At 41.9% G+C, this 72,089-nt stretch overlaps 1 protein-coding gene across 1 annotated transcript; it reads left to right on the top strand.

Annotated features, from left to right (window-relative positions):
• Positions 1-24,240: 24,240 nt before the first annotated feature.
• On the top strand, positions 24,241-68,045 carry LOC306948917 (ubiquitin-conjugating enzyme E2 E1-like; the record flags this gene model as incomplete). Its single annotated transcript, XM_079538651.1, is given in 8 exon segments — positions 24,241-24,321; positions 24,323-24,403; positions 26,302-26,305; positions 26,308-26,479; positions 28,644-28,694; positions 60,589-60,721; positions 66,912-67,059; positions 67,948-68,045. Coding segments are annotated over 8 exon segments (768 nt in total).
• Between the last annotated feature and the right edge of the window lie 4,044 nt (positions 68,046-72,089).

The raw sequence follows: 72,089 nt of genomic DNA, 5'->3' as shown, positions 1-72,089 counted from the left end.
CATCACTGAATAAAAGGAATGAATTCTGGTACTTCAGAAAGGTATTGCAAATTGGGAAGGGATGAACTGGAGCTTTTGGCATTCAAAGAGAAGTGAAGGATGCTTCTAACAACCAGGAGCTTGTTCAGACTCTAGTAATAACATTAAAGTGCAATAAATGGATTTATTTTTGTATGGATTCCCATTGCTAAATTCTTTCCTACCAGCGATCTTGGAAAACAACATTTCTTTATTTCCTTCTGTGTAAATTTATGCTTTCAAGACATTCATTAAAGCAAATGAATGCCTTCATTTGCTAGCAAATGAAGCAAATCATATGGAGGTTCCTATTATTATCTGTGGAATATAGTTAATATTAAGCTCAGTTCAAAGTCCACTGAAGTTAGGAGGAGTCTCCACAGACTTTTTGCCATGGAAGTTTTATCAGGTTCAGTGACATTTGGCAGTCACTGTGCAGTTTTCTTGTATCTAGACACAGCAATTAGAATAGACATCAGCTACCTTGGCATAGATTTGTGTGCACACCTGGGAAACCCATCTGCATTGGTTCAAATGCTGCACTCTGTGGGTTGTTTTTTCATAAAGCATACGGAAGCATTTTTTAGATGACATTTAAGAGTCTGTTTCCCATTTCTGGAGAAAACTATGTTTTGCCAAGATTCAGGTTATTCTGTAGATACACCACCTTTTCAATAACCAGGACAATACTGACTTCCATCACAAAGTTCACTTTTGCAATACTAGTACTCAATGATTTGTTTTTTGAATTTATCTGGTTCTCACCAAAACAAGAAACATTATTCTAGAAGACCTGGAGTGAATTCACCCTGTTCAGAAATGCTCATTTTTGTCTGTCACTCCTGCTTCCCTGCTTCATCAAATTTAGCTTGCTACTATCTCATCAAGCTTCCTTGAAAACACCCTGGAGGTATACTTGAAAAAGATGTGTTTAAGCAAAAATCTTGGATGTGCCCTGCTCAGAGCCAGCTCTACTCCAGCTGATTTCACTGAGAACTGCACATCAAATTTTCTCAATGTCAGTAATTTTTTCTTAAATGTAAGTGGCAGCAATATTGAGTAATGTGCATTAGGGAAACTAGAAAACATATAATAAGGCCACAGTTCTTCAGCAGATTTCCTATTATTTGGCTGCTTCTATTGTAATATTCTTGTCTATAGCTGATGTGTGAAAAGAAGCATCTACCATTCTATGCATGGTACTGGTACATACTTTCCTAGGTAGCACTGTTTAATAATAATAGTAATAATAATAATATCACAATAATAATTATATGTTCCACAAGCAGAAGAGATGATATATCTACTAGGATGAAGAAGGCATTTACCTAACAGGAAGCTAACTGAGTGAAAACAGAAGAGATTAGAATGAAAACATGTAGATGCAGGACACCTGAAGACAGTATAATATAATAAGATAGCTTTAAAAAATATTTTATTTATTTAACTGGTCTCTGAAACTGTATGTGCCTATATATACATATTTAATAAACACTTTAACCATTCAGAATGCATGACACTATGCAAAAATGTTCTGGTACAATCCAAGTGGACCAACTATGTTTTTATTCTCAAAAGGTAAAGAAAAGAAGAATGACCTATTGTATGGGAACTGTTGAGTCACAGCCTGAACCACTGATTGATCACCAAGGCAAGCACTGAGTCAGCTATAGAGCACAGGTGAAGGCGATTCAGGTGTGCGATTGCAAGGGGAGGAGCCTGGCTGCACCTCTCCTAGACCCCATTTAAGGGCTGACTGCTGCTGGGGAAGGATCTCTTTTTAGAGATCTGTCCTTTTGGAGCTTTCTACTGCAAGCCTAGGACATGAATGAGCATTTCATTTCTGATTGTCACTTTCCACCACAATAATCTTCCTAACTCTAAACCTATTAAATGCCATCTTAACTATGCCACGCTTCTAACTGTACATTTGTTAATTGTACGCCTATAGAAATGCATCATTGATACACTGACTCCTAATGGATATCCTTTTTGATTTGCAGTAACTGGCTGTCAGTAGAGAGCAGATACTTTGGGGGGTACAGGGGGAAGAGAAGGGGAGCCCACAGACTGGGAAGCTCATCATAAATTAGAAAGTATGTGACTGAGTTCCATGTCCTGATTCTGATACTTCTGTGCCTTGAGGCCGTGCAGAGGATTTCTCTTTAGTGCCTCTGGTCCACCTTCGGTAGCTCTTCACCATACAGACATGTTGTGAGCATCTTAGATTGGATTGTAATGAGGAACCATATAGAGAGAGAGCTGAGTTAAGTACAAGAGACAGCAGGACAATATCTGCCCTTATTAGGGTACAGATAGTGTCTTGAAAAGCCAGGATGTGGATCCCTGCTGTTAGGATATGAACACAAGGATTATTAAATGAATGGGTGTCATAACAGAAATAATAGCATTGACCTCTAGTTTTCATCATTCTTAATATTGTTCCCTCATTATAACAGACTATTTACCCTCTGGCCTCATTTTATGCACATGGGAATCAGATTATTGCCTCATAAAACAAAGGAGCAGTGAGATTATCTCTTAAGTAATGGCCCCAAACATACTGTTAGCACAGTGTCACAGGCTGGCACTGTACAGCCAAGGAGTATAACTCCTTTCGTTAGGGCATGGTCCCAGGAATGTGGGCAGTGGAGCAGGTAGAATTGTCACAGTGTGAGCAAGCACAACTTCCCATCCACCCTCGGAGCAGGCAGTCCTCTATATGTTATCCCTGGAACTTGCCTTACTTCAGAAAACTCGGATCCATTTAGAAGTGATAGCTGTTGCTTCTGTGCCAAATTGCTTTATCAGGTTTAGATAGCTGATTTTCCCCCCCGTCACCCTCCAGTATTTGCTGATAAAATGTTTGCACACTGTTACATGAGGAAATACTGAGCAGTTGACAAAGGAAGAAAGAAGGAGAGAGAAAGAAGAGAAAGAGGAAAAGGGGAAAAAAATGAGACAAAAACCTTGATAATTAAAAAGCTGGCATTTTGAAACCAGAATGTCAAACAACTTGATACTATTGACACTGAACCCTCCCTGTCCTTCATTTTCTTGGTGTTTAAAGCAGGCAGAGAGATCAAGCCAAGGATATGCAGCCAGACACTTCTGCTGGGGATTCTCATGACTGGCTCCAAGCACGCAGCAGAGACTGAAGGCTAAGGAGACAAGGATCTGTGGATATAATGCCAGCACTGTCTATGGGTTCATTTCTGATGCACATTGGCCCCTCTCCTCCTCTGCATTCATTGTTACTATTACTATATCTTGGGGGAGAGACCATCATAAGCTGCATATTTATTAATCCTTCTTACCTGCTTCTCTTTTTGTTCATTCTGTTTAGCTTGAGGAGACAGAAATGCAGTAGCACATCATAGGATTCCTTACACAGCACATTTTTATCCACAAGTGCTCTACTAGGTGAGTGCTAATATTACAATTATCATCCCTGTTTGTCAAATCAGAGCAGTGAGGCTAAGAGATAAGCTCAAGGGCATGTGGCAGGCAGGTGATACAGGGTGGAATTGATCTCGCAGTTTCTGTGCAGTGTGTTGGCTATTACATGATGAGCCTTTTAATCCAAATAGCCAGGTGGAAAGACATCTCTTGTTCCTAATCATAGATACTGTGATCACCAAAAGGCATCCTTTTGACTAGCAGTGCTCTCTAGGAGCTGCAGGTCCCCCTTTGTCAGTGGACAAACCAGTGCAGTGTAATAACATCTCTCCAGCAATAGAGTTACTTTTGTATCAGGACTCTTCAGAGCTCCTTCCCATCCACTGCTTCCCACAAAGATTTCTGGACTGGCTGGGTAAGTGGGCTGCAAAAAAAAAGTGTTCTGGGATCAGGAAATAGATGTGTGTATTGGGAAGTTTAGAGTAGGTGACACAACCTCTGATTCTTAGCAAATTCCATTAAACACCTCTGCCTCCCTGTATGGAAACTATCGAATCACAGCCTGATCCTCTGATTGATCACCTGAGGCAAGCACTGAGTCAGCCATGGGAGCACAGGTGAAGGCAATTCAGCTGTGCTACTGGAACGGGTGGAGCCTGGCTGCATCTCTCCTAGACCCCATTTAAGGGCTGACTGTCACTGGGGAAGGATCTTTCTCTGGGGATTGCTCCTCTTGGAGTCTTTTTCTGTGAGCCCAGGACACAGGTAAGTTTTTTTTCCCATTCATTTCCAATTATCCCTTTCCACTGTAATAATCTTTCCAGCTATACGCTCTCTAAAGACCAGTCTAACTTCTCTGCATACTTGTCAATTATACATCTGTATACTCATTGATTATACACTCCTAGATCTGGGTTTGACCCCATCCCCCAGGGAGTCAGAGCTTTCCATGATTGCACAGACACAGCAGTGAATCTTTTATTTCCCTGAAAGTACCGGTGTCTGCAGAACATCACACTGTTGATTTTTATATCTCAATTTTAGCTTTGTTTATCTTCTGAGAACAGTTATAAAAATAAAATCCAATTTTTTTTTTTTTTTTTTTTTTTTTTTTTTTTTTTTTTTTTTTTCAAGTGCTGATGAGGATGGGAGTCTGGATGTCTCAGGGATTAGGTAATGAGAGAGAGAGAGAGAGTCTTTGGCTTTAAGTCATCCATTCAATTGCAGCTAGGTCAGACGTGCGTTAGCATTTATTCTGTCCGCTATTCTATGCACTAAGAAGTTGGTGGTCTTATTCTGGTGCCTAGCTTGAAAGGAACGTATTGCTTATAATGTGAAGAGGATTTATTAGCAACAAGGCTGAGTATGTGAGCATGGAAAACTATGCAGGCCTGAAACTTTTGGGCTCTGACAGGATTTCAGATCACTAGGAGATGCTGTGGATAATGCTGACCATGACACATAACTCTTACAGGTAATGGATCTAAGAAAAATGTCTTCTCAAAGGCAGCCATCATCACTTTTAAAGAGGATGAACATTAGTATTGTTTCCTTTGATAATTGGAAGTTTGAGTAGATTCAAGATCTAACCTACTCCTCTATGGCTTATACCAGTGTGTGAACTCCATGTCATTTTATGTATTATTATCTCCACTGAAGATATTCTGTGGTTTCTTTCTTCCCTTCTGATGTCAGTACAAAATCTATAGTGCAGTATGTGCAGCCACTGTGAGGGCCTCGGACAGTTGTGTGGGGGTAAATGTGAATTGAGAGTAGTATGGGGAAAAAAAAAAACCTTACCTTAATGGTACCTTTGTAACTGATTAGATTTAGTAATGGACTTGCAAATGAAGTTTAAACATTAATCTAAGAGCTCAATTAGGTAAGGTATTATGGTGCAGCAGAGATTTCTTCCATTCCCCAAGCAAGTAAAAAAAAAAAAAAAAAACCTTAAAAATGAAGACAAAATCAGCTTCTCTTCTTTCTTGTGTTTTGAGAGGTTTAGCAGAGGTTGTTACTGAATTAATGAAATACTATTGATTCATATATCCGTTCCAATAAGTGAAATGGAAAAGGATATCACTTCTGCTTCCTGCAGCAGTTTCGTATTGCAACTGGCGATAGTATTGAACCTCTGTAGGCCTTAACATCTCCAAGAAAAGCAGGTTACACGCTCAGCAGAGAGATACTAGCAAGCCAACTGACTTTTTAGTCTAAACTCATAAGGTTTCACTTTGCACTAAGAGTCATAAAGCATGCTTTCCATTATGATCTAGTTCCTGCACCCCATAGTGTCTGCTCCCAAACATTCAAATTTAAAGTCACATTGAACTGCAGTGTTTATAAAGGAATTAAGCACGTTATTTAAAGTTAAGTGTGTGCTTTAATATAGCTCTAAATAGAAATGCTTTCCCGAATCCAGAATAGCAGCAAAGACTAATTCCTTCCACTGTAGCCTTGGTTGGCAGTATGGTGGGTTGGATGCAATAGTGTGTGCTGTGCAGCAGGTCGGACAGGATGGCTGGCTGCAGTCCTCCTTCCTGGACCTCCAGCCTATGAATTGGACACATCGTCGATCAAACACTGACTTTCCAGATGGACTGTGTCCAGCGCAAGCGAACTGTGTTTAGAATAATAAGAGGGAAATAAAGACAGGCTGGGGTAATTAAACACAGGGGAGATCTTTTTCCATTCAGAGCCCCAGCCATCAATGTTTTGGATAACTTGTTCTATTAAAAAGCTATCTTGCTGTAGTGTATTTGAACAGCCCTTTATTCTGCACATTCTATTAAGGTTGCTCTAAAATTATTCCACTGAGTATTGCCAGCAGCTCTGAGACCTTTAGCATACAGCATTAAGTAGAAATGAATAAAGACTTGGCTAAAATAACACATGGCGACTCGCTTAAAAGGCGCTGTCAAGACATTTTATACACCTTTCCTTTCACTCTGCTTTGTTTATAATATTCCTCTGAAAAGCCTGGAAATGGCTGATTCCTCCCAGTGGCATTTGGGCGCTTACACTGTGCAAACAGTCTGTCTTCAGTGGTGGTGTGCACATGCCTGGCTTCCGCCTGCTGTGCACCAGCAGCAGGGCTGTCTTGCTGAGCAATCCTCACAGTCACGGGATGGAGACAGCACCTTGAGTGTGGGATTTGTAGACCCTAGAGGAAGACAGCAGTGAGACTTTAATGTCATTTCTTGGCTGGTAGTCTGTAGTATTGGTGTTCATGTACTTGAATGCCCTCACGTTGCACAAACACAGGAGGTGTTGAAGAGTGCAGCTGCCCACTGCAGTTCCCCACAACAAAGCCATGCTCAGAGAGAGATGCTTGCCCTAGATGCACTTAGTGAGGCCTCGCAGCCTTCAGCTCCTGTGGGGAAGACAACCCAATGACACCCCTTGTCAGCAGGGTGACAATATTGCTGCTGCCTCTGTTTTCACACCCCACAGCTTCAGCTGGGACCCAGTCATGGGGTGAATGCAAAGCAGCTCGGTGTCTAAGCTGTCTCCTTCAGTTGTGGGCTGACAGCCTCCACTGCATCACTCTGTGCAAGCTAGAAATTTTCCCTGGGTAGTGCTTTGAAGCAGGAAATTGTTTGCCTTCCCCCCCCCCCCCCCCCCCCCCCCATCCTCTTGCATTTGGCTGCTTTTGCAGCACATCCATCGCAGCTCCTCCTGCCCCTCTGTTGTTTGGCTGCCTTAGGAGAAGCAGGAATATGGAGCCAAATGACTGCATTAATGATTCAGTTCTCTCTGAGGTAGCACCAGTGCTATGACAGCTCTAATTATGGGAAAAAATGTGTTTAGAAATGTGGGGGCTTTTTATAAGACCCAAGGTCAGATTCTCTCCTGATCTATGCTGGTGTCAATCAAGAAGGATCTCAATGAGCCAGTGAGATCTGGTATAAAATACAGCCTTAGTACTTTCCAGGTACCTCAACCAAGTGTAGATACCAGTACAGAACAGTTGCTTGTCAGCAGCAGAACCAAAACCATGCTGAAAATAGCTGCTCAGCTTTTAGAGATCTGTCCCCATTAGTGTAGGGGTTCCTCTTCTTCCACCTTCTCCTTACCCAGACCTGGAGCCACCTGCAGTGACAGTGGCAGCACCCATTGTTGTGAGCAAGATATTAAAATCCAGATGAGGGAACAAAACTGGAGTTTCCCAGAATCAAAAAGAAGTACCAGAGCATCCATGACTTTCAAGATATGGAGCAGGGAGCAATTCCTTAACTCTTCACACATTACTGAGAGCAATGCTATCTACCAGCACTACTTCATCTGCCTTTAAGAAGAAAGGCAACAGCTGTTTAATAGCACTATTTAACACTTCCTCACAGTTTATGACAAAATGGAAAGTGGAAATTGAACTTTTTTCAAAGATCATTGCCACTACTTTACCCACTTTTTCTAATTAATTGTCTGGTACGGTCTCAAGAGACCTTGAAGAACAGCTCTTCCCAAGTACGTTTGTGTGAAAGCCCTTTTTGACAGCCTGTTTTTTTTTTTTTTTTTTTTTTTCTTCCAGATTTGACAAGTTCCCATTTGTGAGACTCTTTCTTTCTCTTTTCACAAGCCTACGCATGAGTACTGCTTATCTTTTACTTTCCTTTCACCTGCCTTCCATGAAGGAAGTCCTCCATACAAAGCTCTCTAGAAGCTGTCTACCTCAAACACAATTCTACAAAGATGAGTTTTCAGGGGAAGCCTTGGCATGAATTACTTTTGTAGTTTTTGTCCGTCAGTTACATTTTGACACCTCATTCAATCTGACCTGCAATAAGAGATTGTTTAAAGAGAAAGCACCTTGTGTTTCCCTAAGGTTCTGGGTTCTCTATATACACCTCAGTATAGATACTTATGCAAATCAATGTACTTTGATATATTCCTACCTGGAATCTGCTTTGGCAGGGGGGTTGGACTTGATGATCTCTGGAGGTCCCTTCCAACCCCTACAATTCTGTGGTATACTTAAAGTGATTCAGCCCCAGCAGCGTCTTATCCTTTAAGTTCTCTTTGAATTACCCTTATGTCACATATTTCCCTCAGAAACAGAACTCAGGCTGCTGCTTGCATTATGAGGCGTAACAAATAGCCACCCATAAGATGGGAGATTTTACCCCTCCCTTGGTCCATTGCAAAAGGAAGGCAACATATGTGTAGAATCAGATACATCAAGTCAAGTATTGGAGGCAGCTGGTGGATGATACTTTGCTAGTGGGACCAAACTTGTCTGAGAACTTCTCTATTTATGGGTCACCTTTGAGACATCACTGAAGTTTTTTTGAGTGTATTTCATTCAAGACAGACTTATGGAGTTGAATTTGGTCTTCGTACCTATACATATATACACACACATACACGATGTGAGACTATATATATTCTATACTATATATGTAGTAAGCACACACTGCTTTGGTTGGCTGCTCTTCAGATTCAGGACACAAAAGTCAATGGTTTCATAATTCACCAACATTCCAGCCTTTCCAGCCTCTCAAACTATAATTGCTCTCTGTATTTTGTAAGAGCAGACTACAAGACCCACTGCCACTTAACAGTGCCTCATAACAGTGAGTACTGAAGTTGTACATTGCATTAAACTGCAAAATTGCAGCCAATAATGACGGCTGAAAGCCTATCTCTGACAAAAGCATAAATATTGCTCATTAAACATTATGGGAGAGGACTATAAAAATCTTGCCTGGTCTCTCATTTAAGCAGTAAACAGCACAGCCAAAGCACCTGCTCCAAACAGCTCTGTAAATCTCTCTGTAAGGTATGGCATCCAGCACTGAACAATTAATTTGTCATCATGTTTATCTAGATTTTGAGGAAGGAAAGAGGCTCCTGGTAAACCAGCCTAAATGTTTCTGGTGGTGCTCAGCCACCAGCACCCTGTCAGAGACCTCAACAATTCTGCACCCGACTGGGAATCACAGCTGCTTCCAGCAGTCAGCACTCTGGTAGGTAACATGATTCCCCCATCCTTTCCAAGGTAGATCACTTGCTAAAGTCAAGGAGAATTTGGCATATGTACTGGCAGCCAGTTTGGCCCTTCAATATAAAGTATCAGTATGCAACTTTTATGCCACTTGCCAACAAGGATTTGCTTTTACAGGAGGTATCCCTGCACAAAAAAAAATCACTAAATTACGTTAACAGTTTTGTTGGTTATGTCAGTGAGAAATCTGTGTATAGACCATGCCAGAAGTTTAGAATTTTAAATACTCCTATTAGATGTTGATAGTTGGCTAGGAATAAGTTACTATATTCAAAAGTCCCCCCACAAGATAAACCATTCTTCAGCAGTTGCTAAGCCAGTGAAATTGAAGACAGCCAGCCTTCAGTTCAGCATGCACATTCACAAGAGAGAGCAGATCTCCTATGCTGCTCAGCCTGCACTCCCCCCCACCAGATGTGAGGCTTTTCAGGATGAGCATGAGATGCATGCATTCCTGATCAATCTTCCATTTGCAGACTTGTAAAAAGCCTTTAGCCATACATGGATTAATTATGCATCACACACTGCTTTTGCAATCAAGAAGTAATATCACAGTTTTCCTGCAGAAACACCTTCATTTTGATGCAGCCTTGTAGGTCAGCATCTTTTCCTATAGCTGAGTTGGTAATCTTGAGAGAAGAGAGTGAAGAAATAAACTTACTAGAAATGTTTCATAGATTTCATTTTCTTGCTACAAACTTATGTTTAAAATAATTAGGCTAAAAATATTGCTTAGGCACCTCACACAGGGCACCTAAATCTCTCATAAAAACATAAAAATGACCAAGTAGTAAGATGTACCAAGCTTCTCATATAGCTTCAATACTTTTGAAAATCAGGCCATTTAGGTAGCAAACAGGCACATTTGGAATGGTTTGCCTTAATTAGGTCCCCGACGTTACACAGATTATTAGAAAAATAACTAAAGAAGCATTTTCATTCAGCAGGCAAAACATAATGCAGTGTTAAACTATTAAGCATAATTTGCATGAGACGTGGTATGCACACACAACTGCCTCTGTTTGAACTTTACAGTCTTTCTGTATAATATACTAGTAATAATTTCCCCCTTGTAATACTCAGTAGTCTTCTATTGCTTTGAGGGATATTAGGTACCTCTTTTGTAGGTAAAATGACAACTGCAAATGAATGGTAAGATTGTGTAGCTGAGCAGATAAAATACTTTAAATCATGGCACTATGGTAAAGACACCACTATAAAGGCTGCAAATCATTTTTCACTTTAAGGTCAGAGTCTATGATTCCACTAACATTTTTAGATAATTTAAGTGAGTTCATTCTGTTTTAAATGTATCACAGATCTATATCGGTATAAAGCTTTCTGTGCATGCAGAGACCATGCTCCTATTTCTTAGTAAGGGAAGATGCAACACTCTGTCTGGGATTGCAACTCAGGAAATTCTTTAATTTGGCTCTAACTGTCTTGAATCCATCCTGGATTCTTTCTCCTCCAGCTCAAGTGGTGCGCTCTCTTTTTTGGGTTTTTTTTTCATTGTTGCTGTTGTTGTTTTTTTTTTAATCATAGGGCCATCTTGCAGTGATAATGATCCTCATGACCAGAAGTATAAGGAGGAGGATACCTTTCCTTAGATACCTATCTCATACGAGACTAGTGGATTGCAAATTTGGAAATTTTCATGGAATTTATATGGGAGAATTATGCAGGGACTTAAGGGATTGTAAAAGAAATATTTCTCAAAGGTATTGCTGTGCTATTAGGAGATTAGTCTTCTACAAGGCTATCTGTCTGCACTAAGAAAAATAAAGTCCATGTTAAAGACTACCTGAGCCATGCCAGTGGGCTGCATGCAGGAGCAGGCAGGGCTTGGTTTCTGTCATGGAAACCTGTTCTCACTGCTGCTGTGAAAGCAATATGAGTTTTTTCAGTGTCTTAGCTCCGTAAAACCTGATGTTAGTTTTGTCTTGACAAATGCAACCTGAATGCTGTGATTTCCTCTGCATCATTAGGGAGGGATGACTTCAGGAAGGTGCTTTGACACGCTGGGAATTTTTCCAAGTCAACTTCTCACAGAAAAGAGTGAAAACAGCTAAAGCATTTCTCTTAGTGATGCCCTTGAGTCAAAGAGGAAGTTTTTCAGGGAAGTGCCCTGACTTCAGGAATTTCAGCATTACCTTCAGCTAAATCTAAAGGTTTGTGGCAGGAGCTCTATTCAGGTGGCCAAATTCTACTCCATACATGTATTTCTGCGAAGACTTGCATATCTTTCTCTTGAATTTAGAACTGTAGAATCATAGAACAATCCAGGAAGGGACCTCAAAAGATTATTGGAAGAGTTGGTAGAGGAAGGTTGGAAGAGACCACTAAGACCATCTAGTCCAACTGTCAGCCCATCCCATACTTACTAAGCCATGCCCCTAAGTGCCACACCTACACGTTTCTAGAACACCCCTGGGACGCCCCTGGGTGATTCCACCACCTCTCTGGGCAGCCTGTTTCAGCTCCTCGCAGCTCTTTCTGAGAAGAAATTTTTCCAAACACCCATCCTGAACCTTCCCTGGAGCAACTTGAGGCCATTCTCTCTCATCCTATCACCAGTTATACAGGAGAGGAGGCCAACCCCCACCTTGCCACAACCTCCTTTCAGGCAGTTTGTGGAGAGTGATGAGGTTTCCCCTGAGCCTCCTTCTGCAGACAAAGCAATCCCAGCTCCCTCATAAGCACTTCCCCATAAGCCTTAAGTCCATTAGTGTTCCAGTCCTCTCACAGCTTTGTTGTCCATCTCTGGACACACTCCAGGGTCTCAATGTCTTTCTTGTAACAAGGGGCCCAAAACTGACCACCGCACTCAAGGTGGAAAAAAAAAAAAATAAGAAAAAACACAGTCCCCTGCTACCACAAGTCATGCCATTGAGTTACCTGCATCTGGAAAAATCACAGGACTCAGCACACCCAAAATGCAAAGAATGAGTCTCACTCTGCCTGATCATGGTGTGTCTACTGCCAGGTAAAATCACCAGATCCGACCTTCGGTGAGAAAGGGAGCTTAGATGACTCTGCACCTTGCATGATACATCTTGGGGAAAGAAATAAGAAAAGTATTATGGCAAAGCAGAAGCTCTCCCGGAGCAACTTGCAGCCAGTGCCCCTTGTTTTCGCCATGAGGCTTCTTGCAAAGGGAGGCTGGAAGAGCTGCGGGGCTGAATTAAACCTCGGATTAACGCCGGCGCGCTGCGAGCTCCCCCTCCTGTCGCCGAGTCGGTGCCGACCCGAGCCCGACTCCGTTCAGCTCGGCTTGGCACCAGCTAGGCACAGGAGCTTTCCAGAGTTTGGGAGAAGATAGGGGTGTTGAGAACCAAGGAAGGAGGCTGTGGAGGGAAGCTCGCTCTTAGAGCTGAAGTCATTCGTTAAAGGTGAGCACAGGGTAAAATGAGTCAAGAAGCTGCTCATTGCAGGCTGAAAGTGGGAGGGAAGAATTTAATACACTGCTTGTGGCATTCACCAAAGCCTGAGCACAAGTCTGAGAGAGAACATGTGTTTGTGCTGCCTGCAGCCCAGCCAGGGAATTCCATCACAGCACGGGTACAGCAGGTGGGAGTTTCCCCCCAAAAAAATCCCACCTCAGTCCCCATCTCTAAAATCCAACAAGGACATCCAGGGCCACGAAGAATGTGGGGCTGCCAGAGCATAGTACAAAACCCCCTTGTCCCTTCCCAGATCAGGACACCCGGTGGGACAGGTTAGAAGTACCATCAAGGAGCACTCACCACGGAGCAGCCCCTTCCTCTGAGTCAGAACTTTGAGCCTGTTGGTTTCCGTCAGATGCTTGTGTTACTGTTACGGTATCTAAAAACAAAGCGGAGTTTTAATCTTAGAAACAAGAGATGGGGAAACCTTCCAGCTGTGAAAGGTTTGACTCAAAAGGCAAAAAAAGCACCCGGTTGTTCCCAGGCAGCCTCAGAAACCAGAGAAAGCAGAATCCCCACTTCCCAGCCACCTCCTTCGCCTTGGCATCAGGCTCCTCTCCCGAAATGCGAGTGGGTGGAGGTGTACTCACAGGCTGCAGGGAGTTCCTGAGCCGGCAGGCTGCCAGCTTCGGGTTTTCTTAACTGTTGCTTCCACTGTCAGCTGCCGAGATTGTAACAGTGACATTTTTAATAAGGTGAGGGCAAAAATTAAAAAGAGGCCATCAGATCAGGCAGCAGCCCTGGGACAATTTGTAAGTTGCGGTTAAGAGAGAGAGAGAGATACAGGAGATTTGCCGAGTTCAAAGGTCTTCATTATTAACGTTCCAGTAGCTGACTTGATAGATGGTCTCTAGCCTGTGTCCTCTTATCCCTTCCACTTTCCTTCCTAAAGACAAATGCTTAAGACAAATCCCTAGATGGAGGGATAGGATCTGTAATAGATTATTTCTTATTACATAGAAATTGGTTAATAATTTACTAATCCAATTTCAGTGTTTCGCCCCCCACTTCAATTAATCTTTAGAATATAAAATAAATGCTGTTCTTCGTTCTTCCAATGCTAATGAAGAAAGGAACTAATGAGGAGACCTGACCTTGGTACCTTTTGAAAGATGATGTAGCTGCATAGGACTTAATTTTCTTTTTTTCTCTCCTTTTATTTACTTGTTCTCCTTGAATGCAAAATCCACCCATAAAACAGCAAGCTGTACAAGATGGTTATGAGCCTGATTTCAAGCATGTCACACAAGTCTTGCTTTAGCAAAATTCCATCTCCTGCAGAGTGTTACAAAATCATGCATATCTACACTCTTCCATTCTGGAGATAAATATTTTATACAGACACTTTATACAAAGTCAAAGTCAAATAAAACAAGATATGAGAACTTTTACACAGTGTCTCAAACTGCTGTCCACCACTCTGGAATGGTGCTTTAAGATTTGGCAGATGTAGAGAGTGATTTATTTCTAACAAATTCGATCTTTGGCTCTGTGGCCATAATGCGTTTCAAAGAGATTTTTTTAATTGTATCTGTCAGGAATTACACAGGTATAGTCAATCCAGCCTCCTGACAACCCTTCCAGTTCTGTTTCCTGTAATTCTATTACCTTTTTTTTCTTAATCTTCTCTTTTTCTACCCTATCCCTCCCATCAGCACTTTGAGAAATGCTTTCAGCCCTGGCAGTGCCACCGTACCCAGGAAGCACAGCAGTCAGCAACTGATGGATGCTTGTCTGCCAGCACACAGGTGCGAATTAGGAAACCAGTTCAGCTCCCAGCCAACAGACTTCTGTTCCTGCAGCATGTTGTGTCATCAGTGGCACAGGCTTGGAGGTAAACACTCAGGGCACTAAATGACACATTTGAGCGTTCAGATGCTTTTTGCCAAGTGTGATTTCACACCTTGGGGAACACAAACAAAAAGCAAAAAAAAACCCAACCTGTCAACAAAGCTCCAAACAGCAACATTTCCATATTTTTACTTAACCACAGAATCCCTTTCCTCAAAAGAAAAATGGTAGTGGTGTGTGGTCAAAGTCAATAAGCATACTTCTTGTAATCCCCTCTGATACATGGAGAAAGCAGCCTTCCTTTCTGACTTGTAGGCTTGCTTAAGCCTGTCTCATTACAGAATCAGGGTAGGGCATTAAGCCATTTAAGAGGGGCCAGGATGCTGTCCCTGCAATGAAAGGGAGCAAAGGTTCCACTCAGAATGGGCTCTGCCAAGAGAAATCCTAACGGGCAGGATAGGACTCCTTGCAGCAGGCTGCTGGCATCCTGTGCCCAGGAAGGAAAGTGCTCAGAGCTGTGTTTAGCTGGAGTTTGCTCCTGAGGGCTGTGTAAATGATCACAGTCTGGGAGGCTGTATCCAGCTTTGCTAGAGGCTAACACTCATGAGATTTTCTCTTTGCACAGGGGCAGGAAATTCTCCATGCATCTTATTTGCTGCTTTGCCTTCAAACACAAGAGAAGGCAGGGCTTGGTGTATGGAGTTTACTTTACAGATTTCTAATTCTATAAGCAAACACATCTATACACTGCAGAGCAGACCCCCCTAATACATTAGAATTGAGAATCATCCCAGATCTTCAGCAGTATGGAAGTAAGATTTTCCAAATGACTGAGTAAATTGGTGTCTCCAAAAGCGCTGCAAACGGATCCATTGGGCTTGACTCTGAACTCCCTTTGTTCCAGCAAAAATCTGAAGTAAACCTGCTGAAGTCAATAGAATTATCCCAGTGCAAAAACAGAATCTCTCTTTGCTTTTTTTTTTTTTTTCCTTTTTTTTCTCTTTTACTGTGCAAGCTGATCCCATAGCTGCAAAGAAACCGAAAAATCCATACGTACAAACTCTATTGGCCAGCTATCTTATTGTGAAACCTACTATATATCCCAACCTTATAAAAAATCATTCAAGTGTGACGCTGTCTTCTCTCTTCCTTTTCTGATAAGTGGAAAGCAAGGGCTGCCAATAGCACATAAACTAGAAGACACGAAAATAATATTGCACAGCAGGAGAAAAAGCATAGCTGAAAGGAGATCAAGGAAGCTAAATTAAAGAAGATCATAATATCTGAGTGACACAGCCACAACACAACACAAGGATGCAGCAGACATTATGGCAACTAAAGGATTCTTCCATTGGATACCTGAGAGTTGCAGAAAGCAGCGGCATTTCCATTAATGAGTTCCTTCCAGAAAATCTGCTACTACTCATTGACTTGGTTTGAAACAGATCAAGCTAATAGTAAGAAAGACCCTTATTGACTTCATCATCCAGTGTGTGAGGCCTGATGAATTTGAATACAAGGCTAGTGAAATACTCTCATGAAGAATGAACCTGCACTTTCCCAGAGTGCAGACGATTGCATTGCACTGTTTGTCCTGTGTGACACTATATATTTGAAAGAGTGGTGTCATCTTTCTGTGACACCACCAAAAAATAAATGGGCATTTTTTTGAGGTTAGCAAATGTTTAAAATATAAACAGTGGCAGAATTTAGAAGCGCTATTGGAGAGGTGTTAGTCCTGTCTCTGCTATTTGTAAAATCTCCACTTTCCTTGACAACAAATTCCTAGGAAAAATGGCAATGTTCCATTTTCCATTTTGTTATTAGCCATTTAAAAAAAAAAAAATCCTATGAATAAGCCTCTCTTGTCAGCCTGTCCAATAAAGACCTCCTGTAGTTTGTAGTGTCAACACACAAATTCTGGAATTTGAAATGTACACCTCATTTCTGGGGGCACATCAATTTGTGTGCAAATTCTCAATGAGTAAGTGAAAAGATTTCTCCCTCTCCTCCTGACTACAGCTGGTGGAGGAAGTGGTCTTAGCATCTGTTGTTCACTGTCCCTTTCATTATAATTTTTTTTAACCTCAGTTTTCCAAAGAAACCCTTCCAAGGTGTGGTACAGTTGCCACCCAAAATGCCACTAAGCTGCACAGTTCTACAGATATTATATTCTGAGATAAGAGGCTTGTTCTTTGCACTTGCTTAAGTGACCACAGATGACTATTGGTAGATGTCTAGCCAAATCAAGTCCTATAAAAATATTTTGTGACTTGTGATACTGTCCGAGAAATAATTTAAACCTCTTGAAACAGGAATTAGGTTTCTGCAATTACGTTATTGTGACCTGTTCACAGGCCTTAAAGCCTGGCTATGTTTTAAGAAAAAATAGTTTCTCTCCAGAGAGCTGCTATTTTTCTCATGCTACCTGGTGCAATAAATAGCGGCTCTCAAAGAACAGGGTGGGACAGGGGAGGCTGTAGAGTATTTGCTATATTACTGATCTCTTGAGAGAAAGCTGCTTCCATGGGCATTTGCAAGGCATTTCAAGAACAGCCTGTAAGTCAGAAAGAAGCAAGAAATAATTAGAAGGAACTAACATAGTGTTGTTTGCTAGAGAAGCAACCACCTGGAAAGAAGTGGGGAAGAGGAGGTAAGCATCCATTTTATACACTTAATGTGTTTAAAAAGAAGGGTGGATAACTTGACACCCAGACAGAATTCAGGGAGTCACTTGCAGGGAGTTATGAAAAGCCAGAAACAAGGAAGAGTGTGAAGAAGAAAAAGCAGAAGATGTAAAAGAGAAGCAGAGGACTGTGGCCAGAGAAATATGGGGAAAGAGCCTATGTAGGGCTCTGAGGAGAGAGAAATGTAAGGGTAAGTCAAAGAGAGAAAGAGAATGCAATGAATTATTTGAGAAAGGACTGCAAACACAGCATGAAAGCAAGAACCTGCTGCTTCAGATCTAACTCTGTAGTAATACTGAATTAAAAGATTTGAGAAGCAACTTCACTATACTGTGAATAAAGTTTCCCAAAGTACATCTGTACAATAGTAGAGTTTATTATATTACGTAATGTTCTATAATTATACTGATATAGTCCTCATGTGAACACTACCAAAGTGAGACTTTTTTCAATTTTGGCTTATGTTACTCTGGAAAGGGTTCCAGTCGAACTGGAGAAAATATTTTTACATCGAGACAGCAGTTCATAGGCAGGATGATGCTTGTTTATCTATTCTTGTGTAGTTGTATTCAGGTGAAGTGTGAAATGTGCCTGTGTGGACAAAGCATGAAATATCTAGCTGTCCTTCAGGCCACTGACATGACATTCTTTAGCTTAGCAAGAAACCACATTTCAAAGCTGCCTTTTATAATTGTATAGGAACAGAGCAGAACAATACAACGCTACCCAACAAAATAAAATGTCTATTAGTATTCAGAGGTGTTTAGGTTTCCTAAGCTTCTACTTCCTTGTAAGCAATTGCTGAAGATGCTACACGGACTTTCTATGATCACGAATGTGAGAAGGGATAATGAGCAAACAGTGTGTGTGAAGTCTTGGTCCATGCTGTGAACACTTCCGTAACCTTTGGCACTTGAGAGTTACCATGGCCTAGATCAGGGGAAAAAAAAAAAGGGACAGTGGCTTTTAAGAAGTTTTGAAATGAAAGGCTCACAAACGCTGCAGTTTTTAATAGCATGTGCCTTTTTGTTTTAACTATGGAAGTTATGTGGGAAATATGGAAGAAAAAAAAAAGATGTAAGTGTTAAATGTAAGTAATAGTTAAAAACCTGATGCATGAGCTATTCTTTGTTTTCATGTGCTGGTCAGACCAAAAAAAAAAAAAAAAAGAAGAAAAGAAGTGCCATATACTGGCTTCTCAAGAATGTAGCATCAGGGATCTGTACAAATCTGAGTGCTTCTATTGCTGCCTTTTGAAGGGCTCTGTAATAATAAGGAGGCCTAGGGAGAAAAATTGCAGTTGAAGACCATTGAAGTCTTGAACTGTAGTCAAACCACAGAGTGAAATTACTAAGCCCTGAACACCTCTCCTGATCCTTCTCTGTTGAGAAGAACCTTTGTTAGATGAGGAGGCAGAGGTTGAAAGAGTCAATTGAAATCCTCACTAAATACATTTTCTGAGAAGTTAGGACATGTGGATTTTTACCCTGCATGGATTTACAAATCCACAGAATTGGAGCAGACAGAGAATCACTCTTTTTTTTTTTTTTTAGTAGAAAGAATAAACTAGAATAAGATTATTACCAATTCACTGTATAAGCAACCAAAGCAGATTTTCTTGTGCTAACCCATCTGAGCAAGAGTGACACATACTGTGACAGAGAGAAATATTTGAAAGGGCAGAAATAAAGAACTGTAGGTATGAAGTATTACTTATACAATGATAAACTCCTTTGTCTTGGATACTGGGAATGTTATTTTGTCCATTTATTGCTGAGTTCTTAAATAGCCCACTCAACACTATAGACCAACATTTTGTACGACTTATTGTGGATCTGCATCTCCACAATGAGCAAGAGAAATTCCAAGGTACATCTTCAGAGACTATGGTCAACCTGTAACATTCTGTCGACAGTATGAAAAATACTTTCCTTTTCATCTGGATTTCACAAAGCACTCAACAAAGACAGAGGCATAAGCCATGAGCGTACGCTATTAATGAGCCATTCCCAGCAGTTCTCTTCTCTGACTATTTTGTTACAAGACAGACACATTTCAAGGTTAAGTTTACACCAGAGAAAAAGCTCTGAGGATTGTTGTGCAGGCAGTTGTACGGACAAAACACAACATCAAGAGCTGCACTTCACATTGGCAAAACTGTTCTAGATTGGCTTTTTCTCAACTACATCTGGTATTACACCAGGAATGTCCCAGTCTATTTGTTACTGTAGTGGAAAGCATTGAGTACTGGTTTTGTCCAACAGTGGCCATTGCCACTGGCTATACAGTGGTGACAAATAAAAAGCAAACTCACGTTTAAACAGCAACTTGGAATTTTTTGTAAGTTTGCAAAAGTGGCAAAATATAGTGCATTTGTTGTTGTTCAGCCCACTGCCTCCAGAAGTCCTCTTGTCTGGGTCATGTTGGCCAACGCCTTCCACCTCTCCCAGGACTCTTGCCAATAGCAATGCCGTTGTCCTGGGAGCCTTCATAGTGCAGGACTGATTGATGACAATCCATCTACTTCTTAATCTACTACAATAATTTCACTTTCTTCAAGATCTGAGCACTGCTGCCAAAAAAATGTGGTATGTAGACATGGAAAGCTGATGACAAACCATAAAGCAGTACCTTCTGTAAACAGAAAGAGAAGCAGAAACAGGAAAAACATCTGAACTGAGGAAGCACACAGTGCCAGGAGGAAAAAGCTGAGGAGTATGGAATACTGCAGTCCAGGGAGTCTATGCACTGCAGAAACAGAGCAAAAAAAAGCCGAGACAGCTACCACAAAGCCCAAAGGAAGCAGAGACCACTGGGGAATCAGCTTTCTGCAGAAAAGCAGATCCATCGGACACAAAAAGTAAGTGACAGAGAAGTCTAATGAGTGACTATGAGTGAAGCTTGTACAAGCACCTCAATTTACATTTTCAGTTTAACTCTTAGTTAACATCATTCTCTTCTTTTATAGGAGGGAAAATGAGAATCAGCAGAGTGATTGCTAGAGACATCAACAGAAGAAGAGTCATATATCTCGCAGTGCACAGCACTGAGTACTAACTATGGATCTGGTAAACTGAGAAAGCAGTGAATCATTGTATCTTCAAGGTAAAGCAATTTCAAGGATTAATCCAAGGCAGTTTCTCATGAAACTTCTTATGATGTTGCAAAACTGAATTGATCTCGTCATCTTTAGCTTTTCAGTTACCAAAATGAACCACATCCCATTGCAGGAGAGGCATGAAAGAAAGCAGCATAGCAATAGCATAAAGGGATGGCTACACATAACTATACTTCCTCGTAAGCCTTTGGAATCGATTTCCAGCCACTCTCCAGTCTGTGGGAGTTTGGCCAGGACTTTAATAAGGCCAAAATCTGTAATGGGACTTTCTGCTCACACAACAGTCTTTCACCAAGGCCTTCAGAGAGCTCCCAGTACTAGTCTCAAACAAAACAAAAAGCAAGCGGCAAATAGCAGTGGTCTGACAAGGAGACCAAAGTTTTTCCCTCCACAATAAAGTTCTCTCTGGCACTGGAATAAAAGCAAAGAAAACAAGTCTTTTTCTATCTGTGGACCCTTCTATAAAGAATCAAACTGAAGAAGATGTAGCTCTAAGGACTTAAAAGTCATACTGTTTGAGAAAATTACAGCAACGGAAGTTGGGCTGCATCACTAAGTTATGGCAAGAGAGTTGCGAGCAGGAAACTGTAGAGTAACCCTATAGATTCATTACCCTTTTGTCACTGTAATGAGCACTTACATTTTCTGTTACCTTTTCTCTCATTTGAATGAAGTTCCTTCCTCTTTTGGCCCAATTCAGAGTTTCTGCCTAGCTTTATTCAAATAGCTTTGTCATGAATCTTGAGCTCATCACGGATTTTCCTTGCCATCTGACCTTATGTCATAGAGTCACACAGAAAAGACAAAGTGTGTCATCACAGGACTGTGCGAGATAGCAACATGTTTCTGGCCTTCCCGCAGCCACTGACATGCAAGACATTAGTAGTGAGCTGACATCAGGAGAGCCAAACAGACGATCATTTTTTTCTACTCCCCATGAAGCCTGATGCAAAACTCACTGGAACTGCTGAAAATATGAAGGGCTTTGGCTTGGGCCCAAATAAACCAGCCAGGAATAATGCTGAAAATATATCTGGATCTGAGATGGTACAAAGGAACTAATCCTAGTCACCTTCCCCTAGCATCAGGCTCAATTTGATTGGAATTGGCTAGATTCTGCTGTGAATTAAGCTCAAAGCCCCAAAGGCAACTCGACTCCAGTCATCTAGCCTTGCAGCCTCCTCCAAAGTCTATCCAGAGGGAAAACTGACTAGTCTTATTCAGTTGCTGCTTAGAGCTAGCGCCATAGATTAAAAAAGCTTGGGGCACACAAAAAGTGAATAATCTGGATCATTTTTTCTCTGCAAGTCCTTCGCACAACTTGGCCATAATAATAAGAGTATTAATAATTTTAAAAAGTTAGGAGACAGAAAGAGGAAGCACAAGTAAGAAGGAAATCTCACCTGATGAAGTGTGTACACTTCACAGGAAAGAAATAGAAGCAGATCATGGGCTTTCTCAAAATTCTCAAGATGGGGAGACATTGGATTAGAGGAGCTAGTTCACCTATTTGCTAGAAAATACAAAAGGAACTTTTTCTAGACTCTTGCAGTGCTTCAGTGTCTGTGCAGGGCTGGTAGAATAATCATGGGTGAGAAAGCTGCAATAACATCTCAGGGCACAGAAGCTGGATCCTTGGGTCTAGCTGGATCCTTGGGTCTCTTTCTCTTTCTGGCGAGGGGTATGGTGTGACTAGCACAGGAGAGCAGCACATTGCCTGGTCCTGGCCATAGCTAGAAGATGAGCCATAACATACAGTGGGAGCTGTCACTGAAACAGCTGAAGAGAAGACGTTAGTAAATACTTTCAGAGAGTGCATTTTTGGGTAAGCTTCAAAGTAAGTAACAACTGGTGCTGGTTATCATAATACTTTGAACAGACTTACTAAAAATCATATGTTGTGGAAAAGGTCAGTCTGCAACAAACTTGATAGCATAAGAAAAGTATGTGTGTGCAAATTTGTAAAAATCTTTGTTTTCCCTGCACCCTGTTACAGAAATGAAGGGCTTTCATTATTAATATCAGTTGTCTTACTCGACTTTCAGGCAGGTTTCCTGTCATGACAGGAAAGGGCTAGAGGTTTGTTTTCAGTGAAAGTGAACGTCTTCTGTTTTTAAAACTTGTTCTATAAGAAGTGGCATTTGTGAAGCCAAGTGATTTGTGTCCTCTCATCTCCCACGCCCATTGCTTGTATCACCAGTCTCATCCTCCAAAGTTCCATGCACGAGTTAGGAGGACAGTGACAGACTGCTAACTGCTGGGAAGCAGAGAGTTAAATTCGGTCCCCCTTTCATCAACAAGGGACACAGAGTGATCCAGATCACCCAATTTTATTTAAATGCCAGTTTTCATGACGTATTATTTCACCACAGAATCATAGAATCATTTGAGTTGGAAGGGACCCTCAAAGGTCATCTAGTCCAACTGCTCTGCAGTGAACAGGGATACATACAGCTACATCAGGGTGCTCAGTGCCCCATCCAGCCTGACCATTTCCTGTGAGGCCTTTGTCAATCATGAATGTATCAAAGCTCTACATTTTCTAAAGGACTTCACAAGTGCCATTCGAATAGGTGAAACTAGGTAGGCTGGCTCTGCTTGCCAGCTGTTTGTGGAGGACAATTCACCATGTCCTAATACGCAATGCCAGAGATAGGAAAGACTGCTGGCTGGGAAACAAACAAAACAGCAAGTGTGAAATTGCAGTAGAATTCCTTCTTCTATTAGCATGACTCTTACAATGTCATTGGCGTGCCTATCTAATATCCTTCACTGTTCAACCACACGGGAGACCGGGCAGCAAGTTTGCTGGGGAGACCGGGGATTAACCCAGGAGGTGAAACAAGGTTCACTTCGGGGTCCATCTGCCCCCTGTTCCATCTGCATGGGCTACGCCCGAGAGAGCAGTGCCCCAGCTCCTCCAGCCCACCATCACACGTAGTCTCTGCGAGACAGCCGGGCAGAGGCCGGGCCGCACAGCAGGCAGCACGCAGGCCCCAGGCGGGCAGGCCGGAGGGAGCCTTGCTGGGCTCTCAGCTCGCCGCACCCCTCAGTGGCGAACCGCGCACCGCCCGCTGGGGCCATCTTGGCGTGCGGGGCCGGGCGCAGCGCTACCCCCCCGGCCCCGGGAGACCCGGCCGCCCCCCGCCTCACCCCGCACCTGGCAGCCGCGAAGCAGCGCTGCATGCCCCGAGCTGTCCCGGGGCCGGGCGTCCTTTCGCCCCCCCGTTTTGTCGTGCAGCCCCCTCGCCCTGCCGAATCGCGGTGACCCCGCTCCGCGCCCGCAGACCGCCGGTCCTCCAGCAGGAGCAACGATGAAAACACAAAGTCCTATTAATTATGATGATGCACGGTGGCGACAGCCATTGTATTTTCGGCCGTCAAGTAATTCGAGACGGGATCCCTCGGTGCGCGGTGGAAAGTGGCGGCGCTGAGCCAAACTGACCCCGGGTGCAGCCCACGGGCGGCCGCTTGGCGTGGCTCCGGGCCGGCGTGGGCTGCTGGCTGGGGGTGCCGGCTGCCACAGCCACGGTGCTTCGCTTCCCGGGGCGGGCAGGGAGCGAGGGATCGGCCGCCAGTATTTCGGGGAGAAGAGTAAGGAGCCCGGAAAGCACAATGCAACAGCACCCCAGCCGGCTGACTGCTGCTCCCGCCGGGGACTCGGGGAAAAATAAATATCCCCGATAGTTTTACCTTTGGAAAATGGAAGGGGATTTTTCTCACTGAGGTTGCCAAGCCCCGAGCCCAGGATTTCGTTCCCTCTCCTAGCAAGCGCTGATGACATCACGAAGTGCCCCTTCTTTGTGTGTCAGTGATGTCACCGAGTGCAGCGTGGGGGACAATGGAATCCTGAACTCCAGGCGAAGGCGAGCGCTGCTGCGGGCTCGGGGCTGGCCTGGGGGGCAGGGGACATCCAGCTGTTGCGGTGGGGCCGGAACAGGTGAGAGCTGACGGGGCTCCTTCGGGGCTCGATGTGTGGGGGTTTGGGCTGGGCTCTTTTTTTTTTTTTTTTTTTTCTTATTGCATTCCAACTGAGACAGGTGAGAAGTTGCTGCTGGTGCTGGAGGGACAAAGCAGGTGAGAAGTGAGAATAGGGGGAAAGCAAAAAGCACCCCTCCTTCCCCCCCTCGGACCCAACAGCACCGGCTCAGCTCAGCCTTAAAGAAGCAGCTTGCCCCTCTCTCAGCCACCTGCTTCCACCTCGTCCCTTTGGGGCTTTGGCACTGAAGCGCAGACGGCAGCCGGGGTTACCCTCACAGCCGGCACCTCTGCAGCGCACTTTCCCGAGGATCCCCATTACGAACTCCCGTACCCTCCGATCGCCCCTTTCTTCCTTCCCCAGCACCCGCCGAAGGGGAGGGGGGAGGCTGCGGCTGCTGGGATCCCCCCCAGCCCCGGAGCGGGGCTCCCCGAGCTCCCCCCGATCCCCGCTCGCCGTGAGGCCGCGCCGGGTGTCGCCCCGGCCCCGCCGCCCCCCAGCCCCGCTCGGCGGTGGGGGAGGCAGCTAGGGAAGCCATTGCCTGTTTAATAGTTGCTGTTGCAGCACTTCCGCTTCTCTCCCAGCGAGAGAGACACGAGTGGCCAGGCCCAGCCGCACCGAGGAGGAGCAGCCAGACACAAAGGGAGAGGTACGGGGACGGGGCAACCCTCGCCGTCCTCCCCGCCGCTCCCGGGGGCAGGGGCGAGGGGCAGGGCCGGCCGCGGCCCGGCGATGGGGCGGGAGGCGGCGGGGCAGGGGGATCGCGCCCGGGGCTGTCAGGTACCGCTGTCCCCCCTGCCCCTCGCTGCCCGGCCTGCGGGCCCTTCGCCGGGGGAGTGCGCCCGGCTCCCCCGGCCCCCGGCTCTCCCCGGGCAGCGGAGGGGGCGTCCGGCGGGGGGCTCCCCGGGGGCAGCGGCCTCGGGAGGAAGGCGGCCCGGTGCCGGCCCCCGCGGCACGCCGCCGCTCGCCCTGTGCCCGCCGCAGCCCCCCCCCGCCTACCCCCCCCAGCGTCCGCCGGCTCTGCCGGGTGCCCCCTCTCTCCCGACGGCTCCCGGTTCCCTTCGGGACCAGCCCTGCCCCGCGGTGCCCCCCGCTCTGCCTCCTGCCCCGGGCTGCCCGCATGGAAGAGCTGACCCCCTTCCCCCCCCGCTGCTCCCCGGGCCCTCACCCCGCTAGGCCTTGGCCCTGCTTTTCCTCTCCCCCTCCCCCCCACTCAGCACAGCCCCGCTTGCCGGTGTGCCTTGCAGTGCAGCGGGCCTCAGTGGGCCCCCCCATGTGCTCTTGTCCCCAAGCCCCCCTGTTTCTCTGGTCCCTTTATGCCTCACAGTGCTCCCAACACCCGATCCAGCAGGCGTGGGTTTTGATCCAGAGGGCACAGGTTTTGCTCAGGGATCCTCCGTTGGGATCTCTCCCCGATGCCCCACTTCCATCCCAGTGCTGGCAGTAGTCATCCTCAGCCCATCCCTTCCCAATTCCCTCCCACCGCAGAGGCCCAAGCTGCTCCATTTTTGTCCCTTGCACCCTAGACTGGCTGTTGGTAGGTTCTGATGGCTTCTCTTGCATGGGAGATTAGAAGGAATTGCTGTGAGCTTCCCTGAGCCTTGTGGTTGTCCTTGTTCCAGTCCCTTCTTTCGCTGCTTCCTGAGAAGAAGCTTTGAAAGTCCCTTTCTCCTTCAGCGTTAATGGTGCAGGAGCAGCTGCTGCTCCTCCTGCCTGACTGTAGCGCCTGAGGAGGAGAGGGAGACACGAGGACCCTTTAAAGGGAGTATAGCCTAAACACAGAGTGAGATTATCAGCTGCCTTTCTCTGTGTGTGTATTCACCGTTTGTTCCCCACGCCCCGTGGTGTCTCCTCTCCAGGTTGGGGTTGTGGTGGGGGGGTCGCTATGTCGGATGACGATTCGAGGGCCAGCACCAGCTCCTCCTCATCTTCATCCTCCAACCAACAGACAGAGAAAGAGACAAGCACCCCTAAGAAGAAGGAAAGCAAAGTCAGCATGAGTAAAAACTCTAAGCTGCTGTCTACCAGTGCCAAGAGGTGAGGCTGCAGTCAGTTTTCTTACTGATTTGCTGCATCTTCTCTCCTTCCTCATTTGATTTTGCTGTTCCTCTGCTGCTCTCTTGTTGCTCCCATTCCTCATCTCTATCACTTATTTTAGTCTTATATTAGTCTTTCCACACTGAGCTGCCATTGTCTCACTTTTTCAGCCTCACTGTGTAGTGAATGTGCCCAGATTTCCTGTGCTCTGGGCTCTTATCCTGCTTCTGCCTCAATTCCATCCCAAGTGTTTTCCCGTCTCTTCTTCCACCTGGCTGTCATGCTGCTCCCCAATTATCTCCAGTCTCTTTCCTTTTCCTTGTTTGTGTCAGCAGTAGGGATGTAGGATTGGTATGTAAGACCTTCATTCCTTCTCTGCTTCTGGCAGCTCTGTGGTCCTGGGTAAAGCATTTAATTTCAACATCAGTCTTCCTCTCTGTAGATTGGGATGAATATATAATGGATTTTTTTTTTTTTTTTTCTGCTCTGAGGATTAATTAATGCTTGTGAAGAATTTTGAGTTTGCTTGATGAAAGGGAGATTTGGGGCTTTATTAAACCACCTGCACTGGAAGGGTGCATATAATCAGTGGAAGTGGTGTAATGTAGCTCTAAATCTCCCCCCCTGAATGTATTGCTGCTTTTCTGACTGTTCATCGCTTATATTGAATTTTTGGTGTATGACTCGATGTGAAGTAAAATAAATAATCCACTTGCACATCCACTTGTGCACATTCTGCTCTAAAATAGGTTTTGCTTATGGCACATAGTGTTTTAGGGGCAGTTTTTGAGGATGAAATCGTTTTTGTTCCAAAGTAATGTCTATATGTGAGAGAAATGCTATGACAGTCAGCTTTCTTCATCAGCACACACTCTTGGAGCCATTCAGGTTTTTTTGTTGTTCTTTTTTTTTTTTAAAAAAAAGAAAAGAGCTGTTATTCTTTCCTATTTATTGTGTTTCACCCAAGTCCAGCATCATCCTGCTCCAGAGAGTTAAGCTGACAAATGGAAGTTTTCAAGCTAACTGAGAGTGCTCCAGTAAGAATAATAAACCATCTCAGTGCAGAGCTTTGTCAAGCAGCACAGAGAGGTTATGTCTTCAGGTGTGAAAAGTGGCTGGGGTTTTATGCAAATGTCCTGTCATCACAGCTAAGTTCGCCGTGGCTTTGTGGGGTTAAGGCAGTTTGGTTTTTCCAGATCTCCACTCAGCACGTTTCCATGGCAAGCTCGTAGATAGCAGTAAGTGGTGTTTACATGTCGTGCCCTAAACTATTTTAAAAAGAGGATAGTTTTACAAGCCTGCTGATTGTAAGTATGAAAAGGTTGTGGTTCTCATGCATGACAAGTGGAAGAGAGGCAGGAGACGCTGGCATAGTTTAAAGGAGGAGAGAGGGTGGGGAGATCCGGAGGGGAAGCTTGAGTGACAGTAATGGGACTCCAGGGAAGGGGATGATAGCTGGTTGGGTATTTTGTGGCAAAAGCAGTGTGGTGCTGAGCCTAGAATAGTCCGGGCAGGGAGCACTGGGTGTTGTCTGAGCGTGGTGAAGGGAGGGAGCGTCTGGCATTCTGGGGGGAGGGATGTGGGGATGTGGTATGGTTCTTAGGGGAGGGAAAAGCTGCAGGAGTGTGCTGGAGCCTCGGAGATAGATACTCCCTTTTCTTTAAGTGTCCTCAGGAATTTTGCAGTTGCTCACTCCCTTGGGACTGGTGTTTCTTTCTCAGGGTGATGATGAGCAGCAGAGTGGATCCAATTTGGTGATGACTGCTGCTTTCAGTCCAGCAAGACAAATTTTCTTTTTGACTGTGGTTTCCTCCTAGCCCTTGGTGCATCGCATTCGCAGAGGGATCCCCCTCACTTACAGACTGGCTGGCAGAGTAAAGACGACAATCTTTTCCACTGCCCTTGTGGTTGGAACTGTTGTGGGAGTGCAGAGTGATACACCTCTCAGCTCAGTTTGCAGTGCCTGTCTGCTTTTCTGCCTCTGTAATAGGGTGTCTGTGCTGCTTAGTGTGCTCAGATGGGTGGGAGGCTATAACCGAATGTTCCTCTGCTTTACGTAGTGTTGCAAACTCGCGGTGACATTATATGTCTGTAAGGCGTAAGTGTTAACTGCTGTCCTACACAGTGACTTACCTTTGTTCCTTTTTTGCTTTTATTGCCACAGGATTCAGAAGGAATTGGCTGACATCACCTTAGATCCACCTCCCAACTGCAGGTTGGTGTTGATTTCTTCTCTGGGGAAGGCAGGGGAAGAAGAGGAGCTGAACCATGCTTGCGTTTCTTGTAGCTGTCCTCAGAGGTCCTGAGGAGGGCAGGGGAAGGGCTGCTCAGCTGAATGGCTGACAGTACTTTTTGCATGCTTGGATGACTTTAAATAGTTTCCAGGTGGGGGGGCCTCCAGAGATTATTATATGTGTGCTGATATGTTTACTGTTTGTTTTGGGGATTGTTTTGTTGATGTTTTCTAACAATTGCATTTGTATCTGTCATGCTGCTTTGTGTCTATTTCTGAAACTAGCCTATAAAGAAGAGTATGAAACTCTCCTTGTTTGGTTGGTGGTTTTTTTTTTCTGGTTTATAAATCTATTGCCTGGCTGCTCTAATCTTACGTAAATAAGAGTCCTGACAGAGAAGCAGGAAATAGCAAAATGCTCTGAGCTTTTTAGTTCAGAGTTCTTTTCTAAAGAGTGTCTTACAGTGGAAGTGTGAATTCATCACTCAGTGGGTGCCCTACAGAAGCACGCGCATTAGCCTATGAAATAACAAGCAGGGCTGTTTGGTTGCCCTTTGTGGAACAGCTTGTTTTTAAGTAAGTTTTAGGAACTTGTACCTTTTGTTTAAAGCATCTAGCAAGTTGATTCAGTTCAGTGGTTGGTGGCCCAAGCCTCTTTGCTTTTGGGGAGGAGGCAGTAGTAGTGTAACATCTTTGGTTATGCTTGTTCATTCAAGAGGAAAGTTGCTTTCAGTCTGGTTTGTTGCCAAAGCACAACTCTGTTCCTATTTTCTTGCTGTGCCTGAAGTAGGTTTGAGGCCTTTTAATGTTGATGATAGCAGCAGTTAGGGAAAACTCTGTTTATAAATAACTGTTTAATTTGGTCTCTTTGGTATTGAGGTGTCAGCCATAAATGCACGTGGATAGTTTTATTGAAGCATTTTGCTATTGTTGGTCTGCAGGGCAGCACTGATGCACAGGTAAGCCTAATGGTCCAGAGCCACTCTTTCAGTATCAGTCCCAAGGCACGTAATTAGTGACATAAGGAATAAGTTGAGGCATATGAGTACAGTAGAAGTCAAGATTGATACTAAGATTTTCGTACTGCTTGGAAGATAACTGATGTTATAGCTAGAGATTTCAGAGGTCAATATTGTTTTGTTGACATTAATGACTACCTGTGTATTACCAGAGCTCCAGCTGCTGGTTTGGAAGTGTCTGTCCCGTCTGCATCCTGACTCAGTGGTCAAGATGAAGTCCACATGCTTCCTCCTCCTCCTCTCACCATATCCTGATTATTTATTTATTTATTTATTTTTTTTCATGGGGGAAAAAAAAACCCAGAAGCATGTCTCAGAAAGGCATCGAGCCTAGCTTGCTCTGTATATAACAGTCTGGGTGATTGAGGTGCCAGGACTGCAGTCTGAATCTATCCCAAAGTTGTGATAATGTACAAGTGTGTCAGATTGCAGGCTTCACCTGAAGGTTTGTGTAAATAATGTTAGATCCTTAATTTGTTCCTGTTTGAATTGGCATCATTTGCAGGTAAAGCAGAGCTAGCAGGCTATCTGTCAAAATAGAATATGGCTGTGAATTTTTTAATTACATAGGCAACTGTGGATAATGCACTTAAGGCCTGCGTAGTAAGTTTGTGTTGTTTCACCCTTTATAAATATTTCTAATAGCAATAATTAGTTCATAGTGCAGTTAGCGATGATTAATTCTCACCTGTAATGTAAGTATTCTGCATTCTTTCCAACCTGCAAATGAGTGACAGTGAGAGCTGGCAACTCTTGCAAACAGTATGTGAAACTGGTGTAATTGCTGCTGTGTCTCTTAGAGTGTTGGTAAGTAGGAAAACATGAATGGAGAGGTTTTGGCTTGTGTGTGACCAAAGAAGTTTTGGTATTGCTCAACATGGGGTGGAAGCCATCCTACTTCAATAAAGAGAGTGCCAAGAGTGAAGCACTGCTCTGCTTATGGCTAACAAGGTTCAGATTGCACGCTCAAGCACAGGGAGTTTGCTTTTGTAGCAGCTGTTTGGTAAAAGGGTAGGCAGGTACTGATTGCCACAACACTGGGGCGAGTTTCAGTTATCACAGCCATGGAGAAAACTCTGCTTTGCGGGAAAAAAAATAGTTGGTGAGGGTGAGGATATGAAGCAAGTGAGAGAACTGTGTTGCTGCATGATGTTTAAAGCTGCCAGAACTTCCTCTGGGGAAGCCTGCTAGCATTGTCACTGCTTTCCTTTATTTTTCTTTTTTTCCTATGAGTGTTACTGGCACGCTGTGAGGAAGGTATTAAATACAGGTTTTGGAACTTAGTTTCAATTTCCATCTTCACTGCTTTGCCCATCCTTGATTTCCCTTTGCCCTCAAGCCTCTCACCCCTCTGCAGCCTTTGCCTGTGCACGTATTTTCAGGTCTCACTTCAGGGGTGCCAGAGTCTCAGAAGTCACATTTTAAAAAATGGATCTGAAACTGCATCCTATATTATTTTGGAAATATTTGGAATTTTTCCCCCTGTTTTGCACAGTGCCCTGTGTTTGAAGGCAGTTTGTGGTAGGCAGTGCTTTAATTTTTGGCCTCACTGCAAAGTGTTGTTCTTCTTGCAGTCTTATTGCAGTAATGGGAGTTCAGGTTATTTAATGCGTCCCACAGCAACTCTGCAAACTGAAGGGAAAAGCTTTAGGTTGTAAACGATTCTTAGTAAGAATTGTTTTGGTTTTTTTCTTATAAAACACCACATATAAGTTGCTAGTACAAATAATGAAAACCATTTGATATTTCAAACAAAATGGCTTACATTCAGATGAGTTTCATTTTTAGTTTTGTAGCTTGCAGTGACCAAATTTTCATGTATGTGACCCACAAATCAACTGCTTAAAAATAAATAAATAAATAAATAATGCCAATACACTCAACACCCTCTGATTGAGCAGATGTGTGGGTTTCATACATATGTCAGTAATATGAGGGGAAGTTTATCCCAAAACTTCCTCTCCCCTCAGTAGTTTCACTGCTTCTGGTTTGCCATAGCTTGCCTCTGTCCCCCCAAAGGCTTACCTGGTGCTGGTCCATCTTTTGGCTGCTTCATAATCTCTGGTAACCTGTTTGTGCCTCTTGTCCCGCTCCCCATGGTGTGATTTTGGTTTTATGCAGCCTGCTACTGTTCCTTTTATAGAGGGAATGCAGTATATGCTTGGCTTGCTTTAACAAATGGATTTCAAACTTGACAATATTTTCTTAAAAGACTTACTCTTTACAGTTTTGTGAATTCTGGTGGTGGCAGTGCCATTTTCATCAGTGTCCTGTTGCAGTGTGTGTGTCTGTGTGTCTGTGTAGCATTTGGCTGAGTACTTCTTGCTTCTTTTTTATTATGTTTTTAGTAGGCCAGCGTCATAGAGATCCTTAATTTTCTGCTGTCCACAAAATGATTTGACTTGTGACACTAGTGTTAGGTTAGAACAGTTAAATGTTGCTATCAAGTACAGAAGTGGTTGGTGGTATAGATGGATTGGAGAATAACTGTCTGGTCCTAAGGTGCTTTAAATCTTTTGAGCTGGTACCTGGTGATTCCATCTCCTATTTTGTATGATATCAGAAAGTTGCAGCTGTTGGTTTAGAACAATAGGTATTGTTGTTCAGGTATTTGGAGGCACTGGACTTCTGGCCTGATGTATGCTTTGGGGATAGCAGTATGGCATATCTTTGCATTGGGTCATGGGAGGCTGCGCTGACAACTGCCTGCAGATGTCAGAATGCATTTCCATCTCGCTGTGGAGGCAGACCTTCTTTGTGTGTAGGTACACACAAAGCGCCTGCACCAAAGCTTTGGTTCTATCACTGTGGTGAGGTTTCTAAAGCTTTAACAGAAGTTAATTAAAGTTTAAATACTGCTTATGCTCTTTATAAAAGTCATCTCTTTGACCTCCATATTTAAGTGTCTCCTGAAAGTGAATCTGCTAATGGCTGCAAGGTTATGAAACAAATGATTTTCCCCCATTTTACAGACAGGGAGATGCAGCTCACAAAAACTAAGTGACTCGTTGAAGGTCATGCAGGAAGTCTGTGGCAAAGTGGAGAAATGAATGTAAATCTCCTTTGTTTCAGGCTAACTTGCCGCTGAACTGTGTGTGTTGGTTGTGCTGTGAGCAGGGCTTTGAATTTGTGCTTTATTGGGTGTCTGGTATTGACTGTATGTAAGCATGGTAATTTAATGGTATTTTTCCATCTGTGTAGAGGGACCAAAATGGATATTAACTAGAATTAATGCTTTTTAATCTTTCTTACCCAAACTGAAACAAGTTTGTCTCCACATGGCTCATTTAAGTCCGTATAGGCAAGACCAGCTGTTACTTAAACAAAAATAATTTTCAAATCTTTGCTGAAGGAGACATTTGCCTGGAAGGCTTACCATCGCTTCAGAGTGAAATGCCATCACAGATTCATTATTTAAAGAATAATAAAATACAGTTGTGTTTCCTGGCTCCTTCAGCCCCATTTCTGTAAATTCACAGAATAAGGACCAGATCTCCCTAAGAGTCTTGTGAAAGTTAACTGTCAGCACTTAATAAATATATGTCTCAGTGTAGATGGTAGGAGCAGCGCTCTGTGCTATAATAGGTGGAATATTCATAGTTTTCAAGACTTTGTGGCGTGGAATTAAGGTTGCTTGGCCAGAGAGAAGTCTGCAGAAAATGTGTGGCATAAAGGCTGCTTTGAACTCAATGATATCCTCTTCCAATTAATGTATTTCATCTACACACTATGGAAGTCTAGCATTTGTTTGGGTTGCATTTGTTTCTACAGCGCTCTGAGGATGGATTGTCACTGTTAAGCTGTAGCATTGTTTGTTTTCTAAATTATTTTCACACTTGGAATAAACCTTCCTGCACGTGGACCTATTCTAGCTAGAACTTTGTGATCTTATGTTTTGCAATTAAAAGTATTAATTAGAGTAAGACAGGTTAGTTTTGTTTTTAATATGCACACGCGTTCTTAGAGCAAGAATGACACAAATGGTGATTTTCCTTCCTTGAAAAACAAAACCACAACAGAGATAGATAAGTAAAAGTGCAGATAATGTTTAATGAAAATTCTCAGCTTGTACAAGGGATTTTAGCACTCCTTGTTTTCATTCACGTCTCCCCCTGTAGTTTTTGAAACGGGGATATTTTCTGTGAGAACTTCCCAGCCCTAAGATGAGGAGGACCTTCCTAATTAGAGCAGTGTGTAGTTGAAAAATACAGTTGTCATACAAACTACCCGTGGTTCACCATTTCCCCCCCCCCCCTCTTTGTTTGGCGCAGTGTCCCTGGAGAAATAACTCTTCCTTTTGAAACGATATATTAACAAATTTAGAGATCCTCCACAGCTGTGTATGGGCTCTCACAAGCCATAAAAATAACACTGCTTCTGTACGTGGTGATTCTGAATGTCTGTAGGTAGCAGCTCCTGTGGGGAAAGTCCTCTGCCTGACGCGCTCAGACAATAGCAGCAGGGCAGCAGCTTTTTTGCTGCAGATTGATTAGCTAATATTCCAGGAGTTCACATTTCTGAAGATGTTTCTGTTTTTTTACTGGCTCCCTTTAAAAAAAAATCACTCATTTTACAGGCAAGGCTGCTGGGTTCCCATGGTGGTAGCTCCCTGATTCCACAGTAGATTCTGTTTGGCACATCCCAGCTCAGCAATTCCCATATGAGCTGCGTTCTGTGCTCTTGCATGCCAAATATCGGGACGATGAATCTTGAGAGCGGCTGTGAAATCGTACCACGGCTCAGAACAAAAGGGGCTGAAATCCCTTCTGTGCACACTCTCTTGTCTACCACTTAATTTTATTATTTGACTTGCAGCTTTGCTGCCCTCGGAGGGCACTGTGCAACTGTATTTATTACGCTGCATATATGTTTTATCTGACAAATTGTATGTTTTGCGTTATGCAGTCTTTAATTTGGTTTAATTTCAGTTGTATTCCAACTCTGCACGCCTTGGTTTTTCTGTTGAATGTTTGTATATAGCAGTGGGTGATATGTCTGGTTTTGTTTTAAGAAGTATTTGTGATATGTGCATGGTACTTCATAGACATAAATGGGAAATGTGTGTGAAGTATTTACAGTGAAAGGGCTTGAATCTCTTAAATATGAAGACAAAATTATCACCACAGAAAGAGCTGGCTGGCCTAGGGCAGAGATGAAGCAATAGTGGACAGTTTTGCACTTGAGGATGCCACGTGCCACCAAGGGCAGATTGTTAGTGACTGGGAGCTGATGAGCAGCTGAGATGCAGCCTGACAGGCCAGTGACTTTGGCCCTGCTGTCAAAGAGGTGGTTCTAGGACTGTGATGGAGCCAACCTGCCTTGTTGGAAGTCATTCCGGGGGGTTGAGGCTGTTGAGAAGCTTGTGCAGCTCTTCAGTAGGAGGAGTCTCAATTGTGAGACTTCTGCAGCTTCTGCCTGTGCTTTTCTGCAATTGCATGCGATAGACCAATGCTGCATCCAAAGATGGGTGGCCAGTAGGGAGAGGGAGGTGGCCGTCCCCATCTACTCTGGCCTTGTAAGGTCTAAGCTGGAGTACTGTATCTAGGCCTGGGGCCCCCAGTACAAGAAAGCCATGGAGCTGTTGAAGTGAGTCCAGAAGAGAGTCATAAGGATGATGAGAGAGCTGGAGCATTTCACCTATGGAGAAAGACTGGGGGAGCTGGGCTTGTTCAGCTTGGAGAAAAGAAGGCTCTGGGGAGACCTCTTTGCTGCCTTCTAGTACTTGAAGGGAACTAATAAAGCAGGAAAGGGAGCAACTTATTACATGATAGGACAAGAGGTAATGGCGTTAAACTAAAAGATGGGAAATTTGGGTTAGCTGTTAGGAAGAAATTCTTCAGTCAGAGGGTAGAGAAGCACGGGGACACAGGCTGCCCAGAGAAGCTATGAATGCCCCATCCTTGGATATGTTCAAACCAGGTTGGATGGGGCCCTGGGCATACAACCCACTAGGGGATCTTTGAGATTCCAACCTAAGCCATTCTGTGGTTCTGTGATTCTCTTTACAAATGTTTCATGTGCCAAACAGAAAAAGTATGTTATTTTGTGTGAATGGGTTAAGAGATTGCTGCATATCTGTGAAGACTTGCACACCACATGTGAAGTAAAAGGCTGTTCTTTCTCCAGGAAAGAAAGTACTTAAAAGTACTAAGGTAAATTAATGATGTAATTTAGTGATTATAGTAGAATCTTGCCAATCTGTACATTTATTTGAGTGAAATAAGTTTATACTTATTTTTCCCTCTGAGGCTTAGCAGTGGAGGTCTAAATACTGACTTCATTATTTTACAAGAGGAACTAGAGAGCATGTATAGTCAAGTACTATAAATAAACCTAAACTGTCAAAATAAACACTGTACACTTTGGAATTCAGAAGGGTTTTCTTGTTTCTCTTGCCAATTTGCAAATTTCATCAGCATGCAATTGGTCTTCCAAGGCATTTGTGGAAAGTGTAGTGGTTACTGCAGTGCATTTAATACATATTTTCTGTGTATGAGGGGCTAATTGACATCACCAGGAGAATATATTACAGATCTGTATGCTTAACTGCAACATACAGCATGCAGTGTTGTTTTCTTTATTAACCTGCACACCCTATGACGGCAGATGGGGGAGGAAAGGAGAGTGGGGCGTACAGATTATAACTCATGGCAGATGTAAAATCAGACAGTACATCTTCCCCCATTTCCTCTCTGATTTCACAACTGAAAATATAGATCAGGTAAGATTAAGTTGAGCTGTTTCAGTAACTGGGTACAATCCAAGTTTTGGCAGTTCATTTGTTTAAGAGAAAATACAAAGTAATTGGATTAAAGAGGCTGTGTGATTAATGGTTTAGAATCTGGTTATATTTCTGTGCTTCTGTGTTTCTGTGAATCAGTACAGAATCGAAGCCCTCGATTCCTCCAAGGGCTTCAACTTTTAGAGTCAAAAGTGAGCGTAAACCAAATCAGCATGTTAATATTTTGCCCTTTTTGTATTGATGTTAATGATTGTTGAGAAAACTGGATTTCTCACCTTTTCCCCTGGAGCAGCTGGACTTGCTGAAAGCTAGAGAATCTTGAACTGGCACTGGCAGTTCTAAAGGCAGGAGCAAATGCTTTTGGCTAGAGCAGAGGTACTTCCTGTGGAAGGTGGACTGCCAATATTTAATGCTCTTTCTGCTTTATCTCAACAATAGATTTTTGCCAGTGAAACTGATTGCAGCATCTATTAAGGAGAGACGAGGAGACAGGTATTTGTTGTTCTTTCTTTTTAGTGCCCAGTGTCTTAAAGAGAGCTCCTTACAGGGGTGAAAAGGCCTGGAAACACTACAAATTAGTTCTGAAGCTATAGGTGACTTTTTACAGTAGATTAATTGATGAAAAAAAGCAAATATGGAGCTTCAACAGAATACTGTGAGACAACAGCAGAGCTCCAGGGCACTAGAGATTTTCATACACGGAAGCCTATCATTGGTGTAGCTGTCTAAAATGCTTCACTTGTAGTTTGAACATCTCCACTGAAATTTTAAGGTGAAAATTTAAGTGATCACTGTTAGGGATATGCCATTTCAAGTGGAGAACTTCCGGAAAGTTTTGGTGTATTGCTTATTATTTCAAAGTACAGGCAGCCCTGAGAAGTGGCCTACAAATAATACAGAAAGTGCAGTATATTTAATTAAAGAGGTGCTTAACTGTTGCAGATGGTTTTGAAAGATTGCTAAAATGCACACACTAGTAATAACATAGTTTTAAAGCAATTATATCAACAGTGTAGTATTCCACAAAAGGTCATGTCATCAGAACTTTCTGATCAATCAAACTGATGGCTGTAATACCCTATTTGCACATTGTTTCCTGTGTGTCCCGGTAAGCTTTTTAAAGGAGATGCATTAGGCAGTGCATGCAAGCGTTTATAGCTGGTGCCCTCCTTAACCTCCCTGTAAATTGTTTATCAATAAGGATTGTCTAATTTTGTTTTTGATGGGGTAATTCTTAATTTGGGAATCTCATTGTTTTGGCTTTTGATGAAACCATTTCTACTTGCTTACACCTGGGGGACTATGGGCAAGAGAGCAAAGACAGGATGCTTAAATGGCTATTCAAAATAAAATCTCAAAATACCATGAGTCAGAATGGAGTCCTCAATTGCATTAAATCTGTGTCTATGCTTTCCTTCCTGCTTCAAATCATGCAGCACGTTTGTGATCTGGGAAGCCAGGCAAGAAGATGTGTTATAGCTACAAAAATGACCTAGGAAATCCCTGACTAGGAATGTAACTAGTGTCAAACCTTTGGCTTGCTCTTCATCTGCTAGTCTTTTAGTTGCATCCCAGGGTTTAAGCCACTAGTGAAATTGTAACGCTTTCTTTAGAACAGCATTTTTCCAATTTGTTCTATCCCCTTTGTGTCCTTATGAGGTTAATTAGATTGTAGGCATTGGTGAGACTGAGTGAGTAAATGAATTGTAGGTGAGGAATGGAAAAGGATGTAAAACCACTCCAGGCAGAAGGATGTTGTGTTCCTACGGACAGCAAGATCGTGCAAGGCCTTAATGGTGATTGCGAGAGGCAGCGCATCAGGGTGGCTGAGGTAATTTTGCCCTGGATGCTGAAGGAAAAAGTTGTGACAAAGATGGAACTATAGAATGATCATTTCTTTTTGTATTCCAATGATTTAGTTCTGCTTTGTTAATGCTTTCTATACAGAGCAGAAGAGATGGGGCATCCTCCTCTTCAGTAAGTGGGGAGAGCCATCTGTGGGTCAACCTCTTCTTGAGAATGAGTGGCTCTTAAAGGCAGGCAAGCATATAAATTACAGCAATAGTTTCTGCACTGCTGCTTTTGTTACAGCCCTACTCAGGAGGTACGAAATTCATATATCAATAAAGTCAGTGTGTTTGTACAATCTTATACTGCTAATGATGGTCTGCAAATCAGGAAGGCACAATCTACTCTACCTGGGAGAATATAATGCCTGAAACAGGTCCCCAGCTGTATCTTTGCTTGTCTCTCCTGCCTGCTACATGAACTGCGTGTAGTTCTTGAGCCATGGATTGACCACCTGTATCTTTAGAAGTGCATGATTAAGAGCATGAGTGAGATGTGAGAAAACAAGCAGTAGGAAGGAGAGCGGAGAGTTGCAGGGAGTGATAGCTAGAAAGGAGCAGAAGGAGATAAAGGCAGAAGTATTAATGCAGGGAGGTGGGCTGAAGAGAAGAGAAGTAAGCAAGCAAGCAGAATAGGAAAGGCCTCCTGCATCTCCCAGAGGAGCACACCTTGCTTTTGTACCATTTGGTGGAGAAGCATGACAAGAACAGCTATTCACAAAATCCTATAATGCTAAAAACAGGATGTTCACTGAAACTCTTAAGTCATTTTAAAACGAAAAAGGCCTTCTATGCAGTGAATAGTGAAGTTGTGGAATCCATTGCCACAGGAGGTTGTGGAGGCAGATAGCATCAGCACGCTCAGAACCATGCTGAGCAAATTCATGGCCAACAGGTTTGTGGGCAGACTTAAAGAAAAGAGTCAGGGATGTACCCTTAAACATCCCTAGACATCCCTAGTGCAGTGGCTGTGGGAGCACAAGGATGGTGTGGGCTGGAGGCGCTGGCCACAATCACTTACTCTAAGCTTTTACCACTCTGGAATAGAATACTAAGTTAGATCACCACCCCTGTAGTTTCTATGTGGAGTACCTACAAAAAACTCAGTTTCTGTTCTTCTGTCCTCCTCCTTCTCAAACCCCTTTGTCCCTCATTCCAGTCTACTAATGTTTTCTTTATCCTTGGTCTGATTGATACCACTTCTAGCCGCATAAAATGTTTAACTTCTGCCCTTTATGGAAAAGTTCCTGTCTCTTCTTTTTACACTTCACCTTTTAAAGCAAGCCATTGTTTTCTCTCCAACACTTTTCCTTGCTTTTGTGAAGGGTAAATCTTCGTGCGTTTCTCTTGTTGAATTTAGAATGTAAAATTTTGAGGTCAAAGGACTTTTTTTTTTGTTGGTGGTGGTGTTTGCAAACTGGTATGTAAATTTCTAGCTATATTTAAATGTTCTTTAATAAAATAGCTCCAGTCCTTGGGCTTGTGTATATCTCCGTATTCTTTCTTCCCCCCAAAATTAAGTTCTGCTTCTGTTGCAACATCACTTTTTTTTCCTTCTTATCTGGTTGAGATAAATAAGCGAGCTGCTTTATTCAGCAGCTATTGTATTACCTTGAATGTGTGATTTGGTTGTTTTCCGGTTTTATGCACATCAAGGTTATCACAGCTGTTTCTTTGTGATGCTATTACATTGTAGTAGGGTAATGTGTTTTGAGATGTGTTAGTGCTGTTTTGATTTTGTTTTTATTTTTTATTTCCTTGACAGTAGCAGAAATGATGACAACGTCCAACAGCTAATCTCTTTGCTGTCTGTGTGCTCCTACTTCACCTTCAACCTCAGCAACTAGAAAGACTGTAACTGTTTGGTGGGGAAATATTAGTTATATTGCAGAGCTATTACATGTGATGAGACATTCCAGTGCAAAGTACTTGGTATTCAGTGTGTGTACTAAGCTCCTAAGGACTATAAATACTGTTACATTTGAGGTTTTGTAATGTATCAGGTATGTCTTGTAGATAGCTTTTTTTTTTTTTTCCCAACAAATGCAAATTTTCTAGCCCATAGATGGTGCTTGGTGCATCGCTTTACAGTGACTTTTGGTTTGCTTTTCATAGCAGAATCTTCCTTATGAGAAGATGTAAAGTTCAGACAAATTATTTAGGATTGAAATTTCTCAGGTACATGTTTTGTTGCAACAGTGAACATCATAGATGTGGCAATTTAGGGCATCTTTAACTAGTACTGGATTTTGCCAGGGAAGTCTGAAGAATAGTGTTTGGTCAGTGGAGCCTTTGCATGGTAACACTTTACAGTGAGGATTAAGTAAGCTGTTATGATCCTGTTATAGCTGTAGAAGTGGAGAGAAGGGTTGAGGATAAGTGAGGATGTGCTGTGGTCTCTCTCATGGCTGACTGAACAGCTGGGTGGGATTTGTTAGTGGTTCACAGCTTGTCTTCAGGAGAGATAAGAAAGGAGTGCTGACTGGGGCCTGGATCTGGGAAGGAGAGTTGTCTATAGCCAGTGAAGTCTATTCTATTTACAGCAGTTTTCACTGATTGAGAATGAATGGGCTGGGGAGGGGAAAGAGCAAAGCTGGAGTTGGCAGCTAAACTGTGACACAGCAAGAAAGACTGAAATTATGGGGTGGGGCTAGATGTGGCCCTTAGGAGCAGAGGGCAATGGGGAAAAACTGTATTTCGCCAGATCCCTTTCCAGCAGTAAACCTGCCAGTCCCTTGCACCCATTGCCAGCTCTGTTTGCACTTATCTCCTGTTTCTTCATTGCAGTCTAACTGGCACCAGGTCACTGGAACGGCGTAAAGCTCTACAAAAGAGAGCTGTGTGACTGGTCTGGCCCATGGAGCTGCCACTCATTCTGCAATCCGTCCCAGGCTTGTATGGAGCTGTGTTGGTGGCTTCCTGCCTCTCAGCCCTGCTGAGCTGAGTGGGTTCTGGACCGTTTTCTCTTCTGCTAATCACTCTGATCCTTCAGCAGAAAGCCATTGCCTTTGTCCAACTCCACAGGCAAGGTTCTCTTGTTGACAGAAGTAAAATGTTTATGAGGAATAAAAAATGAATTGACAAAACATTTCTTATGTTATTAATTTAGTTGCAAATGAAGTGGCAGTGATCATCTGAACTACTGAATGTATATGTAGTTTTTTTAATTAAGCATTCAGATCATGAATAACATGAAGCTTGATGAAAGGGAAAGAAGAAAGTGTTCTTGAATTACTTGAAGTTATCCAAATTGGCAATTTGAATGCAAGGTGTGCATTCAATAAGAATATCTAAGAACAGATATTTGTCATCTACTCTTTGCTCATTGGAAAAGTGCATTTTATTAACTTAAAAAGTTTCTAGTCAAGAGGATGCATGTAAACTTCATTTTGGGGTTATGAAAACATTCAAAATGTGCAGTAGGTGAGCCTGTGCAAGCATTTACCAAGTACACAGTTGTATGCCACACAAGTGCAGTATCCTTTGGTCACTATTTTTAGCAGTCAATCTCGCATGTACACACTAAGTGCCATCTTTGAAAAGTCATCTATTTGCTGCTTTAGCAAATGTTTTACTTCCAGTGGGAGAATCTCATTTTCTGAATATTAAAATACTGGTAAATCTGTGCTGTTTAGCTAGATTGGCTTTCCTAGAAGAGAATGTGTCATGTCCTAATGGCCTGCTAGGTCAAGGGCTAAATTTCAGTCCTTGTTGAAACTAGTTAATGAACTGTGTGCAGAAACAAGTGTTTCTATGTCTCTGTGTTCATGTTAATAGAGTTCAAGGTCACTGGGAGAGTTGTGGGTTTTAACTTATGTTTTATTTACGTATTCTTTCTTTAGAAGTGTCAAACTCTACTGAACTTGAGTACCTTATGGTTTTATGTATATCCAGTGATTTTATTTTTCTCAGCTGGTTATATGCTAGTAGAGTAAGCATCATTTTTCTTCCTTTATTATGCTGAGGTGGCTAGATGGAAGAATGCACCTTGTTTTGGCTTCTGGAGGGAAGGCCTCTTTTTTGTTTAATGTGTGTTTTTATATACGGTTATTCTCTGATAGGGATTATAAATATGATTAGGCAGTTATTCTCTCTTCTGGAGAGATGTGTGTGAGATTCTGTGTGAGATTGCTGGTCAGTAGAGAGAAACGCACACTTTCGACCTTTATATCTCTTTAGACCCATTAGCTCTTGGACATAGTGGTGCTTCTCAAATTGCTTAATTGTTCCAAAGAGATCATTTGTGCTTACTCTTGTTATTGCCATGTGATGCTGTCTGTGTACACACTGCCAGAAAACCCATGGTATATTACACTTTTATTGTTATGTAAAGCAGCTGTAAAACAAACCGAATGATTGTGGTTTTGAAGTCTTTGCTATTGGCTACTTCATTTTTTCCCTTTATGTCTCTAACTTTTACGTTTATAGTTTTGCCACTGTAGGGAGCTAATGAAAAGCAAACATATAGGCTGTTTGTTTAAAGATAATAGTAATAATGCCACGCTCAAATTCATGTTGCTCCATAGTCCTATTTATTATCCTGTTTCACAGTATAAGAAAAGCTAGGGCATGCCGTGCTGCTTTGGGGGTGAGGTAAGGGTGAGGGCAGGGATTGTTTTTTGTCTCCTCAGCATTAGCTTGACTGTTAACAGTCCTCTGATTTTTAGGAAACTTAAATAATTGTAGAGCAAGAGAGCACATCACAAATAAAGGAAGGAAAATACGTGCAGTAAGGCATTGATATAGAAGAGGGAAATTGTGTTGAGCTGTTTTCTTCAAATGCTTGCATGCCTGAAGGGACTGGTCCTGTGTGAACCCTTAGCACCCTTGCTGGGTTACAAAAGGTGGTCATTTTATGTTCAAATTCCTCTTTACAAGTAGTGCTGAAGATAACAAGGCCTTAAATTACCGTTACTTTTTCTTACCTCTTTTGATACTAGTAATAGAACTGCGTGTCTCAGGAGTAAAATCATGAAATGCATCTGACTTTCAGCTTCAGCTGTTTACAGTAGGAGTACTTGTGGAGATGATGAGTCTCTTGATCATTCTTAGCTCTAGTGGGAGAAGTGTTTAAAAACAGCAAAACGGCCACTGGGCAGCCTCTCTTACAAATCTTCATCTACACTGGTCACAGTGACTGCCAAGACTTTTTTAATAGTTAGATTTCCTTAGTTGAGTCCGTTTTGCTTTAATGGGTGGCTTAGATCCTGCTTTCCACTATGCAGAAACATATGTGAGCTTGGTTGCCTTCCTGCTATAGCATGTGTGCTGGGAAGGCACATGTAAGTGTTGGGGGCATGTTCTACTTGGGTTTAAAGAACTGAAACAAACTGTGAAGATGAAAAGATGCTTAGTAAGATGGAATGTGTGTTTGGATTTTGCCAGCATCTAAAGATAAATCCTTTACAGTAGTGAAGGCTCTTAAAACAGTGCTTTGTTCTACCCCAGTATGTATTCTGCAGTAGCTAAGTTGTTCCAAGAAAAATGGGAATATACTGTAGGTGCCAGACTTTGTCTTTGAAATAAAAGATGTAGGTTTTAGCTCAGTTAAATTTTGCTCACCACTGATTTCATTTTAGTAGATTATAAGGTAATGTGTAGTAACTTAGAAATTTAAAAACCTTTAGACATTATCTGTTCAACAGCTTTATGAACACAGTGCTGCATCTGATCCACTTCTTGCTAGTGGTGTTCAGAGTGTGCACAGTTAGCAAACACCCCTTTCAAGTTCACTTGCCAGAAAGCAGTTGTCTTTCTGAGGAAGTAAGGGGCTATTTTCTGCTTACCTTTCTCTTCGTTCCATTTGTCTTGCATGCACAGAAATAGTTCTGTAGAAAAAGGTTATAAGATCAGACGCCAAGGGCAATGCAGACTTGCCCCCATTAGTCCCAGTGATGCAAATGGCAAGGCCAAGTTTGTCATCATGACTGAGAGCAAAAGTTATTAGCTGTGATCAGTGCTGCATCATTTTGCAGCGTAAGTAATTTGCTGAAGTGATGATGAAATTCTAGATTTGCCATTATGGGAGATGGCATAAGAGCATGTGCGAACTCAAAAATATCTGAGCAAAGGGGCTAAAGTGAGCACATTCTCTTTTATTGGTTCCAAATGAGCTGCAGTTTTACTGTGCCATTGCTGTAGCAGTAGCTATTTTAATGGCCACTGAACTGAGTTAGAGTACCTACAGAGACTACAGACTGTGTGTGTGTGTGTGTGTGTGTGTGTGTGTGTGTGTGTGTGTGTGTCACACTTGCATGTTTATTTACATGGGAGGCATATACACCCTGATTTCATACATGAAATATTGAGTGCGTATGACAAGAACTACTTTTACCACTCAAGTTTGTTTAAAGCTGCACAGCATTTATTGGAAACTCAATCTGAATGTCATCACACTTGATTAAAACGCTTCATTTTATATTTCAGCAACCTAGATTTCCTTTTTCCATCCAGTTCTGCCAGCAAGTAAGAGCTAGTTGTGCTCTTGTGCCCTGGGCTGATCAGAGCAGACTGGTGGCTTTCCCTCTGTCTTCAGTGGGTTTGGGCTTAGAAGAGTAAGAACTTAAGCTGTCTAAGGTCACTTTGTTTCATTAATTCTTTCATTGTTAAAAGTATACCTCAAAAAAAAGAAAAAGAAAAAAGATCTGATCCAAATGACTTATACTGTCAACTGTTCCTCTGTTCCAGAAACTTGCTTTCAAGTCCTGAAAGCTGGTCACATACAGGTAATGCCTTCTGACCTGTAGCAAATGTGTATTAATGATACCGGTGCAAAGATCAGGATTCCATGACACTGTAAAATGAGGCATTGTGATGTCAACAGTTTTACTGTTTTTATCATTTCCCTAAGAAGGAGAGAAGAACAACTAAATTATTCAAAATGAAGAATTTGTAACCCTCATTTAAGTCGAGTGGTGTAAAAGGACTGTGATCTCAGTGCTGTTGGATACTGGTTTTCTTTTTGTACTTCCGTTTCACTATCATGCGGTTTTTAGTATCTAGCAGGAGAGAGTTTCAGCCAAAACAATCCAAATATGCACAGAGCAAGCATGAATGATACTTGACAGGTGGGTAGGATTTCCTGCAGCAACTGCCAGATTTCTGAAGTCAGTTTGCTCCCTGTGTTCTGTGATTTTGCATGAGTGGTCTGATGCTGGTTTGGATGCACATAGCTGCAGCAGTATCTCTGTTGCTGGAGAGCAAGGGAAGTTGGAGTTATGCTTTGTCTGCCTTCTGCTGGCTGACACTGGGTTTCAGGGTAGGTAACCTTTGCAGCTAGGGATCAATCCTATAGCCTAGGTAATGGACAGCCCTACTGTTAATCTGAAACTGTCTTGTAGTAGCAGGGTTTCCCCTGAAATTGTAACCAGTGTCATAAGTTTGTAATGCTGTGATGTCTCTCTGAAATCTCCTCCATTGTTTTTGTAAATTTATTGCCTCTCTATAGAGACTGCTATTTTATAGAACATTTGGTTGAAGTCATGCTTGAATCTGGTGCAGTTTTCAGCAGTTATGTGCAAATATGGAGGTACCCTCTTTCAGCAAAATTTCTAGAAATGTCTTTGCAGAACTGTGGCATCAATTTCTTTTATACTGTTCATTTGTGACACTGATGATGACATCTGTGATTCTGCTTATGCTCACAAAGCAAGTTGGAACTGTTTACTATAACAGCTTCTACAACCAGACTTAAAATAGCATGCTGAATTTAATATATGTGATATCAGAGCTTAGGTGATGTGATGGGTTCTCTTTCTTTTTTATTATCCCACTCCTTCAGTAGCAACTACATCTACAGCAACAGCTTATATTTCAGTTGTTTAGAGTTTGTAGATTTTGTCTTCAAATATGGATGTTCTGGCATTGAGTAGGGGACTTTTAAACATTTGTAATTGTTTTCTGATGTTATCTCATAATCTTGCTCAGAATTCATGAAGTTTGAGTTTCTTTCCTTCCTTCACTTGTTCATTTTTCTCTAATTCTGCTAGTAGGCAGGCAAGTTCACTCTGTCTGGAACAGCATTGCCAGGATGAAATACTTAAGTCGTTTATTTAACTGTTCACTTCATGCTGCAGTGAATACTAGTGAAAAAGAAAATAAATTGGAAGCATCTGTTTTTCTTTTCTCATAAGAACAAAGATATATTCTATTGAAATTAAAGGTGGCAAATATAAGAGTAATAAAAGGAAGGTATTATATGTCTTTCATACATATAATTAGACTGTGGAACTTACTGTCACAAGAAATTATTGAGGTGAAGAATGTAAAAGGATTTGAAGTAGAATTGGGCAGGCATGTCACTATCATGACTACTCAAAGTAACTCTTAATTATGATGATTTTGGAGTAACACTAAACCCATGCTACCTTACCTTGAGATGTATGAGAAGAGCATGCTTTCTTCTGTTCTTTTGAGTTAGGCTTGCCTACTCAGACTAAAATTTACTTGAATTCTGAGCCTAACAGGTATTGTATTGTCCAGAATTGTACAACTTGTACATATGCAAATGTCTTTCTCCCTCCATTCTCCCTCATACACATTTGCACATATGTCTTGCATATTTTGGGGGCTGGATATCTTACTTAAATATGCTGTCCTTTTCCATGTCTCTTTTCCACGTCCCTTTCCATATGAGCTCATCTCAGAAAAGTCTGCTATGTGCTGTCTCTGATCAGGTTGCACAGGAATGCTTATGGAAGTGACCTACAAAATGAGGAGAAGAATCCTAAGTTTTGTGAATGATTAATACCACAGAGAGCAAGAGCCTCAAAATTGATTAAACTTAAGTATGCTGTGAGAAGTGAAATCACTGTATTTCTGTAAAGATAGCAGTGATCATAGCACGCTTTTTACCATGTCTTGGCTTTTTAACAAGTGGCACTTTGAATTATGGAATTAATTCCACGGAGTGGAAAACTATCAGGACTGAAGTAATAAATATGTTAAAAGGTTTGAGTATTGTAGTTGACATTTATGCCTGCAAATCTCAGCAGGGCTTTAACCATACAGTTCCTGTGTGTTAGGGCCAGGGAGGAGAAATATCTACTTGATACGCAGAACGTTTTTTTTGTTCTTTAACATTTGTAGAATAGGGAAAGAAAAAAGTAGTTGAGCAGAAGTGTAGTGGGAACAGCACTTAGAAATCCCTGGGCAGTAGCCAAAATATTCAGATTCTCTTTTGGGGAGTTTAGGGAAAGCAACTTGAATACATTATGTGACTTTAAAGGAAAGAACTTTAAGATGTCCCCTGTAGAGGCATTCAGCTTCTTTTCCAGAGCTTGTATGCCTTCCTTTATAAGATTCTGCTGTTCTGTAATTATCTTAAAAACTACAGTGAGATTAAGAACAGAAGCAAAGCCTGTTGCTTGTATCTAAAAATGCTCAGCTGCAGCATCAGTTGATGACAAGCTCTTAGAGCTTATCCCTCCATAAAGAATGCAACATTCTGTCCTTTTACCTGATGCAGGAGCAGCAAGAGTGCTTTCAAAAGTGTTCCTTGCTGACAATAAGTATGCCATTCCTCTTGGTCATATTTATGATAATAATATGTAATAAATACATATATACTAGTGCCATCAAATTTTGTGTAATGTTGTTCATTTTATTTCAAAAAAGAATAACAGAGAAATTAGTAGCTTTTAGAGAGAAGATGGAAAAGATTTAAAAAAAAAAAACAAAAAAAAAAAACTGGGGGAGTTATCAAGTGAAGATACAATTATTATTTACTTCAGATAGTAGACCAAATATTTATTCTCCTTATTTTAATTCTCCAGATCAAATGGCTGGGAATCTTATTTTCCACTATCTTCTAATGCAAGAACAAAGAAGGTATATGAAATGTGATGAAAACCCTGTGAAATGAGGTTAAAAGATAGATAAACCTAATTTAAAAAGTATTTTTCAGAATGAAATTAGACACAGATTCCGTGCTGTATTACACTGCTGAAACAGGAATTTAGTAAGCTTCAAAAAGACTCCAACTTTTCTATGGAGGGCAGAACCAGACACAGCTACCACTTCGTTAATAATACTGATTTCAAAAGGGAGCCATACATGCTTGTTTTTGAAGTTCAGCTCATTACTGACAAGTGTGTTGCTAATGCAAGCAAAGCAGATGAGCTGGAAGGAGACATCAAATGATCATCTCTGCCCATTTAATACTGGAATCCAGCGCACTGGAAATGGGGCATCGGAACAGGTGTGCTTCAGATCTTGTCCAGGCTGGTGATTCCTTTTGATTAGTTTGTAGAGGAACAAAGCTCTGTGACAAAAATTGCATTTGACCTGTGATCAAAATCTTTTCAGTAACACAGCTTTTATTATGCTAATAGCTGGACTGAGCTTTATTTTAATGTTGCTGAAAAGGGGATAAATGTTTACAGTCGATCTCTTCTTTGTAAATCATGCTATAAAAGTAAAGTAGTGTGTGTATGTGTGTATGTATGTGTATGTAGCACACATATGAGGAGTGTGTGTGTGTGTGACAAAAGTATCTTTAAGAGTAGTATCACAGGATCATTAAGGTGGGAAAAGACCACTAAAATCATCTAGTCCAACCATCAACCCATCACCATCATGCCCCCTAATCTCCACATTTCTTGAACACCTCCAAGGATAGTGACTCCACTACCTCCCTGGATAGCCTGTTCCAACACCTCACCACTCCTTCTGAGAAAAAATTCTTCTTATTAAACTTGAACCTCTTCTGGTGCAACTTCAAGCCATTACCTCTCATCTTTCTGATGTTACCTGGGAGGAGAGACTCACTGCACCTTGCTACAGCCTCCTTTCAGGCAGCTGTAGAGCTATGAGGTCCCCCCTGAGCCTCCTCTTCTGCAGACTAACAATCCCAGCTCTCTCAGCCATTCCCCATAAGACTTGTGCTCCTGTCACTTCACAGCTTTGTTGTCCTTCTCTGGACATGTTTCAGGGCCTCAATGTCTTTCTTGTACTGACAGACCCAAAACTGATTGCAATACTCAGAGTGCGGCCTCACCAGTTTTTGTCCTCAATTAATTAGCCTCAAATAATTGAGTTTTAAAGCTAACAGTGTCTTACTCTAGTATTTAAACTTAAGGTTGACTTTGCCTGATCAAATTCTGTATTTGCAGTATCATTAACTCATAGTTCGCAAGTTCCATGCATGGCATGTAGGTTTCTCTTAATTAAGTCAGTGTAAATATATAAATAATTTCAGTATTGGCTAGCTTGCTGCTCTCTTGATGATGCTTCTGTTTGAATGATTAACGTTTATGGATGATTGTGTGTTTATGCACTCTGTTTTACCTTTCTCTGACAAGCTCAGCAGAAGAGAACTATTTTCAGATAGTCTGTCATAATTGGAAAAGAAGTTGTCTCAACATAAGCTTTAGCTACATTTGATTAAAAGCCCAGTATAAAAATTTATTGAAGATCTGCTGTAATGACGAGAGTATCAACTGCTTTTGGAATTTGTCCATTCTTGCTTATTTAAGAAGGCGTTGTGTGTGCTGTAGGGGTTTTAATTATTGACCTTTCTGAACTGAAATCTTGACAAAGACACTTCAATGAAGAAATCTCTCTTCATTTCTCTTGAAAGTTCAGATGGGATTACCGAATGTAGCTAAGAAAATTTACTAATGTAATGATACTACTGCAGATGTACGTATATACTGTGTGTTGCAGTTAGAAAATCTTTATTTCAATAAAAGGAATATCCTAAATGTCTTTTAGTGAGGAAATGAAAGTGAATTAAGCTGTAGCAACTGGAAACAAGTCATTTTCCTTAATAGTGGCTTTCTGTTCTTCTGTTGATATATATGTAAAATTGCATCAAGCGTGATTACTAAGGCTGTCAGTTTTCCCAGGTGTTTTGCTATATATTATTATGTCCATGTCATATTTTTGCCTGATTGTAAGCAATATACTCAATTCTTCTTCTCAAAATTATTTTATTCATTGTAAAATTAGCTGCAAGTTACACGTTCATGTCAGTTCTAAAGATCTGTAGGTATGCCACTGAATTTCTGTTGCCATTGGTCAGTGTGGAAGTATTAACAGCATAACAGAAGTGATACACAGCTCCCAGAACAGGAAGAGTTCTTTGCTAATCTTTTCACTGTTGCTTTAAGGTGTTGCTTCTAACAGTGCTCAGGTTAAAAGGTTAGCAGTGCTGCAAGCTGCTCCTGAGCCAGCTGGGACCAGGAGGGTGATGAGGGTGCCTCAACCTGGGCTCCCTGGCAAAAACCCCTCTGCCCACCTGCTGGGGACCTCAATCTTCAGCACGTCCTGTGAGCCAGGGATGTCCCTCAGCATGCACAGCTGCTGTTAAGGCTTCTCTCTTCACTGGGAGCTGCGGAGGAGTGGAGCATGTGCTGGCTTCTGTGTGCGTGCTTTGTATAAGAGGTGTAAGTGATGTAAGGCACTGAGTTGAAACTCTCACTGCCTGGCACTTCTTTGCCTTTAATGTTTTCTTACATTCATTAGATGTGTCAAAAATGTAACGAAATGAAGGTACTGTGAAGTTTAAAAGCCAAAACTGAGAGTGTGACAATAATGGCATTTTTGCTGTGGGGTGAATTATTTCACATCAATCGCCAAACGGTCTTGTGGAGGGAAAAAAAAGTAACTGTTCACCAGTTACCTGGACTCTGCAGGATCAGGCAGGATCAGTTAGCTCAGTTAGCACCAGCACTGTACATGTTGTTTAAAGGCATGGCTTAGTCTTCTTTTGGCACCTGATGTGGATTAAGTGTAATGTTCCTAATACAAAGACATAAACAAACTTGGGAAGGCCACCACAAACGTATGTTCAGGCTATCCTTGTGACAGTGCTATCCAAAAGAAAATCAAAAGCTTGTGTTTTTTAATTTAAATTCCTTGAAATATACCTTTGTTTCAGGCTTTTGCCCTCAAAGTCAGCTTCAGAATATATATTGTAGCAGTAATACATAAGTAATGATTAGCTACTGTGACCTGGTGCATTTGTAACTGTTAACAAGGCCAACTTGCAGTGGTATCTAAACAGTTTTCTGTCTGCTGTGTAATTGACTGGCAGCTGTGCTATATTAAAGAAAATCTTTAAAAAAAAAAAAATAAATAAAAAAGTGAACTTGCATCTCTGATCTCTCAGACAAAAAATTTCTAGTCTGTGCATGTTGGCTTAAAACTCAAAGGCAGTGCTGTCATGACTTCTGCTAGGCAACTTCAGTAGTAGTTTACACTGTGAAAATAAAATAAGTGGTCTGGGCTGTGCAGCATAATTGATACTGTTTTTTTGTGGTCTTGAGAAGTGTAAGACTTTTTTTTTTTTAGTGGTTTGTTCAATTTTGCTGTTGCCACCTGCAGTGCAAGTGCTGTAATCCAAATGCAGTGATCCTGATTTGTTCAGTGAATGACAATGAAAGGAAATGAATGTAAGGAGCTTAGTGTAGATAAAGGAGAAGGGGAAGACATCCAGATGAGATTTTTCTTTCTTGTTTCACTAAAATATCATGTTTCATGTATCACTAAAATACGTCCTTCAAAACATAATGTATTTTAATTAGCAACATAATGTTATCTGTATCAGCATTGGTATGCTGATTGGAAGCAATATAGTGATGTGAAGCCAAGATAATGTGATGACCTGGTTCTCTAGTTAAGTAATGTTGACTCTGCCTATCCCCGATCTAATGGGGAAGAGACTGTTGGTGTTGATCAGCTGATAGACTTAATGTGTAGCCTTTATTTTTTTTTTAGGGCAGGTTGCTTGCTATAGAGGTAGGCGGGGGGACAGACAGATCAGTTCTACACATGTACCACATGCTCCAGATCTTATTTTCCTTTGGGTATGTTCTCTTAGTAACTTAAAATTGCACGTAAGCTAGCAATCTTAAAACACCATGTCCTCTGTTCTGAGTGCAGAATTACCATATTTCAGTACAAGGGAGGTGGTAGTGCATCTCTAGTCTGACAGTACAACTGTCTGGCCTCTTTAAAATAACCAATTCCTTCCCATGGAAATATGACAGCTAGTTTGAGGAGACAGTTTGGTGAAGCAACAAGAACTATGTCCTTATTAGCCTGAGGAAGTTTGAGAGCCTTGTCTGCTTTCAGTATTCAGCATTGTGAGGGCTTCTTGCCAAGCGTTACACGTCATCTTTAACTTTCTGGGGCCAGTTTTTCCAAGCTGGTTTGCTGTTCTCGTCTCTATTTAAGTTATTTAGCATATACATTTTTTTTTATCTACAGAATTACTGGTGATAATTAGATCTGTTGTGCTAACTGATGATGATAAACTGCAAGGTAACCATCTACTGCATTATCTCATTGCTGCCTAGGCAGACATAGGAAATAGAATCCTTTTTCTCTTTTTTCATTTTTTAAAAGGCAAATGACTTTGGAAGAAAGTGAAGCTTCCAGATCGTGTTGGTCCTAACAAAGGAGGTAACTTAGAAATTTTACAACTGGTGTACTTCTGAGTGCCTGAATATTTATGATGTGCTGTATTTTTTTTTCCATCGGGTCCCATGCTGATTTAGATAGGCATGGAGATGCTTGTGGAGGACAGACAGAAAGACTGATCTAGGTTCCAGCTCAATTCTGGCATGGTGAGATGTATGCTACATTTGAGATTAGTGATACAAAAATCTTGGTATTTGTTAATAGTATTGGTTCTCTTTCATTATGTTTAAATACAGAATTGCCAGTTCGATGCAGGGCAGCCACTTTAAGAGTATGTTTGCTTTACCAAAAAATCAAAATTACAGAAACAAATAGTTTTACTAGTTACAAGTCCAAATGAACCACCAGAAATAGTTGGAGTATGAGGAGATTCCAAGAAAATGGTGTAATTGCAAAAACACTGCATTTCTGGCACTGCCTGTTTTTGCTTACCAATTGTAAATTACACATCTGTGCCACAAATACTAAATTTGGAAATAATGTCTGATGATGTGAAGGAGTTTCTGTCCCCACGTTGGCAGCTAACAGACCAGTGAACAAATGGCAGGAAGGAAACTGTTGTAAAAATAACACAAGGTTAAGTTGGCAGAGCACGATTTCTACCATCTCATCTTCTTGTCATTTTAAATAAGCCATTGGTAACTGTTAGGCAAGTCAGATTCTCTTCTGCTCTTTCCAATTTGTTTTGCTGTTTCTTGTGCAGGGAATTATTTAATGGGAGCTGCAAGGTCAAATACAAGCCAGTGCGTTTTAAGTTTCATTTTCTTTTTTTGGTCAAGGTGTCAAGCTATAACTATGAGGAAAGAAGAAGAACAGATTTGCATACAATGAAGATAATTTCATTCACTTCTGAAAGTTTGACATTGCCTGCATTTGCACACTGTATACAGCAAAGCTGCAGACTTTCTTACGATTTTGGTCCACTTTTCTGTAGTCCTGTTGGACACTTTGAAAATGTTCCTGTCTGTGGTAGGATGAACTTAAGTTCTTTGACACAGAGAAGCTAGGAATAAGCCAGTACGAAGGAAAATGGAAGCCCTTGAGACCTGAGCAGGCTGGATTTATTGTCAGTTTTGGAACCAATGCAAAATGGATTAATTTTGCTTGAACCTTTTTATGAGGACTTGCTTCTAAATTGAAGTGATTATTGTTAAACTAAATAGAGCTGCAGCACTCTCCTGAGAATATAATGTCTCCTCCTGACCTCCCTGTTAAGTGAGATTTTATTTCAAATCTTTGAAGCCTGATTTAAAAATCAAACTTTGCATCAAAATTATTCAATTATTTTTATGAAGTGGTTGAGTAGTAACGCCACAGCAATATTTTGCAGAGACTGAAATATTTCAGGTGAACATCTTAAACATGCAAATATTCCTGGGCATTTATTTTTCTGCTTTAGCTGAAAAGAGTGAAGTCTTGGCAAGGGTCAGGCTCTTTTGCTTGTTGTGTGATCTTGTTGCCAAATATTTTATATATATCTACATATAAAAACCTCGTCGTATTTTCTTCTTTCTTTCCCCAAAGAAATCCACCTGAAACTGTTTTCCTTGAAGTCTTATAAATCCCCATATAACACCTTATCAGCTCCATTATTGGAACTATTTAGTTATTTAGCTCCTTTTTAACCTTGTAAGAACATAATTCACTGCACAGTTTATCCTCCAGTTTAAGCGCTGTGCAATTTATGTGCAATTTTTCAACCTTCCTCCCCAATTTTACATTAGCCTGGTACTTAAGGGAAAAGCTTTCCCAGATGCTAAAACAGAAATGTTGTGCGTGCTCTTTTGTGTGAGAAATGTGGTGGGACTTGTGAGGTACTTACTGTGAGCAAAAACACTGTGACTGCCATTTTAAATTTAAGATGGTAATTTCAGTGAGTTACAACAAAAAATAATATTTACCAATTTGTAATTGAAAGCCATGTCCCCAAACATGCATAGATGGAGAATTCAGTTTTGATATCACAATTCTGTAGTTGGGATTGCTGCTGCCATAGAATGTTTCATCTTTACTCACTTACCTCTCCTTTCCTTCCTTCACTGCCTTCTTATGCTTAAATTATAGCCAGCTGCAACTTTTTTCCCCCACTCTTTTTTTCCTCATGTCTCTCAGTGAGTTCATAGGCATTTCATCTATGGTCAGGCCATCATTTTTAGCTTGTCTTGGCTGTGTATAGCAACAGTGGGCAACATTGTCATGCTGGTTCACATGTTCACTTGGTAATTCAGTATGGCACCATTCATTATGCGTGGATGGCAAGAAGGGATTTTGTTGTGGTTTCTTTTTTCCTTGTATTTAAATTTTTCAACTAGAAATGGAAGCAGGGAAATTTAGATCCCACTTTTAAATTATATCACCAGAAATTGGCAATAAAATGGATGACCTGGGGTACCTTTTTAACTAGTTCTGTCTTGTTTGGTCAGATTTCTTCCTAATAACTATGTAGTGCTTAAGTGTTTATTTTATAATTGAAAAACATAATGAAGTTGTGTTTTCTGTAAGCACTGTAGCAGGCTTAGCCTAGTGGGGTCCATTATGCATATGGAATATCTCAGTACTGCAGTAATAAAAGTTATAATGTATTTTATTAGATAAAGCATATGTAAGTGTTGACAATTAATTTCTAAAATCACTGCTATGCATTAATACAGTTTTTCCAGTAACTTTATGTCCAAAAGATTAGCTGCTTGCTTTTTTGTTTATCTTTCACATTATTCTTTGGCGTTCTCATTTCTAACGTAGTTTGCTTAAAGATCTGTAGAACAGGATTTTTCTAAATGAAGGATTTTGTACGAATGTTTTTCAATGGCTACTCTAGACTCTTCATTTGCTTCGTACCAGACCCCTGTGCCTGCCTGCCCTGCTGCTCAAAGACTTCTGCAATCCCAGCGTCGGGTTTAACCTGACATTGTAGATTACTGATCCCAGCATGGACCCACATGGTAGACTTCTAGGAAAGGCAGCATTTCCAGCATGGGGGTAAGAATGTTGTAGATTAGGAAGGAAAATCAAAAAGCACCAGAACTTCATGTGAGAATGTCATGCACTATCTCTATAAACTACCCAGCCAAAACTTGTAGCATGTTCTGTGCTTACATCTTCAAGAAGGGGGGGGGGAAAGAAACAGACCTCCTAACAGTCAACTAATTATTTCCTGAAGCTGTCTAATGAGGTGATGAACATTTGACCACTGAGATGCAATTCTGTCCTTCACTGCTTCTTAGCTACAAAATAAAACAGCAACAAAAAAATTAGTAATGTTGCTTTCAGTTTGTAGTGAAGCGGCTTTGGGAATTGTTCATTTCTGTACCACCTTGAATCTTTGTAGGTTGTTGATATGTTTTCATCTTTCTCTTTGAGTTATTTGGAAAAGGTTGAGTGAATGGTGTTCTCGGAAGTTGTATTTACTTTCCACAAGTGTGTAACTTCAAAACATTTAGCTAATTGCGTTAAACTCTTCATATTCAGGGCAAAAAAATTCAAAAATAGAATCTGGAGATACAGATAGTTGGAGTACGAGTTCACGGTTTTGTTGTTTGTGGTTTTAATGGGAGTGTTGTAGTTTTTCATTAGCTGTTATTTACTTCAGCATACCATGGAATTGTACGTATTATCATCCTGATGGGAGGCCAGCTCTGGCATTTTAAACTACTTGGCTGAAATAGTTTCCTTGAGAAATTAGTCTCTTTGATATATCAGGTTAATAGCCCAGTGTCTGTAGCAGTGCCTGATTTTGATTCATCTGTCACTGACTACATTGATTCACTGTTGCATGTTTTCTTTGTCTCAAAGAAGAGGAACTGGACTATTCATGGGGCTGCATTTTTTTTTTTTGCTGGAGGAAAAGGTTATGTTACCATTTGGTCAGCTCTTAGAAAGGGCTAGGTAGTTTCCAGAAGCTGATGTAAATGGTAGGCCCTTTAAGTCACTTCTTCCTGGGACTTTCCAGGAGAATGTCGACAGTGTGTACTGGGATTGTCATACATGCACTATATGCAGTGAGCACCAGAAAATCTTGCCTTCCCTTTGTGTCATAGGTGTTCTAAGTGATCTGCTCAGAAACGCCTGGGCAACTAAGTTGGCATGTACGAAATATCAGGTTAGCCTCTTGCAATGAAGGCTTGAGGCAGTGGTTCTGTCTGTCCCATGTAACACAAAAAGCCACAGGCTGGCTGTTCTTGCGGACTACCCTATCTGTCACTTCAGCCTTTTCAGTACATGGAAAAGTAGACGTGTGTGTCCTCTCCTTGAACACTGAATCTCTGAGGCAGAGTCCTCTGCTCACAATTGCTTTTCTCCCTCTGTATCGCAAGGTATGCAGCTTTCTTAGCTGGGCTTTATTCTGCTCCCTAGCCTATACTGCAGGCATTTCTAATTTACCTGTTTGGTTTCTAAATTGAGAAAGAATGCAATACCTGCCAGCAAAGAAAGGCAGAACTAGATTTGTTTTTTCCACAGTGACACAAGGCTGGCTGGGGCTTTGCCCAGGCAGGGCTTTGAATTTGGTCTAGTGCGTGCCTAGAGTTTCTCTCTGCCTTGCATTTACCAGCAAGATTCAGACTGCTGCTTCCAGACTTAGAAAGCTAGAGAGTCCTTGACCAAATGCTACCTTTGCACTGCCCAGTTTCCTATGGACATAGGTTGTAAAGCTGCAACAGACAAGCTAGCAGCAACCTGGGGATGATCAGGAATAGCTGTCACGGTGAGCATGGTGCAGCTTCACTGAGTGTGTCATTATTTTTCCAGGGAAGAGAGATGACTGCCTATGGTGTTGTGTAACAATGCCACATGATACTGTAATGATGAGTTGATGTTGTTGTCTTTTTTTTTTTTTTTTCCAGTTTTCCTTCCAATGTTATTTTTCAGTTTGCACTGTCAGTCTTTCTCTCATTTCTTCCATTGAAAATGAAGATGTTTGGGCCGTTGAGCTTAATACAGAGTTTGTAGCTTGTATTCTCTCATCTTGAAGTGAAAACTATTTCTGTTTTATCAGTTAAAATTCTGTTCCCAATGGTCATGCATTGGACAACTTCAGAATGTTTCATCAGTAAATGTGGGCACTTTATTGGAGCAGTGGTGACATACATCAGGGAATGTGGAAGCTGTGCCTGTGAGCCCTGTATCTATGTATCCATGAATTTCTTTTTGAAGCAGATAGTTGCAAGGATTTAAAACAAAAAAATATATAATCTTTAGCCTTTGAGAGTTTTTTGTATCTCTACTGAAAGTTAATGCCACTGCACTTATGCTGTGTTCCATTATCTGTGTGTTTCTGTTAAGACTAGGTCATCTTGAGCTGCTTGACATTACCTAATCCTTATTTAAACTCAGGCAATATTGCACTCTGAAGCTGACTTGCATTTTCCTCTTTCAGTCTTTCCTTTGTGAGAAATCAATGTCAACATGTAAAAATTGGATATCTACAGCTGTTTTGCTCCATTAATTGAATTAAAAAAAATAAGCTTAGTACATCACTGTTAAAGCTTTCTGATGTCTTACAAAGGTGTTGCACATTTTTAATACAGAGTCTAGCAGTATGTTACTTGCATGCAGTGAGAGCTCTAATTGGAAACCTAAGAGGATACAAAAGATTTCTAACACTGTTATTTTTAAGTTTATGGGATTTCTTTCATTGACAGTCCTTTGGGTTGAAGCTGGGAATAAAATACAGAAACGTTGAAATGTTTCTTATTGGTTCAGAGGGTTGTACTCAGTGCTAATCATGCATCACATTTCTTGAAATGCTGAAGTGCTCCCAATTGGCAGCTTTTGTGATATAAATTCCAGCAGTAAATTGTTGATGACAAAGCTCAAGGATCTCTTCTGTTCAGTAGCTCCATCCTTAGCAGAGGGAGGAGAGGATGATAGCTGGTGCAGCTGGAGTAATGGTACATGTCAGTAGGTTGCTAATACATGAAGAGGTGATTCCTTGGAATGGTGTCCAAGAGAGTCCTTTTCAGCAAGTTTTCACATTTAAGCTGTCCTTTTTCAAGAGCTAGAGTTTCCTGTCAAAACATACTGCTATTCCAGCCTATTGCAGAAGTGGTGGCTGGAGAGCACCGAGTGCCCTAATATACCAACCTGCACAAAACAAGGGAGAGTCTTTAAGGTGGAGCAGGATGCCAGGAGTGCTTGGGATAGGATGGCTTTCCCTTGTATTTAGTACAGATCTCAAGCTGTGTGAGGCTTTGTTTTGAAGAGAGCAATCTTTCCCCAGCAGATGGTGCAAAGATCCTTTCCCCCAGTGAATGGTGCAGAGATCCTGTCTCCCTTTACTGCTTCCCTACATGCCTCCTGCCCCTGGAGGCGTACTGTTAGTCATAGTTTCACTGACATTGAACTACTTGGCATCAAAATGTTAAGAACTTGTTTGTTTAATATGAAAATAAAATTCTAGAGAGATTTGATAACTAGGAGAGCTAGTTTGCTTTCTCTCCCTTGATTTTTCCCTGCTGTCAAGAAAATGTTCACCAGTACTGCAAAGAGCAGCAAAAAAACCCCAGCACCCGTATCTCACATCCCTCTTGTTAAGTTTTTGTAATTGTGTGTTTATTTGTGACACTTACTAGCACCTAGCAATTACTCTGGTTCCCTTCACGTTAATCAAATGCGCACTGTTCCGTATGTATTGAACTTATTAGATTGCCTTCCTTCTTGAGTAGCGTTCTCCATGATTGTTACAATGTGAAAAGAACCTTTTATTTTGTTTGTTTGTTTGTTTTAATCATTCTGTCTTATATTGGCCCTTCGTTTTGTGTTGGGGATGTTGAAATCCAGCCCCTTACAGAACAGGAGGAGAAGAGATTTCTAAAATCCTAGACGTACACGATGGAGAAAGCTGTGTCAGTACCTCACTGTATGCAAAAGGAATTTGTGGCTCTAGCATCTAGTGGATAAAATACTATTGTAGCAGCACAGGAAGAAAAAGGTAGCAGTGGAGTCCTAAACCATTCGTGGCTTTATTGGTTGAACTGTACTTAGAAATACTCAGACATATGGCACGCTGCAGAGCACGGGTGTCTGAGGATCTCAGTAAAATTAATTTTTCAACAAGCAGACACTTGCGCTCTGCAACACCTTTAGTTCATACAGCTCTTTGTGAGCTGCTGGTATCTGGAGAATCTAGGATTAGACGAAGCTGATTTGAGAAAGCGGTGTTTTAATTTGACATGGTGATTTTAATTCTCCTCACAAAAAGCAGTTTTGTTATACAAGGTCTATGGGATGAGTTTGTTTGGCTTCATTTTAGAAGTCAGTGTGGCAAAATGATACAAGTGTAGAAAATTCTGATATTTAAGGGTATTATCACATGTATTTCACTTTGTTTAATTACACGATGAGCCATGGTTTAGGAATAATACAGGAACATATTTAATATTGAACACAAAAGATTAACAGAATTAACATAAATCCTGAATTTCCTTAGTATGGTCTTTGATGTGGTGCGTGCAGTTATAGCAAGGTAGAACTGGTGCAGTCATTTCTGAAATACAGTAGGAATTTGTTTTTTGAAACTTAGATTTTTCTCTTCTGTTGAGATCTTATAGCTTGTTAGGAGGAGTTCTAGGCAGTGATGATTTGTAAATGTCAGGTGAGATAAGCTGAAAAACATACACCATCTCTAATTTCTCAGCTTTGCTAAGCGGTCTGAGATGATTGTGGATCCAGGTAAGATTTCTGAGATTCTGGAAGCATTCGATTTACTTCAATCACTTTTTCTCCAGGTGGTTTATGAAGTGTAGAACTGAAAACATTCCTTCATGTCATACTTTGTGAGTGGAAGAGGTCATGTTTATTTAACTGTGGTAGTATTTCTAAACCAGTTTTGTTATGTTGCTTCCTAGTGCTGGCCCCAAAGGTGATAACATCTATGAATGGAGATCAACCATTCTAGGACCTCCAGGCTCTGTCTATGAGGGAGGTGTTTTCTTCCTTGACATCACATTTACACCAGAATATCCTTTCAAGCCTCCAAAGGTAAGAGACCTGTAATTTGTATCTTCTGTTATGAAAGTTCAACAAACCACTGAGTAGCAGGCAGTATTAATGGGAATGCAGCCCACGTGAAAGCCAGTTTTGGTTGAGAAGGAGCTTAAGCTCATTTCAGATATTACGTTGGTTTCTGCTAACTGATGTTAATAGCTTCTACAATCCACTTCATCCCTACTTTAAAATCTGTTGGGGTTTTTTTGCCTGTTTTTGTTTGTAAGAGATCTTAAACAATTAATTCAAGCATCAGAACAGGTCTGAGAAACTAAAAAGTAAATAAACTTGGGGAGAGGGTGAAGGATACAAATGAAAGTATTTGTACCTCAAAGTACTCAGTTACAATAAGCATTATGGTTTTGTATGTTTGTACTACTCTAAAGCAGCATTTAGTTTTTCTGTTTTGTTGGGTACTTGAATTGTTTACTTACCTGTATAAAATTTTTCTATAGGCGTGTTATATTTGTGAAGTTCTTGTATTCCAATATTGTTTTGTTCTAATGCTACAAGGCAAATACCAATGTAAGTGAATGTTATCTTGTGGTTAACATACTTGGCCAGAGAAAGAGAGTTGGGTTTCAAGAAGAGGTGGCTGTGGACATGCTTCATGTTTGCCTTGTATTTGAAAGCACTTATGTGTATGTTTAACTTCTTAAAAGTAATTGCAGTGATAAGGTAAACACCCATGATTGTCCCAGATGGCTTTGGTCTAGTCTGTAATAGAAAGGACTTGTCATAGTCCGGGCTGTCAGAGGAGACCAGGCTAGCTGGTTGTACTGGCCCTAGAATCATAAAATATCCTGTATTGGAAGGGACTCACAAGAATCATCAAGTCCAAATCCTTGCTCCACAGAGGACTACTGAAAATTCAAGTGACTTTTTAAAGCATTGTTCAAATGCATCATGAACTCTGGCGGGCTTGGGTCCATGACTATGGCCACACGGAGCCTGTTGTTCAGTGCCTGACCACACTCTCTGGTTTAGAACTGTTTCCCACTACCCAGCCTTACACTCCCCTGTTGCAGCTGCATGTCATTCTCCAGGGTCCTTTCACTGTGACCAGAGAGCAGAGATCAGTGCCTGCCCTTCTGTTCCCCTCATGTGAAAGCCGTAGGCTGCAAAGAGGAATGGAGATTTAGTCTCCTCTGCTCTGGGATGAACAATCCAAAGGACCTCAGTTGCTCCTCATATGTCTTGCCCTCTAGACCCTTCACTATCTTTGTAGCCCTTCTTTGGACGCTCTCTAATAGTTTAATGTCCTTCTTTTATTGTGGCACCCAAAACTGCACGCAGTACTTGAGGTGAAGCTGCACCAGCACAGAACAGAGTGGAAGATCCCTTCCTTCCCTTGATGTGCTAGTTATGCTTGCTTCCCAAACAGAGGAAAAAAAAATGTTCATCTGTTCTTGCTAGCCTAACTACATAGTTTCTGGTAGTATTAACAGGGCTTTAAATTCCAGCCCTAAGTTAGGGCTCAGATTCACAAGCAGTGTTGTCTACTTTAGACATCACTAAAGGTTTTTCTGCTGAGCACCCGTCCATCCTTCTTTGGGTGCTCCCTGACAGCATGGATGCATCTCTTTTGTCTTATATTAAAATTGATTTCAGTTCAGAATAGTTTTTCATCGTTTTGGTTTTAATTAGTTTGTATTGGATATTTTAGTCTGACTATCCACAGTATTTTGCTTGAAGAGCCTAGTAAGCATTTGAAGAGGAAGTTTTATTATCCCTTGTATGCTTTGACTTGTCTTTGCTTCCTGTGCTCCTGAGGATCCCAGGCTTCTCCAGCCTGATGCCTTAGCAGACCTTACATACCTACCAACTGCTAAGTGCGAAGTTCCCTGACACAAAAACCAAGTTACAGTTGTGTCATCTCTGCTCAGCCCTGCTTTCTAATCTGGGCCTGAGATGATGATCTCATTGCCTTTATCTTTGGATCTAAACCCTCACCCAGGCAAAAAGAAGGGTGGAATTGAAAAAAAAAAAAAAAAAAAAAAAAAGGCACTGTTTACTGAGGCCTTAAAATGCTGGTTTAATGGAGATTTGTTATATTGTAGCAGTTGCATTTAAAGGGAGTCTTTCATCTAGCGGTAGTCCTAACTGGTTTACAGACAACATGTATGTATGCAAATAAAATATTAATCACCTCATGGAGATGGGATGTAGCAGAAAGAATAGCAGTAGTCTTACAACGTACTCATACTGCATGGGTACTTCAGGTTTAAATGAAGAACCTTCACTGAGAAACATGGGTTCTTACAACGTCTCCCGTGCTGATACCCATGCTAGTGTTAAACAACGATAATGTGGGAAATATAATCAAATTGTTCCTGCTTTCTTCCTATGAGTTTGTTGATTTCAGGTTGCCCAGATGCAGTAACTGATAAATACTGTTTGTGAGTCATTTAGAAGTGGCAGGACTAAAGTGGTTACCGTAGACTTCCTATATTTGTCTTTTAGGACAAGAAGAAAAGAAACAAAGCAAAACGCAGTATATCATTTTGATCACAGAACACTGGTAAAGTAGTAGAACGGTCAAAGGCTATCTTGAAAGCCTTGACCTCTGAAAAGATTAAGCTGTCTGGAGTGAAAGAATTAGTTTCCCTTGAATCTTTCTTCCTTGGCAAGGCTTCAAAGAAAAGTGGAGGAAAACTTCTGCTGTCTCTTTGAATCTTCTGTAATTCTTAGGATAACAGTCCCTACTGCCCATAACAAAACTGCCTGTAGCAGAACACATTTCCTAAATTGAAAATTACTTTTCAGTAAAGGATATACCTTCTTAAATAGGGTGAGAAGAAACTGGTTATCCTGGTAGGCTACCAATCCCAGAGGAACACCAGTGAGAGAAGATGCTGAGACATAGCCAGTGTTGGCAGATGTCATATGCTTGACAGGCATCCTCAAAGTGTTTGATGAAGAATATACAGGTGCAGCCTTTGTGGACTGAGTGTAGCTCCAGCTGAAGCTTTGAGTCAATATGTTAGAGAATCTAATGGAGCAAACTTCTGGGGGAGGATGCTGCTATAGGGAAGCCAGAGGGCCCGTGATATAAACATATTCCTTGAAGGGTAAAGAGAGGAACTGTACCTGAGGCTGGATAAATTAAAGGTCTTAATGTTTGACTTGGAAATGTATTGCACACTAGAAGGAACTTCATTGGGAGAAATCTCTCTCCTTTGTCCTAGCGATATGTAATGGAATTATTTTGCATTTATTGAGCATTCCACAGAACACTTTGAAGATATTAGTATTAATCTGTTCCCCACTTCTATGTTTTCTGACTTTATGTGGTATTCCGGTTTTGCCTTTGTTTAAATAGCAGTTGAGTTGGGCACAAGCTGGGTGGGCCCGGATTCAGAATCCAACACAAAAATAATTAGATTTTAAAGAGTTCAGTATTTAATTCTCACGACGATTGCTGTTCTTTGGTACTGTTACCATGCGTATTTTCCCAAGTGTTGCATTACAGTTAAACTTCATTTATCAAGGTGAAAACAGTATCTTGTGTTGACCTGGTGTGTGCTTTGATCATTTGTATTAATAACCTCTAACCACTTCCTTCCCCCCACTCCCGTTTTACTGCTTGTGTAAATTAACCTCTGCTATCACTTCAGGGTAGAGTTGAGATTTGCTTCTTTATGTCTTTCCAACAGCTGTGCTTAACTCTGTAGTTACTGCATTAATGTAATCTCAGGTGAGACATTTCCAAAGGACTGCTCTGTTACACTGTATTTTTCTGTTCTTCCTCATGCTGTTCTCTTGACCCTGAATACATTTCACTACCTTCTGATTGGGGTCTGAATCTACTACTTATATGGGTTCGTTTATTTGTTTTATTTTTTTCCCTTTAACAAAAATGTTTACTATACTTTAAGCATTGTTTTTGTTTTCTTCTTAAGTGGGCCTGCAATTCCTCCCCCTCTTCTGGCTTCATTTGGGTTCCCTGCATGGCTGGCTTTTACACAATCAGCAAAAATTGCAAATAGCAAACAGCTGGACTATATGTGTCTCGCACCATCCAAGTTCTGACTTGCTGCTTAAGTGAAAACAAATTCAGATTTTTCTCCCCGTGCTTTGGTTAGGCAGAGCTTCTCTGACTGGAGAAAACCAATCCTGGTGCCATGAATAAAACCCTTAAGGATTTTGTCTTACAGTTCCTTAAGGAAGCAGGCTGCTTTGCAAATATACTTTGTTTATATGTACTTTGTGTAAATATATTTGCTTCACAAATAAGTTCTTCACCACCCCCCTCTGTTTTTCCTTCTTCCCAAATACTGTTAAAAACTAAGTCTAATTCCTAGCAATAAATGTGATTTTTCCTTTTTTAATGTCTGTTTTTAGTTAGCTGGACTGAGGTACTATCTAAGTTGCTTTGTGCAATTTCAGTATTTAGCTTTTATGCTCAGAATGGGGATTAACTACTTTCTGCCTTTACACATTAGAATGCTTGACCTCCCTATTAGTTTGGTCCTTATTGTATCAACTTGGAAATACTCCACGCTTTCCGTTCTGGAAGTGTTTAATCTGTTAAAATTATTACCTCACCTACATTTAGAAGCGTTCTTGGAAGAGGACCAAAGCTGCATGTCAAATAGAGAAATAGTGAGCAATCAGTGGGCTGGGCTGAGGGCTGCTTGGGAACCAAAGACAGAAACATTACCAACAACTGCAGATGCCACAAACTTCAGGATTTTCTTAAAGGAAACCGTATGGGTTAGGGCAGATATCTCAGAGTCACGTCTGCCCTCCGCTCAGGCTGATGTGTACAGACTTCCACGTGACTGTAAGGAGTCCTTGCTGCTCTTTCAAGGAGGATTAGATGATCTCAGAAACAAGCATCATTCTGGTTTCTTACCTGCTGTACTTCTGAGGCTCATAGGCAGCTGCAGGGGTTCTTGTTTGTGGAGCTGCAGCTTGTTGCACGAGGTGGGGGAGACACACACTTTTTTTTTTTTTTTTGCAGACATTTTGCTACTTCCACCTTTATGTGCAAAAGTGTGGGGATTTAGGAGGATTGTGGTGTGTGTGTGTGTGTGTGTGTGTGTGTACGTGGTGGTTTTTCTTTTTTCTTTCCCTGTTTTAGTGTAAAATCCAAGGATTTTGTACCTTGCAAGGTACAAAACAGAAAGTCTTCCTACATGTGCAGCACGGGTGTCCACCGTGTGACAAGTAGCTGCAGTTGTGAGCCCCAAACCAAAAACAGCAGCATTCCGTGCATCAGAAATGGGGACGGATGTGGGACAGGGAAAATGGGTGGCACTGGGGGTCTGCAGCTGTGTGACCCCACGCTTGCTCCTGGAGCCTGGAATAGGGAAGTCATGAGCCAAATGTTTGCATCAGAAAGACTGCAGGAAAAAAAACTATGAGGGTTGACTGGCAGGTTTTCTGTGTGGGCTGGGTTAGCCTCCAGGGAAAGCACCAGTGTGATGTTGTGCCGTGCCACACGCTTACCAAATGCGTTTCGCAAATACCCCCATGACCTATAAACAGACAGTAAAATCTGTGGGTGTGGATAGCTGACAAATTCTGAGGATTTAGGACATGAACCCAACAACCTTTATTCATGCAGATAATCCCAATTCATGTAAGTTCCACCTAATTCATTGTCGCTGTTCATCAGGCACGTCGCAGCGAGGCCTTGCTGCAGGTTGCATTGTGTTCCCCTGCAATGTCTTGCGGTGCTTTTGTTTCCCTTTCGGATAATTCACGTGGCACGTTGCCCAGCACAGTTGCATCTCCTAAATTTAACGATAATAAAATCCAACTGGCGTCTCTGAACGGCCATAGCCGCGGCTGCACAGCACCGTGCCGTAGCGGGAGGCATTTACAAGCGTCTGGGAGCCCGAGGGGAGAAATAGGTCGGTGTGCGGTATTCGAGCACCGGGGCCCTCTGCTGCTGCGGGCCGTGAGCCGGCTCCGCTCCCGCCCGCCTCATCCCGCCGGGCGCCGCCAGAGGGCGCGGGCAGCGCGTCCTGATGAGGGAGGGCCCGGCGCAACCCCCCCGCACCGAGGGCTGGCGGGCGCCGGGCTCTGCCGGCGTGGGCTCCTCTGCGTTTATTGCCGGGTTTAATACGGCTTTTTACTGCCTGTCAAATCAGAATTACGGCTGTTATCGTTTATTACCGCGTCACGTGTGCTGCCGTGTGATGCCAGCGCACCATCTAATAGTCGTTTCTTCCAGGTAACGTTCCGGACAAGGATCTATCACTGTAACATTAACAGCCAAGGCGTCATCTGCCTGGACATTTTGAAAGACAACTGGAGTCCAGCATTAACCATTTCTAAAGTTCTCCTGTCCATCTGCTCCCTCCTCACAGACTGCAACCCTGGTAAGCGCCCTGCCCAGCCTCCCGCTGCCTTGCACCGCCATCCGGCCCTGGCTCATCCCACCATCCTGGGGAGAGGGGCTGGAGGAGGTGGCAGCGCTGCACCCCCCAGCTGCTGCACGCACCTGTGCTGCAGGCAGAGCTGCTGGGGAAGCTGTACTGCTCCTCCTGCAGGGGACAGCTTCTTCCTTTCTAAACCTGCTCTCGTTATGGATGAGGGTTAAATACCTTTTGCCGCTCTGTAAAATTGCAGTAACTTCATAACAGCTATGAAAGACACAGCAGCAGCTGCGAAAATCACTGGATTAGCCCTCTCCATTCCACCATCTATTTAAAACCAGTGACTGGCTAGGCCAGAAGTAATCCTCTGCTTCCCTAACCTCATCCCTTATCGACATGAGTTAAGGGAAATCTGCCTTTGTTTACAGAGTCAATTTCAGACGTCATAATCCTATGTAAGTCCATAAAAGATGGGAAACACTGGAGTTCATGCTGCATTATGTATAATAAAATAGTTGTTTTATTTCTACGAAACCTTTCCCCACAATCTGATCTTTCCTATAGGCCAGATTTATGTCAATACAAGTACACTTAGCAATGAGTACGTCTCAGGCAATTTTAGAAAAGGTAAAATAAACACGTGAATTAGTGAAAGTTTTCAGGAATGCGAGATATAACTGTTAGGTGACTATTGGACTGTTGTCTTTTAAACTCCTTAACATTTCGGTCAGTATTTCCCAATTTATCAAGCAATAGATCTCTACGTTACCATAAATAAGCACAAACTGATGAAGATACAATCAATTCAGTATATTTATACTGTTGTGATGTACTTGTCTTTATTCTCTTGCATTAAATTTGAAATAAGTCTTTCTTTTCTTCCCTTTTCAGCTGACCCCCTGGTTGGAAGCATTGCCACTCAGTATATGACTAACAGAGCAGAGCATGACAGAATGGCCAGACAATGGACCAAAAGATATGCTACATAAATTGCGTTTCTGTCAGATTTACATTATTTGTCTGTGATGGAAAGAGCTGCTTATGATTTTGAAGGGGTGGGGGGGAGGGAGGGTGCTGGTAAAGAGTAGGGTATTTCTATAACAGATTTTATTCAGTCTTTTATTTCCTAAGATTTTGTTGTTGTAACTTAAGGTATCTTGCTACAGTAGACAGCTAGAATTGGGAATAGCATATTTTAAGACTGTAATTAGTTCTGCAATATTAGCTCACATATAGTACCGAGAAGAATGTAAACTTAGGTTTCTTTGGTTTTCAGTTTGCTTGCATTATGTAAAAGATAAAACAGCTTAATTTTGTACAGGTACTTATGTTGGCGTTTATGTAAAAGTCCTTTCAAGACTCTACACACTGTTTTTTGCTTTTTGTTTTGTTTTTGGTTTGGGAGGGTTTGGTTTGTTCATTTGTTTTGCTTTGTTTTTTGTTTTTGTTTTTTGTAAAAAAGATGTTGAGATTGTTTTCCCCTATAGAGGGCGCATTGGTATTTAACAAATGCTTTTTAAAGACTGTCATCTCATGGTCTGTGATACGGAGAGGGGGATATATGGCCTCATATATGAAATGAGAAGTAGCTAATGTATTATTTTATAAGCCAATCTATCTTTGTGAGAAGAATAAAAGTTTTAATCAGGACTAATGACAACTTGTAGTGAAATACCTTAAGCTGTTTAATTGTAAGGCGTGGAATAGGAGTCACTCGGTGGATTGGTTGTATGTTGTGGGCTACTTAAGTCTGCATTTGTTACTGTGCTAATAAAAAGATGTTTAAAAAAAAAAAAAAAAGAAGAAAAAAAAAAAAAAAAGAAGAGACTTCTGCTTAGTGTTAGTGCATTGCTTTATCACTTTGCCAGAACAGTGTCTCCCAGTGCACTTCAAGGCTTGCCTTCCGTATAAAGACAAGCGAGCTCTGCAGGTGAGTGCACCATCTGCTTCTGTTTTGGGAAGACACTTCTAGACAAGCGTACGGTGAATGACAACACATTCGTTGTGTAGGTGTTACACTGGCTCCTAGAGCCCCTGCTTAGTCTTCAGCTCAAGTTTTCACAGCATTGTCTTTTCAGGAGTGTTGCATTATACGGAAGTATGATAGGAAGAGCAAAAGTGCAGTAGAAAGAGAAATGGGCAGAAGGAAGGAGGAAGAAGAGAATGTTCTCGTGGCTTTCTGATGGAATCATCAATTTCCACGTGAAAGAGGAGAAGGAGTAGTGTCCTGGGAAGCCAGACGAAGACACCATAAAGGAGGCTTAGCCTGTAGATCCTTTAACTAGCTCGAAAGATTATCTCCCAGAGATATAGTGTGTACATTGAAGAGTGTGGCAACTGGGTTGTTAGGTATGAACATGGCATTTTTGACCACTCCCTCAAGGTAAAGGCCGGAAGCACAGATTCTTTTTCACATGACAAGTGCATCACGTTGCAGCATTCTTCTGAGTGTGATGTGTTAGTCTGTTCTCACGGATTTATTTTTGTACTTTACATTCCACATACGTTTATTTTATATGCTTCCTATCTATTTAAAGATCAAATCTAATTTGGTCCCAAGGAGTTTATGTACAGGCACCTCTCCTTTGTTGGGTAGTTGTAGGTACTAGAAGATGTTAGCTTCATCTGTTATACTGTCTTCTTTCAACAGAATATGTGTCCTGGTGTGTGGGTTCCCACAGCTGTTCAGCTCAGCCTAGAAAAATCACTGGTATATAGCTACATCACACCAGGAGCATCTCTGGTAAGGGACCCTTAAATTCATTCATTCCTCCCCTTCTCTGTGTGAGGATGTAAGTGACTTCTGTAGATTTTTGTCTGTTCCTTGCTTTGTGCTACCAGTACATGCCAAATTAATTCTTGCAATTGGCAGTGGAGGGGAAGCTAAATTAGGGTGGATAGAAATGTAACAAATGAAGAAAGGAGCTTCAATTTGCCTATTTCTTTTTCTTTCTTTTTTTTTTTTTAATAGTCATTTTGTGAAGGGACTGTCTAGCATTGTAGTACATACGTGATCCTTGTGACCTAGGGCAAACTTTGAATCAGTGAAACAACAAAGGGCAAAATACATTTCCTGCCCTAGCACTACTACTTTATACCCTGTACGGATGTACTTTACTTATTAACTGAAGGTAAAACTGCACTACAGTTTCACCAGCCACTGAGTGCAGATTGTTTGCAGAGGAGAAACTACCATTTCTATTACTGGCCAATAAAATACTGTGCTGTTTAGAAAAGGCAGTTGAGTGCTTAGAAAGCATCAGGGTAAGCCTATTAAATAAAATAATGGGTGGTGGTTGTTTATGCGGATGCCCAAAATGATCTGGAAATGAGTTTAACTAAATCAAAGATAACATGTTAGACTTTATGTAACCTGTTTGGAAACATAATGTTAGTCACTTAAAAGTTCCCTTTTCCTCTGCTATTCTTAAAGCATTGCCGAGTCCTGAGTGTCAAGGGGGTGAGAGAGCAAGCCAGCCTTGTGTGACCCAGCCCCTACAGACCACAGGTGACGTCTGTCCCAGCAGAACTGGTCAGGAGCTGGTCATCTCCATTCCTTCCATCTCCACAATTTAAGCTAATTCCGACTGGTTTCACTTGTTGGCCCACACTCCCTTTGCTCAGGGATCAGCCTTGGTAACAGTGTGTAGTTAGCAGAGGTGTTCTGTATTTTGACTGATACATAGCTGAATTAAGTCCTTCCCTGGTTAAAGGTTCTGCAGAGCTGAAGAGCAAGAACATATCCAATTCCTCAATGAAAAGCTGCAGCAAATAGGTAAACCACAGCTGCTCTGAAGCCACCCCGCTTCCCAAGTGCACAGGCAGATTCTGTGCATGCAGTCTTCTGGGTGGGGAGAACCATGAGTACACGTGTATTGTAGGAAATGAGTGAGGAGGGAGTGTTGTTCTGCAGCATCGCTGGGGATGATGACTATTAGTGGCCAGGCTGGGGGAGGTCGTGCTGTAGTGCTTACTCAGCTGCAGTGTTGCAACGGAGGCAATTGTATGTTTCTAGCAGGGCATTACAGGGGCTTGCTCATTCGTAATTGCTCTCTTATCTGACTTGGTGGCCACGGCAATCCAAACTGTATTGAGCAAAGCACATAAACAGTTTCGTCTAACTTCATTATGAAAGTAGGAATTCTTGCTTAATTTTCAGTGGATTGTACTGTTGCTCTGGCATTAGCAATGCTGACAGTTTATTTGCCAGGATTCAGGAAGAGCAATGCTGTAAGCACACAGCCTAATTGTGATCATTAAGCACACTATTTAGCAGTTATAATATGAAGTGCAAATATTGCTCATGGTTTTGCTGACTCACAATGAAATTCTCAATATTTGCTCAAAGCAACAATCTCATGGTAAATTAAAGAACTGGGTACTTCAGTTTGCTCTCTTTCCCTGCTCCTGCCTTCAAATTCAAAGAAAAGCTGCTATCAGTGTATTAAGGTTTTAGAGGCCAAAAGCTGGCCCCTCACTTTGGGAACAGCCACTCCATTGTCGCTTTATAGTCAGTTTTATTTGGTTTGCTAACAGACTGACCTGGAACAGGTTTAGCAATGCAGAGTGTCAAATCCAGCACATAAAGCTGTGCTCCTGCTGCTGTACGATGTACAGCACTTTAAGACCGAGGCCATTTGTACAGGGATTTCTGTGCATTTGCTGTGAGGTTGTTCCCAACAGGCAGCAACCTTCACTCCTCAGCCCTTCTCACCAAGCAGTGCAGCACTTTGTACTGGCTGTACTCCAGCCTGCAGCCTTGTTCAGGCTGTGGGTTACTGTGGCTTCACTCTCTAGCTGGGCAGGAAACTTTCACAAGGCACTGAGCAGAGCCTGGTGAGGTACCTCCTGCTTACCAAGTTGTTCCATACCATTTCTAAACAAAATTAGCACCTATGTCAGTGTGACTGATTTGCACTGGACATGTTGGAGCAAAACTTCATACTGCTATGTTGTCCATCAGGTCACAGTTAAATTAATGAGTGCTGTGAGAGCTTTTCTGGTTTGTACAAATAAATTCCTGAGCTGAAGGC

Source organism: Tetrao urogallus (assembly GCF_951394365.1).
Source record: "Tetrao urogallus genome assembly, chromosome: 7".
Taxonomy (NCBI): domain Eukaryota; kingdom Metazoa; phylum Chordata; class Aves; order Galliformes; family Phasianidae; genus Tetrao; species Tetrao urogallus.
Note: the sequence above shows the minus strand (reverse complement) of the source record. Positions and strands in the feature narration are given on the sequence as shown.